The following is a 70976-nucleotide window of genomic DNA, read 5'->3' as shown; positions in this document are numbered from 1 at the left end:
TACAACATGAGCTGATAAAGTGATGATGTCATTTGTTGGATGTTTTTGAATATGAATTGAAGAAGTGATTAAGGAAATCAGTCTGAGGGGAGTTAATAATACTCCTGTAAAGAACAGACCTCCAAACATCAACATAAACATTAATGTTGTTTAATATGAGATTATTATAATCAGTAAGCACTACTTGCTTGGATGAGTCAGATGTTAAAACCAAGTCCGGCTTGAGTGTTGTTGTGGCAATGTGCTCTGGAAATGTCAACTGTCTCCCCAGGTCCACCTGCAGCTGCCAGTCACGAGCCGAGACTAGTAAGCCTGTTGCGGTCTTCAGCTGGTCTGGAGGCTGCTCTCCTGCCCGGACAAAGGCAATGCTGCACCTTGCTGGAAGCTGGTGTTTGGCCTGCTGGATCCCTGTGCAGATGGCATCAGCTACTACCTAAACACACCACCTTCATGAAAGCAGGCTCTCTGAGAGCATCATGTAAACCAGGTTCGAAATGTTATGTCTTGCCACTAAACTTTTTTTTTTTTCACAACAGTTTACAGCCACCACACTTGGCAGGAGTTAGCTCCTGCGCCTTATATGGGGTGGTTGGCATAGAAATCGCTCCCTTCAGACGTCTTCAACTGAGAGCAAAGCTCTCTGCACTGTCCCCAGTGCTCTCCAGAGTGACTGTCCTGGGAAGCCCCTGCAACTGACCTCCACTGGTAGGTTCCAGGCTCTCCATCCCCTCTGCTGGCTCTCAAAGATGAGGGACTGATATTTCCCCAGCTTGCACTCATGTGCCTCCTCAATCCTTTCCTCCCAGGGTACTGACGCTTGGGACCAGAGCAGGATATCTGGTCAGAGCCTGGTGACGGCAATCTCCTCTGGAAACTTGAGCTGCCTTCCGAGGTCAACTCTCATCTCCCAGTCCTTTGCCGCATAGGATCCCTGAACATGCGTCCTCCTTGGCTGCCTTCTCCCCAGGCCTGAGAAAGCTGATGAAGCGGGGGCCTTTGGCTTGGGCCTTGATGGCTTTCCGCTTCCTCTCCTTCTCCAGTCCATCGGCCAGTTGCGCCAGCACCTGATCATGGCGCCATCTGAACCTCCCGTCGGTCATGCTTACTCGGCAGGACGACAGAATGTGCTCCAGGTTTGCTGGTCTCTTGCACTGCACGCAGGAGGGATCCTCTGTCAATCTTCACCTTTGGAGGTTTGTTGGCGTTGGCAGTACATCATACACGGAACTAAGGAGGAACATCATTTACAACTTAGTGAAAATGTTGAAACACAAACTTAAAAAATCAATGACAATATATTTATACTGTGTTCTTTATGTTTTTTTAAAGAATGACATTGAGAAAAAAATGAAAATAAATGGTTTGATATGACAATTGGAGTAGATAAATCTCACTTTATACTATCAAACCCTTTTTCCTTTCAGATACATTTTTCTGACCAACAGAAGTTATCAAATATATGTTGTTTCACAAGACATTATGTGATATGAAACCCACACATATGCTGTCATTGAATAATGAGTGTTGAGTGCTGAAACTCCTCCTCCTCCACTTCTCCTCTCCTCAGTGTCTTTATAAGCTTCAGTCTCTCTTCTCCTCACACTCCAACCCTGCTCACCTCTCAGCTGGACAGTAAGGGCCGTTTACACCACACACTGACAACATGCTGGGGACCCTCTGCACTCTCATCACTGCTCTAACATGTAAGGAGGCTGACTTACTGCAGCTTTGACCTCATGTTGGATTCATCAGTCTGTGTGTTTCTCTTGACTCCATGTCATCTTGTTGTTTCCAGGTGTGAGTGGTGTGACGGTGGTGACACAGAAGCCTCCTGTTGTGGCGCTGAGGAAAGGAGAGACAGCCACCATGGACTGTAACCTGGGGACTGTTACTAACAGTGCTACTCGCTGGTATAAACAGATTCCAGGAGGAGTTCCTCAGTTTGTGTTATATTTTTATCACAGCTCAAGCTCTCCAAGCTATGGCTCTGGTTTCTCCTCTCCCAAATTCACATCTACTCATCAGTCAACATCAGATTATCGTTTGATCATCAACAATGTGGAGGAGGGAGACTCAGCAGTCTATTACTGTAACGTATGGGATGAATCCGCTAAAGAGCACGTATCACAGTGATTTACACTGTGACAAAAACCTCCTCACTAACTACTTCTGCTTTTTGACCTGCTGATACATCTTGACTGGCAGTGAAGCCATCAGTCAATGCTTCTTGTAACTTCCCCACATAGATATTAAAATTATGTTTCAAACTTCTAAACCCTTTTATTTTCCTCACATAAATCTTCAGATCTTTCCTAATGATAGTCATATACAGTATGTCATGTGTACATGTTTACACAAAACAGACAACATGCTCACTCGACATGTTATAGAAAGTTTACGGCAGACTCTCATTTACTGATCTCAGTTCAGTTTAATGTCATAAATCTTTAGATATAAATCCTCTGGTGCACAGGTAGTAATGATGGTTACACAAACACTTTTTGCATTTAATAGTTATCTATTTTCATTTTTCCTTCTTCATGAACCAGTCTAAACTGGCTGCAGAGTTACAAAAACTAAAGTGATGTCTTGTGCAGCTAAAACACAAACAAATGAAAATGCTTCATTCACCTGACAACATGTCATATAGATTTAGGGATTCAAGATTTGTTTCCAACAAATGAAACACACACCACACCCTGCTTATTATATAATACTGTTTGCACATACTGTAAAATACAGTAATTATAAATCTGAGCAGATCAGCAGGACATTTGGAGTCCCCCAGGGTTCCATTCTTGGGCTGCTATTATTCAACCTGTACATGCTCCCTCCAGGTCAAATCATACATGACAATAACATTTGTTATCACAGCTATACAGACGACACTCAGATTTATTTAGATCTTCCACCAAGTGACCATGATGCCTTTGATTCACTTGATCAATGTTTAGAGCAAATAAATAGCTGGATGTGAAAAATCAATTAAATTAAATTAAGATAAGACAAGATAGAAACCACTGTCTGTGTCAACAAGGAGAGAAGAGTGAAAGTTATTGCTCACTTTGACTCCAGAGTTATAAAGACCAAAACCTCTGGTAGAAATTTGGATGTTTTGTTATATCATTTGCAATGAAACCATGTCTTCCTGAAGATTTTATCATGTTTACTGCATTTAATTACAACCTGAGAAGTCACATTTAACATTAATCTAAAGCCACGAAGGAGTATTAATTTGGTGTGATCAGTCCTTTCTGGAAAAATACAATGAGACACAATTAATGTGATACCACAGCTGGATTTAGTATTTAAAGAACATGAAAGTACTTCTAAAACTAGTATGATGATGTGTTTAACAACAGAAGTGATGATAAAGTTTATGATGTAGATCCCATTCATGCTGTCGCTGATTTATGAACTAAAAAAAAATGTTGAGAGTGAAACTCCTCCTCCTCCACTTCTCCTCTCCTCAGTGTCTTTATAAGCTTCAGTCTCTCTTCTCCTCACACTCCAACCCTGCTCACCTCTCAGCTGGACAGTAAGGGACGTTTACACCACACACTGACAACATGCTGGGGACCCTCTGCACTCTCATCACTGCTCTAACATGTAAGGAGGCTGACTTACTGCAGCTTTGACCTCATGTTGGATTCATCAGTCTGTGTGTTTCTCTTGACTCCATGTCATCTTGTTGTTTCCAGGTGTGAGTGGTGTGACGGTGGTGACACAGAAGCCTCCTGTTGTGACGCTGAGGAAAGGAGAGACAGCCACCATGGACTGTAACCTGGGACTGTTACTGTTACTAATGCTGCTCGCTGGTATAAACAGATTCCAGGAGGAGTTCTCAGTTTGTGCTATATTTTATCGCCATGACTACAGCTCTCCAAACTATGGCTCTGGTTTCTCCTCTCCCAAATTCACATCTACTCATCAGTCAACATCAGATTATCGTTTGATCATCAACAATGTGGAGGAGGGAGACTCAGCAGTCTATTACTGTAAAACATGGGACAGCTCTGCTAAAGAGTACGTATCACAGTGATTTACACTGTGACAAAAACCTCCTCACTAACTACTTCTGCTTTTTGACCTGCTGATACATCTTGACTGGCAGTGAAGCCATCAGTCAATGCTTCTTGTAACTTCCCACTTCTAGAGACTCCATTAATTTGATTCTCTTATAAATCATCATGGTAGTACATGCCTATTATACAAACAATTTTTATGCAACTAAAGTTAACACATGATTTTTGCACTGTTAAATTTTTTTTTTTTTTACAAAAAATATTATCTCTTGCTGCTCATCACAAAAGATTAGAAAGTGTGCAACAGTTTCTTGACAAAAGAATAAAATCCTTGTTAAGACAATTCCTCTGTTGCACATGCAGTGATGATTATTATAGTTATGCTGCTGCAGTAAATATGAATCCAACTGTAGTGTTTCCACTTCCTTGGTAGCTACAAAGTTCACCTGGCAGACGGAAGATGAAAAAACAAAACAGTTTGTCAAAGTGCAGCTAAAATAAAACCAAGTGAAGATGCTACATTTATCTGATAACATACCATCTATATTCACAGATTATTCATATGTTCTTAATAAACTAATCACAGGAGTCATTATCAATATGGAGCGTGTAATGACACTGATATAGGAGATAAGCTGTGTGAAGATAGAGAGATTACTGGTAAATATTTTATTTCCTCTTCACGTTTTGGTCATAGAACACTGTTTACTTCACATACAACATGAGCTGATGAAGTGATGATGGCATTTGTTGGATGTTTTTGAATATGAATTGAAGAAGTGATTAAGGAAATCAGTCTGAGGGGAGTTAATAATACTCCTGTAAAGAACAGACCTCCAAACATCAACATAAACATTAATGTTGTTTAATATGAGATTATTATAATCAGTAAGCACTACTTGCTTGGATGAGTCAGATGTTAAAACCAAGTCCGGCTTGAGTGTTGTTGTGGCAATGTGCTCTGGAAATGTCAACTGTCTCCCCAGGTCCACCTGCAGCTGCCAGTCACGAGCCGAGACTAGTAAGCCTGTTGCGGTCTTCAGCTGGTCTGGAGGCTGCTCTCCTGCCCGGACAAAGGCAATGCTGCACCTTGCTGGAAGCTGGTGTTTGGCCTGCTGGATCCCTGTGCAGATGGCATCAGCTACTACCTAAACACACCACCTTCATGAAAGCAGGCTCTCTGAGAGCATCATGTAAACCAGGTTCGAAATGTTATGTCTTGCCACTAAACTTTTTTTTTTTTCACAACAGTTTACAGCCACCACACTTGGCAGGAGTTAGCTCCTGCGCCTTATATGGGGTGGTTGGCATAGAAATCGCTCCCTTCAGACGTCTTCAACTGAGAGCAAAGCTCTCTGCACTGTCCCCAGTGCTCTCCAGAGTGACTGTCCTGGGAAGCCCCTGCAACTGACCTCCACTGGTAGGTTCCAGGCTCTCCATCCCCTCTGCTGGCTCTCAAAGATGAGGGACTGATATTTCCCCAGCTTGCACTCATGTGCCTCCTCAATCCTTTCCTCCCAGGGTACTGTCAGCTCTATGACGGCCACCTGCTTTGACGCTTGGGACCAGAGCAGGATATCTGGTCGGAGGCTGGTGGCGGCAATCTCCTCTGGAAACTTGAGCTGCCTTCCGAGGTCAACTCTCATCTCCCAGTCCTTTGCCGCATAGGATCCCTGAACATGCGTCCTCCTTGGCTGCCTTCTCCCCAGGCCTGAGAAAGCTGATGAAGCGGGGGCCTTTGGCTTGGGCCTTGATGGCTTTCCGCTTCCTCTCCTTCTCCAGTCCATCGGCCAGTTGCGCCAGCACCTGATCATGGCGCCATCTGAACCTCCCGTCGGTCATGCTTACTCGGCAGGACGACAGAATGTGCTCCAGGTTTGCTGGTCTCTTGCACTGCACGCAGGAGGGATCCTCTGTCAATCTTCACCTTTGGAGGTTTGTTGGCGTTGGCAGTACATCATACATGGAACTAAGGAGGAACATTATTTACAACTTAGTGAAAATTTTAAAACACAAACTTAAAAAATCAATGACAATATATTTATACTGTGTTCTTTATGTTTTTTAAAGAATGACATTGAGAAAAAAATGAAAATAAATGGTTTGATATGACAATTGGAGTAGATAAATCTCACTTTATACTATCAAACCCTTTTTCCTTTCAGATACATTTTTCTGACCAACAGAAGTTATCAAATATATGTTGTTTCACAAGACATTATGTGATATGAAACCCACACATATGCTGTCATTGAATAATGAGTGTTGAGTGTTGAAACTCCTCCTCCTCCACTTCTCCTCTCATCAGTGTCTTTATAAGCTTCAGTCTCTCTTCTCCTCACACTCCAACCCTGCTCACCTCTCAGCTGGACAGTAAGGGACGTTTACACCACACACTGACAACATGCTGGGGACCCTCTGCACTCTCATCACTGCTCTAACATGTAAGGAGGCTGACTTACTGCAGCTTTGACCTCATGCTGGATTCATCAGTCTGTGTGTTTCTCTTGACTCCATGTCATCTTGTTGTTTCCAGGTGTGAGTGGTGTGACGGTGGTGACACAGAAGCCTCCTGTTGTGACGCTGAGGAAAGGAGAGACAGCCACCATGGACTGTAACCTGGGGACTGTTACTAACAGTGAGGCTCGCTGGTATAAACAGATTCCAGGAGGAGTTCCTCAGTATATACTGAGGTTTTATCACAGCTATAGCTCTCCATACTATGGCTCTGGTTTCTCCTCTCCCAAATTCACATCTACTCATCAGTCAACATCAGATTATCGTTTGATCATCAACAATGTGGAGGAGGGAGACTCAGCAGTCTATTACTGTAACACATGGGACAACTCTGCTAGTCAGCACGTATCACAGTGATTTACACTGTGACAAAAACCTCCTCACTAACTACTTCTGCTTTTTGACCTGCTGATACATCTTGACTGGCAGTGAAGCCATCAGTCAATGCTTCTTGTAACTTCCCCACATAGATATTAAAATTATGTTTCAAACTTCTAAACCCTTTTATTTTCCTCACATAAATCTTCAGATCTTTCCTAATGATAGTCATATACAGTATGTCATGTGTACATGTTTACACAAAACAGACAACATGCTCACTCGACATGTTATAGAAAGTTTGCAGCAGATTCTCATTTACTGATCTCAGTTCAGATAAATGTCATAAATCTTTAGATATAAATCCTCTGGTGCACAGGTAGTAATGATGGTTACACAAACACTTTTTGCATTTAATAGTTATCTATTTTCATTTTTCCATCTTCATGAACCAGTCTAAACTGGCTGCAGAGTTACAAAAACTAAAGTGATGTCTTGTGCAGCTAAAACACAAACAAATGAAAATGCTTCATTCACCTGACAACATGTCATATAGATTTAGGGATTCAAGATTTGTTTCCAACAAATGAAACACACACCACACCCTGCTTATTATATAATACTGTTTGCACATACTGTAAAATACAGTTATTATAAATCTGAGCAGATCAGCAAGACATTTGGAGTCCCCCAGGGTTTGATTCTTGGCCTGCTGTTGTTCAACCTGCACATGCTCCCTCCAGGTCAAATCATACATGACAGTAACATTTGTTATCACAGCTGCACAGACGACACTTAGATTTATTTAGATCTTCCACCAAGTGACCATGATGCCTTTGATTCACTTGATCAATGTTTAGAGCAAATAAATAGTTGGATGTAAAAAATCAATTAAATTAAATTAAGATAAGACACAATAGAAACCACTGTCTGTGTCAACAAGGAGAGATGAGTTAAAGTCATTGCTCACTTTGACTCCAGAGTTATAAAGACCAAAACCTCTGGTAGAAATTCTGGGTTTTTGATTATTTCATTTGCAATGAAACCATGTCTTCCTGAAGATTTTATCATGTTTACTGCATTTATTTACAACCTGAGAAGTCACATTTAACATTAAACTAAAGCCATGTGGGAGTATTAATTTGGTGTGATCAGTCCTTTATGGAAAAATACAATGAGACACAATTAATGTGATACCACAGCTGGATTTAGTATAGAACATAAAAATATTTCCAAAACTAGTATGAAGACGTGTTTAACAACAGAAGTGATGATAAAGTTCATGATGTAGATCCCATACATGCTGTAGCTGATTTGTAAACCAAGAAAACTGTTGAGTGAAACTCCTCCTCCTCCACTTCTCCTCTCCTCAGTGTCTTTATAAGCTTCAGTCTCTCTTCTCCTCACACTCCAACCCTGCTCACCTCTCAGCTGGACAGTAAGGGACGTTTACACCACACACTGACAACATGCTGGGGACCCTCTGCACTCTCATCACTGCTCTAACATGTAAGGAGGCTGACTTACTGCAGCTTTGAGCTCATGTTGGATTCATCAGTCTGTGTGTTTCTCTTGACTCCATGTCATCTTGTTGTTTCCAGGTGTGAGTGGTGTGACGGTGGTGACACAGAAGCCTCCTGTTGTGACGCTGAGGAAAGGAGAGACAGCCACCATGGACTGTAACCTGGGGACTGTTACTAATGCTGCTCGCTGGTATAAACAGATTCCAGGAGGAGTTCCTCAGTTTGTGTTGAAGTTTCGCCATGACTATAGCTCCCCAACCTATGGCTCTGGTTTCTCCTCTCCCAAATTCACATCTACTCATCAGTCAACATCAGATTATCGTTTGATCATCAACAATATGGAGGAGGGAGACTCAGCAGTCTATTACTGTAACACATGGGACAGCTCTGCTAAAAAGTACGTATCACAGTGATTTAGACTGTGACAAAAACCTCCTCACTAACTACTTCTGCTTTTTGACCTGCTGATACATCTTGACTGGCAGTGAAGCCATCAGTCAATGCTTCTTGTAACTTCCCCACTTCTAGAGACTCCATTAATTTGATTCTCTTATAAATTCTCATGGTGGTACATGCCTATCATACAAACAATTTTTATGCAAGTAAAGTTAACACATGATTTTTTGCACTGTTAAATTTTTTTTTTTTTTACAAAAAATATTATCTCTTGCTGCTCATCACAAAAGATTAGAAAGTGTGCAACAGTTTCTTGACAAAAGAATAAAATCCTTGTTAAGACAATTCCTCTGTTGCACATGCAGTGATGATTATTATAGTTATGCTGCTGCAGTAAATATGAATCCAACTGTAGTGTTTCCACTTCCTTGGTAGCTACAAAGTTCACCTGGCAGACGGAAGATGAAAAACAAAACAGTTTGTCAAAGTGCAGCTAAAATAAAACCAAGTGAAGATGCTACATTTATCTGATAACATACCATCTATATTCACAGATTATTCATATGTTCTTAATAAACTAATCACAGGAGTCATTATCAATATGGAGCGTGTAATGACACTGATATAGGAGATAAGCTGTGTGAAGATAGAGAGATTACTGGTAAATAGTTTATTTCCTCTTCACCTTTTGATCATACAACACTGTTTACTTCACATACAATATGAGCTGATGAAGTGATGATGTCATTTGTTGGATGTTTTTGAATATGAATTGAAGAAGTGATTAAGGAAATCAGTCTGAGGGGAGTTAATAATACTCCTGCAAAGAACAGACCTCCAAACATCAACATAAACATTAATGTTGTGAAATATGAGATTATTATAATCAGTAAGCACTACTTGCTTGGATGAGTCAGATGTTAAAACCAAGTCTGGCCTGAGTGTTGTTGTGGCAATGTGCTCTGGAAATGTCAACTGTCTCCCCAGGTCCACCTGCAGCTGCCAGTCACGAGCCGAGACTACTAAGCCTGTTGCGGTCTTCAGCTGGTCTGGAGGCAGCTTGCGCTCATGTGCCTCCTCAATCCTTTCCTCCCAGGGTACTGTCAGCTCTATGACGGCCACCTGTTTCGAAGCTTGGGACCAGAGCAGGATATCTGGTCAGAGCCTGGTGACGGCAATCTCCTCTGGAAACTTGAGCTGCCTTCCGAGGTCAACTCTCATCTCCCAGTCCTTTGCTGCATAGGATCCCTGAACATGCGTCCTCCTTGGCTGCCTTCTCCCCAGGCCTGAGAAAGCTGATGAAGCGGGGGCCTTTGGCTTGGGCCTTGATGGCTTTCCGCTTCCTCTCCTTCTCCAGTCCATCAGCCAGTTGCGCCAGCACCTGATCATGGCGCCATCTGAACCTCCCGTCGGTCATGCTTACTCGGCAGGACGACAGAATGTGCTCCAGGTTTGCTGGTCTCTTGCACTGCACGCAGGAGGGATCCTCTGTCAATCTCCACCTTTGGAGGTTTGTTGGCGTTGGCAGTACATCATACATGGAACTAAGGAGGAACATTATTTACAACTTAGTGAAAATTTTAAAACACAAACTTAAAAAATCAATGACAATATATTTATACTGTGTTCTTTATGTTTTTTAAAGAATGACATTAAGAAAAAAAATGAAAATAAATGGTTTGATATGACAATTGGAGTAGATAAATCTCACTTTATACTATCAAACCCTTTTTCCTTTCAGATACATTTTTCTGACCAACAGAAGTTATCAAATATATGTTGTTTCACAAGACATTATGTGATATGAAACCCACACATATGCTGTCATTGAATTATGAGTGTTGAGTGTTGAAACTCCTCCTCCTCCACTTCTCCTCTCCTCAGTGTCTTTATAAGCTTCAGTCTCTCTTCTCCTCACACTCCAACCCTGCTCACCTCTCAGCTGGACAGTAAGGGACGTTTACACCACACACTGACAACATGCTGGGGACCCTCTGCACTCTCATCACTGCTCTAACATGTAAGATATTCTTCTCAGTCCTTTTATAGCCCATATTTTCACACACAAACCTTTGACTCATGTATTTTTCTCTGTATGTTGACAGATGTTGATGCAGCCAAAGTGGTGACCCAGACGCCTGCTGTCCACACAGTTTCTACAGGACAACAAGTTGTTCTCAACTGCAACATTCAGAGAGATGAAAATAAATATGTCAACTGGTTTAAACAGGTTCCTGGTGAAGCTCCTCAGTTTGTTCTGAGATTTTATCATTCTCACAGTTCACCAGACAAATTTGGATCAGGATTCTCCTCAGACCGATTCAACTCTAAATCCTCATCAAACATAGATTACCAGTTCATCATAAAGAGGACAGAGACAGGAGACTCTGCTGTCTATTACTGTCTAACATGGGATAACTCTGCCAAGGAGAGCGTATCACAGTGATTCACACCATGACAAAAATCTCAGTGAGAGAGTCACCACATATTTTATAAATTCTGACCAAAATGAAAGAATTTTATTCTATAAACATATAACAAAACAAGAACAGACAATAAATGAACTCCAATAAAGACAAATGAGTGGTTTGAAACAAGTCCAGCAGTGTTTTGGAATATAATGAGACTGATGAAGTGAAGAGACGTTGACAGTGAAAGTTGGTCTCAACAGGATGTTTCAGTTCCACTCCCCTCATTAGTGAGAGTCAGGAGGTTTTTGTACAGCCATGTGTACAAACTGAATCACTGTGGTATTCGGACAAGGCACCAAGCTGATTGTGACAAGTAAGTACTTTTTAACTCATCATAAAACAGGACAGATTTTATGTTTCTGATACATGTCAAGAGAAAATCATCCATTTAATATGTTGCTCATTGTTTAGAATATTCAGCAGTTTTTGTGAATGATATATTGACTTTTTTCCTTTACATCTCCTTTGATACCAGACTGTGTGTTTGACGGCAAAGGAAAGATCTGCAAATGATCACAGTATTTTAAATATTTTCTGCAAATATTCTACAGTTTATAAATAGTTAAGGAATTATTTTACAGATGGGCAACATGAACAAGATTGTGTGTATTTATTTACAAGTTCTGACACTGGAAAAAATCCCAATGTTAAAAAAAAAAATCTGTCAGGAGTATATTCTATTGTCATGTCAGTAATAAATCCTGTGCTTGTAATGCTTATTTACTAACCTTATAAAGTTTTGGGATAATTTTAAATTTACCTGAATATCACTGTGGCTGTTTGAATTTATTATTATTTTATTTGACAGTAGATAGACACCAAGAAAGAGAAGAGACAAGTGATTTATTGTTATTTTACAAAGAGACTGAAATAATTACATTAATCTTTAAATACGATTTTGCAAGACACAGACTTAACTGATTTTTATTCTAAGGTAAAAATTGTAATAAATCTTTTAAAATATTTCTGTTTCTGGTTTATGTTTTAAAAAGGAAACACTTATTATTTCAGTTGATGATTTCTATATGTTCTAAATTGCTTTATTTCTTCAGTGTATTTGTTATATTGTCAACAGAACTAATAATGAATCTGTTACTGTCATGCTTTGTGTTAATGATTTGACTCCTGGTTATCTGATGAATGTCCTTTGTGTATCTTCAGGCTCCAGCCTCCCTCCTCCTGTCCTGACAGTCTTCCCTCCGTCCAGTGCTGAGCTCCAGTCCAACAAAGCCTCTCTCATCTGTATTTCCATTTTGCCCAGTGAGTCTAAGGGTTTTGCAGATGTGAGCTGGTTGCTTGGTGGGAGTCCAGTGAGCAGTGGGATCTCTACCAGCACCGCTGTTCAGCAAGCAGACCAGACCTTCCAAATCAGCAGCTATCTGGCCGTCCAGACGTCAGACTGGAACATGGATAAGGTTTACACATGTAAAGTGTCTCTGGGCTCCCAGACTGCAGAGAAAAACATCAACAAGTCCCACTGTCCCACTGAAGAACAGTAGAGGAGCACAATGAGCATTTAACATCTGCTTCTTTACTCTTTGTGCTCTTTGCTCATTACAAGGTTTCCATGTTAGAAAAGATGTGTCTGCATGCTTGTAATAAATGTTGTGACAGTTAGGTGGAGGTGTTGTATCAGCTTTGCAAATGCTGCCTTTTTCAACAATCATTCAATAAAAGAAGAAAAAAAACTGTTGAAAAAGTTTGTGTTTATTTGTACTCATGAAAACATCATTTAAAATGATAATGTGCTACAAAATGTGTAACCTTCATGAGATTTGATTTTTCTCCTGATGCTCATCTCACTGATAATTCAGACACAAAGATAACAGACATATTTCTTTCCTGAATATTTATGTGACATTTCATAAGGCAACATTTTTATTAGGTGTTAATTCACAATAAAAACTCAACAGAGAGATTAATGTGACTTTGCCTGCTTTTAGTTGCTTGCAGTTGTTAAGACAATCAGATAAAATGAGCAAATGAAACAGAGTTTTCATCCTCCATCAGTGAAGCATCACCTCTCTACTCCTCCCTCTGGTCCTTCCCAGGATGCACCTGCAGGCCTCCTCTCCTTATTTATAGCTCCATGTAAATGAAGAGGTCAAGTGTCAGCTCTCTGTAAAATCAGAGGGAACTGTCTCTGACTGGAAACACACTGATAGTTTATTATTAGCCATCTTGATTCAAGAGCTATAATGAAGAAAACCAGGTTTCAACAGAGTCAGATCAGAGCTTCAGCAGTCACAACAAGGCACTAACTGAATCAGCATTGTACCATCTTAAACAAAGAGCAGGAATTAGAGGTCTCATATCCAGATGACATTTAGAGCGACTCATTCATGCCTTTATTTCCAGCAGGTTGGACTGTAATGACCACCTCTGTGGTTCACCCCAAAAAGACCATCAGACAACTTCAGCTCATTCAGATTGCTGTGCCAAACTTCTCATAAGAACCAAGGGCACTGAGCATATTACGCCTGTGAATACCAAAGAACAAAGGCTCCTCTGTAAACGGTTCTTCCACCATCTGCTGGTGACAATCTGCATGTACATGAGAGAAAACTGATGTTGAATCAGTCTGTTTCATTTCCTAGTTTTATTAGACTTCTTGCTTGTTCATGCTTGTGGCCTACTCTTGTTCAATGTCTGCCACCAAATGTATTTCCTTTCCACAATAATAGATGATGCCCTTTTATCACGCAATTAATTTTGTGTAGGCCTAATGTTGTCCCTCAGATCATGCCTTATAACCTTGGAGAACATGGAGACGTTTCTTCTTTCCCAGCAAAGATTGTAAGGGTGTATGGTCCCTCCATTTAACCACCAGAGGGCAGCAAATCGTCTTCTCTATTATCTTGTGGTAAATGGTGGACTGATCACCACTAAACTGAACCATCCCAAACACAGTCTATGTGTTAGTTAGTGGGCAAAATAGCTCCATCACAGTTTTATTTTTTCATTAATATGCATCATTTATATATTACTGTTTACCCCGTGTCTGCTTTGACCCTAGGATTATTATTATTACGATTATTCTGACACCACACGAATGCAATATAACATTGATATGGAAATAATTGTCATAAATATATATTTGTAAAACTCATTATTGGTGTGATCATTACAGGACTCGGTGTACTGTTGCGTTTAAGAGTGTAGTCCTGGAAACTACCTGCTGTTGAAGCTTCAAGCCTGAAACACTTCCGGTGTTTACTTTCAAAATAAAATATAACGTCCTTTGTTTTTTGTTTTTCTTTATTTTATTATGGGTGCTATTTAAATTTGACTCTCACACACACTCAAAAATGAGTAAATAATGATACAAATGTGTCGCTTGTCACTTTTTGTAAATTCCCTGCTTGTGAAAAACAATTAATGACGTCTGGTGTAAATCCGTCTCAGCGGATGTTGACCCTCATCAGCAGGATCAGAGCTGCTAACGTCAAACAACATCAGTTACACCGCGGACAGGTTGCGTGTCTCACAAAACCAGGTAAATTGTCTGTCAGCACACTGACAGCTGCATCATCACATTCTCGACCATACACAATATTTCACAGTGCTCTGGACGTTTTGTCCATTCACTAGCATGGTTCTGGTTTTATCTTTAGCCTGTGGTTTCTGTGCCTTAGAATGGCGACGCTAGCTAACGTTAGCTAACGACAGCTAGCAAACATGCTTTGCTCTGGCTAAACAAACACACCCTTGTCTTCCAAGTTACCTAACCAGCTGAGTACAAACAAACACTCGCTCTTTAACATCTTTATAAAAACCAGATAGGGTAAATTATCTGCTGCCTGCCTGGCTAGCTAGCCAATGCTAGTAGCGTTAGCACAACTCCGGGTTATCTCCGTTAGCTACCGTGTCAATCAACGTAAATGCTAATGTGAGATATATTTGTACAAGATACGTGCCCCAGTTCAAGTTAACACCAGTCCTGGTTTCTAACCTCTATTATGTAACTAAGTTATTCATGGTTAGCTGTACAAGTAGCTTTGAGCTGGATTATCTGGGGAAGGATCACATCCATGGGAAGGATTTAAAAAACACCAGCGAGCTAGCTAGTTGGTTAGCTTAGGAGCGTTCACACCACTATACGAAAATGTTTCCTGTCAAACTTTAATGAGGGTTATTTATCAGCTAATAAACACCTGATGTTGCACAAAGAGTTGTTATTGCGGTGGTGTTTCACTTGTATGTTGCTTTTTTGTTTTTGACGTCACTACATGAGCAAAGATGGGGGCAGATCTGCTGATGCTAACAAAGGTCTACATTTTGGGCACCACAGCCACTAATGTGATGGTATTTAATGTTGGAAAACTACAAAATAACCCCACTAGATTGTCAGAAATTAACCCTGTGCATTGTAGTCATTGCATTTGTTCTGGTGTTGCCCATCTTTGCAGATGTACCTTATTAAAGCAACTTGCATTGTCGTCATATTACAGATTGTGGCACGGTTCCTACATCTTTCTTAACCCAGTAGCAGGTAAATATTTGTTTTCCTTGTTAGCCAGTTATTTGTGACCGTGTTGACAGTTGCAGACATCTGTCAAGGACCATTTCACAATTGCATGTTTTAAACTGTGCAAGACGTGCAGATTGTTCCCATACCATACATAGCTTTGATAATAATCAGGGGGAAGCAGCAACATCGCACTGACACTGTCACAGTTTCACATATTTAGTATTTGTTTCACAGCTGTTGTATTGTGCAGCATCGTAGCAAAATAAGCCCAGGCTCATTGTAAAAACACCAAAATAAATAATCCAGAACTCTAAGACATGTGTTTTGCATTCAGCCACAGCATGCATTGTTAAGCTTGAGAGAAAATCATGCTTCCTACTGAAACTTGAGCTCCGAGACACGACTGGGGAGCTCTCACTTGTGTGGTTTTTCTCTGTCTTCGTTTCATTCAGACCTCAAAAGTTGGTACATTTTTTATCTTGAAAATCCTTTTATTAACGTTTTCTTTACTGTTCTGATAATCATTAGGGCACTCAATCATAACACTGGATTGTCAGCTGCTTTTAAATCCTGCTCCAATGGCTAAAAAGAACAAAATTCATACTACCACTAACTTTTTTGCATTAATTAATAATCAAGCTTGCACAGAAACAGGTCATGGAAGGGTGCATTTCACTTACAAGTAGGAGTAAGCTAGCAGGACACGAAAATATTTATCTACTTAAAATTTCACTAATAACTGTGGATTTTGGTAAAGCTCACTTAATCAAATCAAATATTTGTTTGTTGTCTCAATTTCAAAGCATTTTACAAGAGCAGTTTTTAAAAGCTTTATACTATTTTGATCACTTGGTAAAATCAGGCGCTGCTCCAATAAACCAGAGGTCACTGCTCTCCATCATAAAGTTGATTAAAACTTCACTGCATTTTACTCAGATGTTGTGAAACGTGTGGTACACGTGCAGACTGACATCGGCAGTTACACAAAGTACTTAATTAGCCTCTCTGACTGTTGTTGGGACATTTTAAGGCTTGGGAGAAGTCGGTGTCAGAGAGTAATTAGCCATGGGACTCAAATTGTGCAAAAAAAAAATTTCTCTCTTTCACAGAATAAAAGTCCTCAGGAGAGATTTGAAGGGAGCTCTGTGCCCAACCCCTTTCCCTATACAGACTTCCGGCCAGTATGTCCAGTGATCCTCCTCCTCCGTACCCTGGAGGTCCCAGCGCCCCACTTATTGAGGAGAAGAATGGACAACCTGGTAATAAAACCACACATGGAGGGTTGTTGTGATTGTTAACAGGCACTCACAGACGGAGACGGAGTGTGTGTGACCTGATTTTAATTATTGTGGCTTGAGTAAACTGTCACCATGGAGACTTAAAAATAGTCCATCTGTTTGTTTAGAAAGTGATTCACTAACCTAGATACATTCACGAAGGAGAAAATGTTTTTAACGCACTGTGATAATCAAGCAGCGCCAGCTGACCAGTGGCTGCAGTTTGTTTTCATGTTGAATTGAGAATGAAATTTTAATGTGAGAAGATCCAGGCACACAGGACAGCGCTGATCTCAGAGACAGGCTCCAGTGAATGTTAAACTTGCTGATGTCATGAAGCAGCTTCAGTGTGTCTTAAAGGTATACTATGCAGGACCTGTAGAAAAACGTAACTTTCAAACTAGGGCTGCAACGATTAGTTGACTAATCGATGACTAATCGACTATTAAAATAATTGGTGACTATTTTAGTAGTCGACTTATCGGTTTGAGTCATTGTACAATGAAAATACCCCAAAGTACTCTTATTGCAGCTTCTTACATTCAAATATTGGCAGCTTTACACACTCTCCCATGATGGTGAACTAAAACGTGAGTGTCATGAGTACGAAACAAGACATGGATGACATAATTTTGGGTTTGTGAGACCAACATTTTTCAACATTTTACCACATTTGTCAATAAAAATGATTAGTCAACTAATCGAAGAAATAATCGTCAGTGAAAATAATCGTTAGTTGCAGTCCTATTTCAAACTTGGCCCCTACTCCTTACACTGCTTGTACGACACTGCAGGCTGTTGTTTCACTGTAGCAACATCACATTTGTTGTAATGGAAAAGCCGACACTTGAGCAAACTAGCTAAGCTAACGACTGGCACCTCCCTGGTCAACAGAGAACAGGCCAAGTATGCATCCCCATCCTCTCCTTCAGCCCTCTTCAGTGAAAGTAAGAGGGGAAGCCAACTCCTTTAGCTCCACTATATTTGTGTTTTTGTAGTGCTAGTAGCAGTAGTGGTTACGGTACCTGGAAATTGGTACCTTTTTTCTGTACTGTCTCTTTAATGTCAAAAATGTAACTTCTGAACAAGCTGCAGGGGTGAAGAAGTAGACTAAAAAGCAGTTCTGCTCCTCTGCTCTTTTATTATCACACAGAGAGCTAATTATCTGTCTCTGTTTGTCTGTCTGCTTGTGCGTGTGCAATTGTCTAATAGGGATACCAGGCTAGGAATAATATAGAAAAGAAAAGAAGCTGAAACTATCTTGGCAGATCAGCACTGCAGCGATTATTTTGGCTCGCTAGGAACCCAGTGGAGCAGCCGACGGGGCAGCCAACGGGGCAGCCAACGGGGCAGCTGCGGAGCTCCTTGGCTGGGCTCAGTTGCTAGCCCCAGTGCTCTGTGGCCGGGATTCTGGGCACTTAGCTGCACTTTTTCCTCTCTTCTAAACCTGGCATTGTCACTCAGATACGCTCACAGGTACCGAAATTTGGCGCAGATGGTTTTAACAAGAATTGGTACTCGGTAACCCTGGTTGTGAGTGACGATTGAGAAGGACACCCACTTTTGTATGAATCTTTATAGGAAAATCCTGCGTAGTATACCTTTAACCTCGCCACCTGTCAATATACCAAGAACTGTAAACATGTAAATAGATGAAGTCGTGTAATGTTTGCTTGTAAGATGGAATCTTGCAGTATGAAATCTTTGCTTCTGTTGACTCTGACTCAAACCTGTGCACACCTGTGTTTAATGCCATTTCTTTTCTTTTTGTCATCTTACAGTAAGAAATGTTCCAATACAGGGACAGCCCTTGCCTCCAGACTACGGTCCTCCACCTTATGAGGCCCCACAGCCAGGCTTTCTTCCCCCACATGTACCTGGAGAAGGGCCCATGCCCATGCCAATGCCTCCACCACCACAAGGTGCTGCAGACACTTTGCATATATTAACACGTAAAACCACTTCTTGTGATGTAATTCCAATATTTATTCAATTTTTATGTCTGTGCAGTCCAGTCCAGGTTCAGTCCTCACCTCAGCACAGCATCTGGCTTGCTAATGTCCTTCGGAAACACTTGTTAATAGAGTATAGAATGACTAAAAGCTGCATAATGTTAATTCTCAGTGGGTTCGGCAGTACTATTGAATTCAATGTTTTCACCAGTACACTATATTAAGTGTCATTTCCTTCTGCACAGGAGGCCCCTACCCACCTCCGCCCGGTCACTATCCTCACCCAATGCCAGGACAGATGGGCCCTGGTCCCAGTCACTTTGTCCACATGGGAGGTCACACAGCGACCGTCCTGGCTCCTCCGGGAGCAGCCACCACTGTGACCGTACTGCAGGGGGAAATGTTTCAGACCTCACCAGTGCAGACCGTGTGTCCGCACTGTCAGCAGGCAATCGTCACCCGCATCTCCCACGATGTCGGCCTCATGAACACACTCTTCTGCCTCTTCTGCTTCTTCGTAGGGTGAGTAGCAGCACACTGATCGAGGTCACCTTGCGGTTGTTTGTGGTGGGTTTTGTCAGCCCTGCACCCTCTAATTTATAAACATGTATTACACACATAAGACTTGAAGAAGTGACACCATTTCTGAAAGACGCAGGGCTCATTTACCCAAATGGAAGAATTTAGATTTTTAAAGCTGGGCCTGTGCATATGCAATTCTCTGAAGGGGTCATCCATAAATTATCAGAATGCTTTTCTGTCTCAAGAATGGTTAAACAGTTAATTGATTCATATCACTTAGACTTAACCTCATCCAGAACTTTATGGCTGGCATTTATAGACATGTTCATTCCAAGTCATTTTAAGTCACTGAAGAGAGCTCCTTGTGCGTTCGATAGATGTAACATTTTTGTTGGTGCTGTGTGCAGCATTTTAAGTGTAGGTCTGGTATTTATTAACCTGGACCGAGTCTTCTCATGTTTTTGTTTGTAAGTGATTAACTGCAACAATAATTTATGAAATTGGTCCATTATTGAGCAAGATGTTGCAACCGGCAGCAGTGAAATAGGCTGCAATAAAATCACTCGGGGCATGTTTTCCTGTCAGTTTACATCTGTTGAAAGGACTTATTTTTGCCACTGACAGGCTACTTTAAGTAGGGCTGGGTGGTATGACAACATTTTCGTATCACGTTTCTTTTTTTTTTTTTTTTAAATATATAAATCATATCAGTTTCACAGTATTTGACGGTATTTTGCTCGGGTTTGGCCCACTTGACATGCTGCTGTGTCGTGCTATGGCCTATTCAAGTGCTGGAATTTGTTATTTACGCGACAATGCCTGAATGCAACGCAGGCTCCGCTCCATTAGTGCCGTGCTAAGTTATAATTGTCTCAGAGAGAGAGAGAGAGAGAGACACAGACAGAGAGAGAGACAGAGACAGAGAGTCAGAGAGTCTGTGGTCTATGGTTCATCGGGGTGAAACTCTGAGAGAGAGAGCAGAGGAGAGCAGAGGAGAATTGTTAATGCGTGACCATGTAGAGATAGAAATGACATGCCGTGGTGTAAACAACATAAATAACATGAGGCTATTTATCTTGTTTAATAACAGGACAAGGTATAGACCTGTTCTATAGGCCTGGATATGAAGAGTCCGTAGCGCCAAATGATATAACGGTAGTTTAATAAAGAGCTAAGACAAAAAAAAAAAAAAAATCAGCAGCGGTGGTGTGCTGCTGCTAGTTGCATGTAGGGGAAACACTGCTCTTTTTGATTTGAGTTCTTCTGGGTCATCATGTTCTACTTCAGCAAAGTGTGCAGTTGCTTCGCTTTCAGGATTCTCTCCGGCAGCCATTCTCGCCTCTAAACTTTTCTCTAAGCTCTCACTCTCGCTGGCTCTAGCACGCCTGTGGTGTGCAGTGGTGAAATGGGTCCCCACTGAAAGACTTTCCCACCGCTCATGTTCCGGAAGTTGTTTGGCCTTTTCACCGGTACTGCAGTATATGAAAAATTCATATCATAATGAAAATAAATACCGGTTTTCGGTACGAACCGGTATACCGCGCAAAGTGTCTGAAAATGTATAGAAAGCCTTTTTGTGAAATAATAAGGTCATCTTTGTTTCACAAGAAATGGCCCTAAAATTGCCACTACCAAACCTACCTGACTGATTAACTTAGTTTTAGCATTTATAGAGGCAGCATATTTTCATATCTAACTGAGTGAATTACTGGGTTAATGTCAACCAAACCAGAGATGGCAATTGCTGGAACAGTGGAAAGACAATCCAAGACTGATTTTGTGAGTTTTATTTTGTTTCCGTTGACTTTGAATGAAGTGTGCATTACAATTAAAAAAAAACAAAACTGTTTATTTAAATGGAGTTTGGTGGGTTTGACGGTAGTGGCAGGTAGGTTTGGAACTGTCTCTGGGGAAACAAAAAGGATCTCACTCTAACAAAAACACCTGTCTCTGTTGGGGTACTTTCGAAATGTTGTCAGACACTTCCAATAGTAATTTGAACATGTCAGTGGCAAACACAAGCACTTCTACTGTACACAAATTGATGAGTGAACATGCCTAAGATGGTAACATTGCAGCCTGTTGAGCCGCTTTTGTCCACAGTGGTCTTGCTCAATACTTGGAAAAAAATCAGAAGTTGTTGTCCTTAGTCATTCGGGCACAAAAACATGAGGAAAAACGGCTACATGTTGAAAATGCCAAACTTACCCTTAATTTCATTATTGTGTCATTATCTAATAGGCTAGTGTTCATTAAAATTCCAATCATCAATACAGTCTGAAAGGTTTGATCAATCCAACACATCCTACCCTCCATTCAAGAATAAAATAAAACAAATAAACAAAATAGAAAGTTACAAAAAACACAAAAAATGGGATCAGATTTCAATATATTAAAATCTGTGTACAAAAAATACTGTCAGAAAACGAAACTCAAGTGCATAGTCGTGCCTTTTAACTGTTCTCAGTGGCCTGTATATGCAAAGCAGGTGCACCAGTTTGTGGTTTGACACACGAGGAAGACAGAATATGCAGACGTGCTCTTGATTCAGTTGGCGTGGTTAGCTATTTTGTGTTATGCATCGTCACAGAGCTATTTCTGACATCTGTCTGAATGGTGTGTCTGTAACTATTGGTCTTCACTTCATCCAAATCCGGTTGAACGGGTAGATGTTGCCTGTCCCCAGGCATGCAGAGAATGCATGGGCTATAACATTGTTACTTTAGTCTGCATGCTCAGACTGAAGTGTCGTTTCTTCTACTTGACTTTCACTTCTTATTTTCTTATATTTCTGGGCACTTACTGTACTGTCTGTTACCACATGCAGGTGAATTAATATTTTGTGTCTGTTCCTCGTTTTCAGGTGTGATCTCGGCTGCTGCTTGATTCCCTGTCTGATTGACGACCTCAAGGATGTGACACACACCTGCCCTTTTTGCAAGGGCTACATCTACACATACAAGCGTATATGCTAACCACCGACAGCTGTATGCTACAGAGACGTGTACATGCACACACATAAAACTCACAGTTCCTCCTGCTGGTAGTGACAGGCTTTTTTCCTCCCATTTTTGCAAAGTGTCGTGTAGCCCTCTTAAATTGTAAGTGCAGTTTTTTCTCATTAGTTCACAGAATATTTACTGTATATATCTTTGAGCATAATTCTTTCATGTGTAAACATGCATTTGAAATGTACAAATCTCACTGAGCTACAGAAGACATAGGGCACAAAAAAAACGAGATGGATAGGCAGCTTGCACGCAGGTGCATCTGATCCGGTATAGAAACTCTGAGACAAGGCTTGTGATGTTATGCATGATAAAGGTCAAAAAAATAATCTGGATAGACAGCCTCAGTAGGAGAAAGCTGTGAAAATGGTCACTTTATTTATTTAAATCATCTGTGAATCTTGCTGAGAAGCAGCATATTGAAGACAAACATGCCGGGTTAGCTTTGTTTTGTTTTTTCTCATATTTATTTCAGATATTTTATCCATTATTTTAACAAGTTAATATTGAGAACTGTGAACATTTTTGTCCATGTATGATCATTTTGGTTCTAACAGATCTAGTTTTTCCTTTTATCATTATCCCTTTTCGAATGTGAGCAAACTAACGAACCATTCGCAGCTCGATAGACCGACGTATTTGCTTGTTTGGCGAACGACCGAGATTGGTGTTACATGCTATATTTATTAATCTTCAGGGCTTCAGTCAGTAGTCACAAAATGCCGAGTGATTAACAGTTACCGCCCTCTGTCCATGATGTACTTATTTTGAAGATAAAGCCAAGATATGCACTTTAAGTTGGAATTCAGTCCCCCCAGCCCCCCTCTGATGCATTCATGAAAACTCTCAACCTCAGCTGTCATTAGTCTGAGAGATTTGGGCTTTGAGGACTTTCAGTGTCAGACTTTAGACTTTAGAGTTTTACTGTTACTGATGGAGACACACTTAATGAACTCTTAGCAATCACATGTCCTCTCTCTAGTTAAGAACGTTGGCAAACAAACTACAGTGGTGGCACCATCATCATCACAACATTGTTTAGCCTGTGACCCTCCTAATGCGGCATCGGACCTTTAAGATTACCCGCATTGCTCAGATGCATGTTAGATGATAAATACTGATGTCTTTTGACTAATATTAAATAGTGGCCTCCGCTAGGAAATAAGCTACAAATAAATGACTGTATCAGACATCCTGCAAAACAACATTGTGATTCCATAGAGATTACTACTAACAACAAAGGAGCATTGTATGGCCACCACAGCATGCCCGACCTGCCATTCACCTTCACTCACTAAGTGCAGTTTGTCTGCATGAGCCACACATCCAAACGAATAATTCTCACCGGCTAGTTCCTTGACTCTATGTGCATTTGATTTTGTTTTTTCTTCTTGAGGCTAGCTAAGCTGTGCAAGAAAGTGAATTTTGAGTTGAAGGATTGCATTGAACTTTTAATACAAAGTACTGTATGCCATTGTTGTGGATAATGCTGGTCTGCATTGCTCTCTAAATGTCCGTGATATGTATAACTATGTAAGTCAAAATTTGTTTGACTGTTGTATACAGGTACTATTTTATCAATAAAAATCAGAACATGATTTTTTTTTCACTCATTTTAATGTTACTTAGAAAATGAACCATGCCTGGAAAGTGAGTTCTGTAAGTAAATATCTGCAAACATAAAAAGAAAATGTAAGTTTCTTAAGCTGTGTCAACACACAGAAGATGAACTGCACTGACTGGAAATCATCAGAAGCCGAAAAAAAATATCTACCAGAGCCTATTTACGAAGCTCAAAAATGAAGGATAGGGTATAAGGGTCACATCTGTGCCACATAAGCATTAAATATATTTTACGATTTTCAAAGTGCAAAAGGTTTCAGTCTCTCCATCTGTGTCCACACTGGGCGTTGCAGCATTTGTAGAAAGTCGTCATCGGCTCGTCGGCTGATCTGGTCTGAATCTGCATGAAATACGCCCGAGGATGCTCGCACTTCGGACAGGTTTCTGTGAACACATGGCAAGTACAGAGTGTCAGTGTGGAATCACCACAACTCCTGGAGTTACCATACATGGTTTCTACTGTGTAAAGGAGAGGACATCATGTATGAGACAACGCAGCTGTAACAGCTCACCTGATTAATATTCACATTCCTACCAGGATCGTCTCCAAGAAAAACAAATCTGTGTGTGCGTGCAGCCTTAATGTATTCTTACAAAGTTTTGCTTGAAAACCAGAACAGCTCTGCCAACTATAACAGACCCTCGAGGAATGAGGTTTTCCTAGAAAGGTCAACGGTGTTATACAGTGCAAAGAAAAAAAAACAGACACCCCATGACTTGGTATTTTTGTGTGCATAAAATGATCCTAAGTAGAAGAAATTTGATTTATTTTTTTTTAGTTTGGGTCCACAAATTTCAAGTTTAAAAATAATTTCAAAATAAAGAAACTGCACATTTGTAGCTATATAAAAATAAGTTGCAATGAACTAAAATAGGACATGCAGATTAATGCACGCCCTTTTTTGCACCAGTGTTTGGGATAGCGAGAATTATTATGTTGTATGTTTAAAAAAAAAAAGATCATTGCAACTTAAGAGTTCATCTGTCTTTTAAATGTAAAACCTGATAATGACAAAATTTTAGGGGAGTAAGATGCGTGCAATATTCTTCAGTATCCTAATGTATTCTTACCAACACCACTCTTTAATGTATATTTATCATATGATGCACATATTCTTGTTTCTATTTATGTATATATTGTGATGTACATTGTAGTATAATCCATGTATTTTTATATTTGTAAATGTTCCATACTAGTTTTATACACTGTAATGTAACATAAGGCACATATTTTATGTTATTTTCACACTTTACATACTATAAATATTTATATTTTTATGTGTGATACATACCAGTGTTAAGCATTGGAGCATATTGCATATATTTTATTTTTAAATTTGACATATTTCATACTTTTATACTCCTTATTTTTACTTCTACAACTCTATGCTTGACATCAGAGTGACTGACCTATTATTACAGTGTCCCCCTGGGGATCAACAAAGCATTTCTGATTCTGATTCTGAAGACAGTTTAAAGTCAGAAATATGAGATTATTATTACAGGTGTGTTTTCTTGATGGATTAATCCCGGAGTATTGATATTATCACAATCTGTTGCCCTTGACAGCGATATAGTTTGGCAACACAGTAATTCTGTAACTGTAAAACACACACCTGACGTCCTCTCTGTGTAACTAAGGGATGATTATGAATTTACTTACATTTTAAAGCCTTAGTACTTCCACAGAATCTTATAGGCAGCTGATAGCAGACTCTGTGTACCCACATGCACATACAGGTGTAATAAAGCACATAATAAAACGCGGCATTATTTACTTATGGGTTGTTCAATTTAAATATCAAACATCTATAAAACAGCAGAAGGCAGAGCTGCTCAGATGTCTAACTCAGGCTGTAATTTTAATCTCTTAAAATCATTACACATGACACAACAGGTGAATAGGGTCAAATTTTAAAATAATAGATATCATCATGAAAACTTCCCCAGTTTATTATGTACAATAGTATGAAAAAAATGTATTACAAGTTTTTACAATTTTAATGTTTAATTATGCAAATTAGACATGGTCTCATTAAATATGCACTAATTTGCATATATTTTAGCATCTGATAAAGCCAGGTGCAAAATTCTTTTTTCATTCTGTTTACATATAAGATGAAAAAAAAAATACAGAGGGATTTAAGGATATCTGCTTTTATTACCTAGAAAATCAAAATATACTGTCCATATAGCCTTACAAAAATTGATTTTCACCATATTTTTGGGAATAAAATGTCACATAAATCAGGCTAGGAATGATTTATTAACAAATCCCTCTGTATATATCTTCAGAATATAGCTAGGTGTATAACTGGAAAGTTTGGTGTACATAGGTGCTACAGAGGCAGCGATGTTCAACTTGGAGTATGACAAAAAGCTCATTTTGAGAAAACGGCATAGGGGAATTTAATACATTTCTATTGGAAACAATTGCTCACAAACAGAATAAATGTTCAGGCCCTTCGTAATAACAATATAGTATATTTCAAGCTCATGAAAATTGATCATTTAATAATATGACAGGCATATAAAACCTACAAGTGTTGTAACCCAACTAATAAACATATTGGCCTACACTGCACAATGCTAACTTCTTACTGCCGCAAGTAGATTAAATGTATTAAAATAAACGTCTAAATGTATCATTTGAATGTTTTCTTTATAGCAGTTTGAAAGAATACATATTCAAGGAGTAAACTAGCGCAAAATCTCAAAATTGACCACTGCATGCCATGTCTCACCTTAATAAACACAATTTACTTATTACTATTGTATTAATTTAAAGAAAAAACACACTGTATAGATCTCAGATAAATATGAACAGCTTGTAATAATTTTAACATTTTAATTTAGTAGCACAACAGATGGTGAAAAACATCAAGGGGTTATTATTTTGCAGAGTACTTTACGTCATATGTCAAAGTAAACATGCATAACAAGGGAAAGTAAAAGGTGTTGTTGTGGACAAATGGGGGTGAACACCAGTGCAAAAATTCTGGGTGATAATATAAACCACATGCAGTATATAACAGAGACATGGAGGATTTCTGACATGACAGAAAACACTTGCTTCAGTTTTATCAAGGCAAAAAGACCCAGGATCACTGGCCTCTGATGCAGTGATAAACTGAAGCCTGCACACCATTAATTTTAATGTCACTTACCAGCAGTTGAGTCCACGTTTTCCCAAGCTGCAGCTCCACCCAGAACATCATCCACCTCCTTCATCTTGGGATACTTCCTATTGTTTACCTGCAGGAACAAAAATATAGATATATATGTCAGAAACACAGAAACTGTAGCCACATCATGTGAGCCAAGGAGCAGCATCTTTTTTGACCAAAATACAAAATGTTAGACAGTAATACTAATTAATAATACGACTTTGAAGTGAAGCGATAACAACATAACTCACCTTTCTTGTGATGTTGTGGACATACGGACAGGTGTTACAGGCGAACCTCATACACCTCTGTCCTTCCTCGACTATTAAAACATTTCCGCAGGTTGGACAAAAAAGCAGCATGTTAGCCGGTAATAAATATTTATCTAACAACTACAAACTAAATAACAGACTGAATATGAGCGCTATATTTTACACAGCTAGCAAAATATTCAAGTTTCCCTGGTGTACACAGTTTGGTCCATGTGAAGCAGCGGAAGCGGCTGCCGGAAGTAGGTGCTACTGTTTTTACCGCTCGTCGGGAAACGAAATATAAGGAGAGGATGTGGTTATATATTCATTTTACGACCACTCCAGAAATATTGTCCACGACGAATAATGTATAATAATATAATACACATGTTTACCCAATAAAATAACAAAGTGGGGTCTGAATTTACGTTCACGAAGCGGAACCATTTGCATTGAGCTACGGTTGCCTTCAGGTATGCGATTTTTACCGTACACAGTGTTTGTTTACTTCATGGCTCCTTTCAGCGAACAGTTTTCAGTACAGAAATGTTTGTCAGCTGCATTAGTTGAGCCAGAGTCTCGCTAAAATGTTTTAGTATTTTTCACTCGTGTTTATTTATATCTTTATTTATTTGTTTTAAGTAGTTTTGACATTTCCCACGTGACAAACCGGGCTCAATGATGGAGGAGCAGAGTCAGGACACCTGCGTCGGAGGTGTGGAGACGTCTGTAAAGGTTGAAGAGGTGGAAGAAGAGAAGCTGACAGAGATGGCAGCTTTAGACGCAGAGGAGGAAGATGAGGAGGCTCTTCCTCACTCAGAGATCCTAGATATTTTCGAGGAGGGACTGGCTCGACTGGTGCAGGATCCTTTACTCTGTGATCTGCCAATCCAGGTTGGTTTGATCTGTCCGTGATGCACTTGTGCTGTCATTAAAACACAGAAATATCACCATGCAGTAGGCTATGCATACACACACACACACTCCTGGTTGAATACATCCTGAATTCTTTAATCTTTCTTGCAATGTCTCTGAACTTGTTGGAGTGTCTTAGTCTCAGTTTCATTTCGCTGGTTTGGAAATGCTCAGACTTGGTAAAGTAAAGATCCCACTCCCCACAGTGAATGTCTAAGACATCTCCTACCACTACAAGGCTCTCCTTTGCCAAGAGGAGAACATAGAGAGGAGTCCCCTCAGTCAGCTGGTCCTGAGGCTCACCTCCTCTAACAGCACAAAGCCTCACACAATTCAGCCCAACCACATTATAGCTGAAGAAAAAGAAAACAACATCAACTGTTGGACATCTACCACAAAAACCCAAAACAAACTTCGATGCTATTTGGCCGTAAACAGACAGTACACAATGGCAAACTATCTGACCACTGTGACAGATCAGAAACTGAGAAACATGCTGACTATGTACAGACTCAGTGATCACAGCCTGGACATAGAGGCAGACACAGGTAGACCTGACTGCTGTGTCAGCTCTGTCCTCAGAGACAGGTGGAGACAGAGCAACATTTCCTGCTATAATGTAGCACACATGAAGACATCAGGACAAAGTTCTTCACAAAAATTGAATGTAAACTCCAAGATTTTCATTCACTCTCTGACCAGACTAAATGCAGCATCTGCTTGGAGAAAATAGCATCAGCACCATAGATAGTCAGTGTGTGTCACAGCCTAAGAGACAACCAACACAACTGCCTTTTTATTCACTCCTTCACTTTTTTCTCCTTTAAAATGTATGTGTATGCATTTGTAATAATGCATTGTTGTTAATTGTTTTTGAATTTCCCTATCTTAGATTGTACTTGTGCTTTGGCAACACGTAAGAAATGTCATGCCACTAAAGCTTATTGAATTGAATTGACAAAACACACAGTCTAAGATGACTACCCCTCATCCACCTTTTCTGCAGAGATGTGAGTTTAAATAGACGTAACTTGCAGAATAAAGATTCTAAGAATCTTTTTTTTCTTAGATGAAATGAACTCCTTTTTGATTTTTTTTTGTAATTGGTTTCATTTACAGATGCACCTGACATTATTGTTTAGTCTGTCTGTTGTTTTGTAAATGGATAAATCATTTAGTCTATCAAACATGTTAAATAAATTCACAGAGCCCAGGGTGACAATGATTAGTTCCTTATCAAAATGACTGGCAGTTAGCTCTCTGTCTAACAACCAATCAAATGCTTGAATAAGTATACTAGCGTGATTAAGTGTAATATATAAAGATTATTTACAGCAGGCAACTTTTTTTTTTCCATTTAGTCCATGGCTGAGGGTCATATTCTGTGACAAATTGTGTTTAAGCCGACTACTTAGAAAGGTTAGCGTTCAGGGTAAAATATAGACCAGCACCTCAGCTGCTCTGCACTCACTTTTATGTGATCAAATTTGTATTTTTCCAGTACTGGAGGTTAGACGTATAACAGCAAATCATCTGTAATACTGGACATGGATCATTTTAACTGAAGTACAGAAAGATGGCGCACTTGTTTATGCAAGTATGTTATGACATTCACTCTCTGACAAGGGCCCTCATTTGTCCTTCCAGTCCTCAAAAACTTGGTCATGAACGTTATCAATAAATCATCTTTATCTCTAGGTGACTCTGGAGGAGGTGAATTCTCAGATTGCATTGGAGTACGGCCAGGCGATGACTGTGAGGGTTTTAAAGGCAGATGGCGAGATAATGCGTAAGTGTTGAGATGGTTTGTTGTTTCATGTTGAAGCATATTATCATAGCATGTTGTATTCATAATCATTTATTTTATAAATATAGCCATAGTGGTGGTGCAAAATGCCACCGTGCTTGACCTGAAGAAAGCCATTCGCAGATTCATGGAGCTGAAACAACAGCGTGAAGGCGGAGTGAAACATGTCAGCTGGTAAACAAACAAACACACTCAACAAACACTAGAAAATAAAAGGCATTTAGGATTCTTATGTGAATGTTTGCTTCCTTTCTTTCACAGGAGATATGTTTGGAGAACTTATCAGTTGGTGTTTCAGGGGGAAAAGCTCGAGGACGACAAGATGAGGATTAAAGAGTAAGTGTGGGAAATAATCACCTCGTTTACCTGTGGTGGTGATGATGTTATCATCAGCGCCGTTTGATTTTATTTCCTTGTCCTCTCTCTATTTCTCCAGCTACGGGATCAGGAACAGAGATGAAGTGACGTTCATGAAGAGACTCAGGAAAAAGTGAAATATCACAGTAAAAAAAAAAAAAAAAAAACACCCGGTTCCTGCAGTGGTGCTACCTGCCTGGCAGACTTGAAATTATTTTCAGTATTCATGATTGCAAGACTTTTTATTTCAAGTGTTTTGGCAGTCTTGTGACATTGCTGTGGACATTACAAGCTGAGCTGCTTCTCCAAGAGGCTGCGTGTAAATATGATATCTGGAGCTTTTTTTACTGCCAGTGTGCAGTGATTTTGTTTGGCTGTGTTTAAACATTAAACTATATTACGGTATTTTGTTTTTATTTCTGTTGTGTGTGTTTGTGTTTTGTTTGCATCTCAACAAGAGCATCCTGACACATTTTCCAGAGAGGGCAGTTGTAACCTGAGAATTTGAATATTCCCTGGTATGACTGAACAATACCTGCCCTTGTTGACTTAGTTTGAATGTTACCTGGACAGGAGACGCTGAGAGCGGCTGAATATATACGGTAACACACACTCTCTTTATATAATTTTATTTCTAATACAGGACTTTGTTCGGTTAGTTGGGATGATTAAGTAATGTTTTTAACTTATTATAGTGTAGTAGTGAGCACGGTGCGGTTACAGCTGGAAATTTGTGTGGAAATGTGTTGCTTTGAAAATGAAAGTCTAAATTATTTTTTTGGTACTTTTGCTCACTCATATTAGAAGTTGTTTTATAAGGTCTATGTCAACTGTCTCTTTATTATTCATTATCTTTTGGTAATACAGTGCTTAATATTTAGTAAGTTTTCTAACCAGCCACCTTAAAATGCCATTGAAGAGTCTTTTAAGTATGAATTCAACCTAAGACTTGATATAAAATGCACTAAAGGTACAGTGGACAGTGTGTGAGCACTTTTATGCTTCATTTATAGATTTAGGCCATTTTTATTTTTGTATTATGCAAATAGTTACGCCCAGCCCGTGTGGGCTTACCAGACAACATAAAATAAAACAAGCCGGCACCAGAGTCATACTTACTGTCTTAGAATATTGAGAAAAAAGAAAATGGAAATATAAATTTGTTCTTCATGGCAGACAATTTGGAGATGCACTACCACACTGTTGACCACCCACTCACTGTTTTTGTTATTCCTCCTCAGCCATAAATGGATAACATGACAGGCATCACGACAAAGAGTCTTTTTATTACATACTTTTAGTCTGCCTTTTTTTAATTGTGAAATGTGTCCATGTTCCATATTACAGATAAGAGAGAAATATGCAAACAGAACCTGGGAATCGATTTGCCTATATAGATTTAACAATGTTTTCATTTGAGAAGATTAACCCAACGCTGTCTGCAGAGTTATATATTATACCTCCACTGTATTGTGTTAATTTCACGTTGAACAAATTATGCTAAAGAAGCCTGCTAAGTCTCATAATATGATAATTGCACCCATTTTGTTATCACTTCATTAAATGGGCATTAATAGTGGTTTTAGCAGGGTCCTGCTACATCGACTACTAAGTTCAGAACGCTGTTATCAGCCCATAAGGTGCCAAGCGGCAACCTCTGGGGCTTAAAAATGAAGCCAAATGGAAGTGCTAAAAACTGCAGTTCCTAAAATGGCCACTTGAGGCTGGTGCCAGAAGCGAGGCAATCCCCTTAGACCCCCATGTTAAAATGCCCAGCTTTACAGCAAGAATAAACATGTTTACAGCCTGCTACAAAATAGTTTTGGTCTCTATACCTAATGTCAGCATTCATGTCAACTGTACAGGGGGTGAATCTTTATATAACTCACTCACTCACTTTTATTAAGGCCCAAAGTAATGCATAATTAAGGATGGGCCGCTTTGAGTAACAGGCTGTCTGCTGATAGTTTCCTTGGCCTCTTAGTCAGATCCAGCCCTCGCTCCTGTGCTACCCTTTTGCCCAAATATGGTCACTTCTGGCTCCAAAAAACTAAATGGTTATGGCTGAATTGCCGAACTCGATGCTTTAAAACAGGAGTCCACAAACCAATGGGTGACGTCACGGTAACAACAATCATTATTTTTAGTCTTTGTTAAGTGGGAGGTCTAGGTACCGACATTGTGTGGTTGGGTTTAGAAAAATCAATTAAAATACCTATGCTTTTTACTAATGTAATGTTACATGATATCCGTTATATAGGTAAAATAAGTCAACGCTGACTTTTGGTTTCACACAGGACATGAACCTTAATCTCCTGGGTGAAAGTCCTGTGTTTGTTTGACCCATCCACTACCATGTACAACTCCCTCCAGAGGTGGACTTTCTCACTCTATACCAACATTACATCACCTGACTTCCTACGTCAACGCATAAGATCTTTTATACTCCCTTTTTGCGCGAAAATTGATACATCCATTTAAAATGTAACTGTGACTACCCTTATGCTCCCTCTATGTTGGCATGGATACATCCACCAGGGGGCTGCACAACTTTTACCTCACCACTGTTCAACTCTATTTCCTGTCCAATTTCTTCGAAGCTGTTCCATAGTTACTGTTTGTCTTTGTGCCCGAGCAAAGTAACGTCACACAGATGTTAAAATTTTTTGACCAACTCACATAACTGCTCTACAAAAAGTTCTGCCATTTTTAAAAAGTCTTCATCATGTCCAGTGGTCTGGTCTCGCTTGAATTATTGGCTACACTGCCCCCACAATTTCCAGTGGTATTGCACCATTTCATCAGTATCCTTAAGCTCTCAAATGAGGTACACAAATATAGATGAGTCAGCATGACATGAACGCAGATTATGGACATGTCTGCATACGTATCGAACCTTAACAATGCCTTAAGGGTAAACACGGCCATTAATAGGCTGATAATGGCCTTCTGAACCGACTAGCTGGAGTAGCAGGACCCTTTTAACCCTGTCTATGAGACTGGTAACCACTAATAATGCCTATATAATTGGCACATTCAGATGTAACTGCATGTACTGAACATTTTGTACCCTGAACATGCATAAACATACAGTAACCCAAATATCAGACCTATGATCTAACAGCAATCCACTCATTCCCTGTGTCTCTTCAGCATCCATCATGATTTCCCCAGAAAGCGAGCTGGAGATGATAGCTACAGAGCTGAAAGCTCTTTCAATCAAGAGACAAGAACTTCTAGAAAGAAAAAAAATGAAATCCATTTTTCAGGAATTGAGGAATCGGATCGAATTCAAACAAACAGGTGAAGTATGAACGAAAGTCTCAAGAATGAGACAGATGTTTGCAACATGAAAATGAAGTGGCTATCTCAAGTCTTTTGCATATTTTTGTTGTTTTTTTTTTGTTTTTTTTGCCTCCGCTGTCTCACATGTATGAGTATGTAATTATTTTGCCAGAGGGCGAAGCGGCATATCACCACGAGACTGACAGCATTGATGCTGACCTGAAACACCTAACAGAAAAGAAGCAAAAGCTCCAAGAAAGTCAAGAGAACATCTTCAAAGATGAAAATAATACCAAGAAAGGTGAGACCAACTTTACTGCGGCAAATTATTACTCATCATCATAGTTTGGTTTTGTAACTTTTTTTTTCTTTTTCTGTTTTGTCAGAGGCCAGTTTCACCCCCAGTGAGATCACTATGCCTGCTGAGCCTGAACCCAAAATATTCTATGTTGAGCCTCCACCTAATGTCCCTGGTGAGGACATACAGATGCTCCATTTGACTGTTCAATTTGCCTGTCACACTTGTAGTCGTCACATCTAGTGAGAACGGACTTTATAATTGAGAAAAACAGATCATTATTATTTTGTTAAAGTGAAGTTAGTTGATTTTGAACATCATTTTACATTTGGAATAACAGTATGTAGGGCTGACAACAGAGCACATGAGGATGTTACATGTCTGTCTCCTTCAAAATGACTGTCAGAGTGCCTCTACCCCCTTTCAGTGTGACATTTTGAATTATAATGTTTACCATGGCACACATGAACTCAGTTAATAGTTCCAACTGTGCGGTTTTCACTGGCAGAATTGGAGGCTTTTGACTATGGCCCCTAAGACCCCAATACATTGGTACTTCTAAAAAGCACTAATTAAAACAGAAACAGAAAAAAAAATATAACACAATGTTGTTCAGTCACTCGTTCTGTCACACCTGGAGTACTGCCGAGTCATCTGGTGAAATGCTGCTCAAAAACCTAAAAAGCTTCAAATTACACAGAACAGGCAGCCAGGTCAGTTCTTTGTTGGTCTTATTGTGCCAATGTGAGATGTATAATAGACCATCTTGGCTGACTGTGGAGGCTAAACTAAAATCTAGCCTTTGTCATTCATGCATAGTGGCACCTCAGTTTTTTGGTGATAAACTAGTATATAGTGTTTTTTTGTCATGGGTATGTGACACGTTTAATTGAGCACTGGTCTTCTGGTCGCACTATTTTTTTTTTAATTACAATTTATGTTACAACACATTCTCACTCTGACCTCGTCACACATCACGATTGGTCATGGACTTTCCACATCCACATATGTGCAAGGTACCCTGGGTGCGTTGGCTTGTGACGTTCTGCCTGTTACACGCATTGTCTTCTTTCAAAATTTATTTCCGTTTTCACAGGAAATTTAACATTTTCATACAGTCTCAAAATAAATAAATTTAAGTTTTTTCCCCTTCAACAACAAACTCACATGGTTGGGTTTAGGCAAAAAAAACAGGGTTTGGCTCAAGGATCTTACGGGGCATGAACAGCGCCCTCTCAGGTGAAAGTCAGTATTTTGTTGCACCCATCCACTGACCATGGGACCCTCGCCGCCTTCATTTTCGTCCTTTTTCCGCCATGTTTCCCCCTTATGCTACCAGGTGCTGTTAAACTGTAATGGCAGCTAGCCACGTATCATGCAGATGTTTTTCGGCGACTTCGGAATGAGACCAGGCTCTACCATGTTTTTTAATTGCTACTAAAGGGTACTCACATTATTCCAAGTGCCCTTTTCATTCTGGAGGGTTTAGAGAAATAATGAGCAAGATGTTTGATGGGAAAACTAACATGAATTCTCCCTGTTCTTTACAGCCCCTACAGTGATTCTGGACATGGAAAAACTTCCACCATGTCCATGCAGGACGCAGTGTCCAGAGTGCAAAAAGTTCATCATGACAGAGACCTCTACCTCTGTCAGCTCTGTCACCTGGCTGGTGTGTTTCATGACAGCTCTGATGGGGTATAAAGCCATTCCTTTATCCTGGTGAAATATTAATGAGAAAACAAATCACAACTTGTTTGGCCTGTTTCTATTTGTGTAGCTGGTGTTATGGTTGTACATTTCCAGGTTTGTTGACATTTTATTTTGTTCCTCTTCCTTCTTTTGCAGCTGCGTGGCTGGCTGTTGCCTCATTCCCTTCTGCGTCGATAGGTGCAAATCTACCATACACAAATGTCCCAACTGTCGAACATCAATCCGAGTTGTTAAACAACTCTGAGAGGGAAGCAGCTGGTGAGAATGGTGATGTAATGTTTCAGCGTTACAGAGGTTATCTGACTGAATGTCAGTGGCTGAGGATGTTTGTCAGCTTAAACATTCAGGTGCAATGACTTTGGTTTAATGGAGCACATGTCAGAAGGAACATGCAGTGGTGAGGTGACTAAAGTCTGCCTGTATGTAAATGTATATTACATAAGGTTTTCAGGATGTATCTGTAAATTCAAACTGATCTTTTACCGAACTAGAACATCAGATCAATACTATCAATGACTGTAAATATACTGTAGTACTTCCTGTAGTAAATCATGTAAACATCCAGTCCTCTCTTAAGGCTTACAGATGTGGTGAGCTGTTTGTTTCTTCAGCAAAACTACAAAATTTAAGTCTTCTTGTATGTATAGTTTTTATTAGAAGCACAAAAGGGGAAATGGCATACTGGGGTTGGTCATAGGCTTGTGGTGAAATCCAAAATAATCTCTGTATTTACAAAATGACTAACATAAAAACACTGTGTATAAAACTCATACAAAGTCAAGTCGATTTTATCTATACAGCCCAATATCACAAATCTGCTTCAGGGGGCTTTACAGTATGTACAACATTATGACACCCTCTGTCCTTAGACCCTTGATTCAAATAAGGCAAAACTTCCTCCAAAAATTCTTTAATGGGGAAAATAATGGAAGAAGCAGTGGGGAGAGAGAACCAAGGACAGCATGCACACATGGGGTAAAGAGAGACAAGAGGTGAGGCTGAATAAAGCCGATCCAAAACATCTGGAATGTGGCACAAACGACCAGGACAGAGAGAGAAGTCCCAGGATGGCTAATGATCCAGCATTACCAGAAGTTGTCTTTGTCATGACAAGTTGGCAATAAATTTGTTTGGGATGTCCTTACTATGACAACTTGACATTAACCAGGATGACATTACCAGAAGATGTCTTTATGTTAATGTCAAGTTGTCATTATAAGGACATCCCAAACCAATTTAATGTCAGCTTGTCATGACAAAGACGACTTCTGGTGATGTCACTTTAATTAATGTCAAGTTGTCATAATCAAGACAACCCAAACAATGTCAACTTGTCATTACAAAACCCGAATGACACTTAATGACAGCAGTCATAAACGTTTATGACATGTACATAATGTTTATGACAAGTTCATGACAGTGTCATGTCACCCTTATGTAGACACCTTCAAGTAAAGTGTTACCAGAAAGTTCAACCACAACAGTCTTAAATCTAGTGGGGACAGTGTCAAAAACAATATTCAGCTTGTAGGTTCCAGGAATGACCAGAGACCACCAGTTAAGATAATATTTAAAAAAAAGATCACTCAATACAAAATTGTTTAGTTTTACTAGTATAGTAAAGGCAAAATATTTCTCATTCCAGCACATAATCCCCTGACAGGATGACATTTGGATAGCCTCATGAGGCACGAATGTGCTGACAGGAAAAAAAAAGAAAAAGTTTTTAAGTCCTTTTCACAAAAAATCCCTCAACATTCAGATGAGTTTGTCTGCACTGGATAACCTACAGAGCCAGACAGTGAATTCTTAATAGTAGCGACCTTTATGCTCAAACACACACAACCCACTGCCCACAAACTATCCTGCTTTGGTGCATCATGTTGTGTAAAATGGCTACTTTGACACCAAATGCTATTTTCTTCATACCAGAAGTCATCTTTTGCCATTTGCTATGATAAAAAAGAAATAATTAAAAACCATTCAGACAACAGACTTTACTTGCTCAAGCTGATTAGATTCAGATGTGGCCAGCAGATGTCACTACAGCACAAATGGACTGCAATGTATTCTTATTTCTATGTGAGGTGATTGAATAACTAAAATGAGAAGTTGTTCATACTGATGATGGATATTGTTATTTTTCTGTAAGATGTGTCTGTACTGCATGTATGTTGTTAGATTGTGATGCTGCGCACAAAGATTACTGTCTGGTATGCCCTGCCATTTCTACACTTAATAATAAACTACCTAAACAAAAACCGAGTTGACCTTAACTCAATTAATCACTTCGAACCCTTTAAGAGTCAATGAATGATGTCGCAAGAACATTTTATCATGATCCATTTAGATACAGTCTTTACAGGGCCTGGTAAATTGCTCATAAGTGGTCGTAAGGATTCTACCTTTTAAGCTCATAGGACTATTGGCTGTACAAAAAAGCATGTGCAGTATGTTTTACACAATGTACAGATGCACACTGGACATTCAGAAGCAGTAAATACTTGGTTGGTCATGCTGGTTTGGTCAGTGTGTGCAGTGGTACATCTGGCGTATGCTTCACAATCAACATATACACAAGGAACATGTGTGTTTACAATGTGTTGTGATAGAGGTTATCATTCCAAGACAAGAGTGAAGTGAACTACATGACATGACAGCCCCCAGCTACATGCAGCGTTCGTCCGTTATTGAACCAGCATTAGGACTGATTCCTGCTCCTTCAGTTATTATGTCAGACGATGTAATACTGTACATTCATTATGATCAGACGACGAAGAGAAAGCAATAACATGAGAACAGATTGATAACAAATCTGTGGCATAATTTAAGATTGAAATTTTAAAAGCTACTTCCACTGTCAGCTCAGTCTGCCAGTACCAGTCATAGTTTATGTCAGTCTACAATCAGAGACCTCAGAAAGAGCAACGCTGGAATTTCCAAACTGATGCAGCACAATTAGATTATTACTGAGTTGATGTCTACGACCAGAAGGCAAAGCAGAGCTGCCCCAACCTCTGAAAGCTCTTTTTTCCATACAGGAAACAAAAGCTTTTGTCCTTTGCGTAAAAAAAAAAAAAAAAAAAATATCTGAAACTGTCTGATGGGTGTAAGAATTCTCCTTGACATCAGTCAGACCCAGTTCAAGTGCAGTTCATGCGAGTCCAGGAAGTCAGAGGAGAAGACGCCCACTGGCGTTGACATGTCCAAAGGGTTGGCCCCCTCTGCTGGCACAGACAGTGTAAAGTCCAGCCAATCCATATTGTCCATATTGGAGCTTTGCAAGTTCAAAGCAGAGGGTGATGTGCTTTTATTAAAGTCCACCTCCATGGTATCCACAGGTGAGTGTAGCTCCTCCATCAGCTTTAGCGAGCTCTGCGGCTCGGTGTGAGCACCCAGGAGGGTTTCCAGCTGGGCATCGGAGGTCAGGGCCGCCAGGCTGGCCGAGGGGTTGAGCTGCGTCGAGGGCAGCTGGGCCACTTGGACCACGGGTGGAGGGCGGGATAACACTGTGTTGATGGGAAGGGTGGTTACACTGGCTGTCACAGGGAGAGGCTTGTCTAGGCTGGGAGGATCCTGTCTGATGAACGGGGAGATCTCTATAAAAACAAGAAGAAAGTTAGGTGTGAGAATCAAATAATCAAAAGTACTTTGCGCCTTATTTTAAAAAGAAAAGTTGCAGTATCTCTCACCACCACTCTCAATTAACACATCAAACAAGTCGTCCATCTGCTGGCTGGCTGCAGTGGGCCCCTGCAGAGATATAAAAACACCAGTAAATGTTTGAGCGGCTGTGGCAACAATTTCACAGATATTCTGTACCAAACTGTGCATTTATTTGTCACCTGAACAGCTGTTAGCATGCTGCGTGTCTGTTTAACTGCATCCTCATAGCGGGGCGGGTCTTTACACTTTGACACGTGGTTTGTGAATTTTGGCAAGATCAAACTTGGCTGGCTGGTACAGGGAGACTGTTCAACAGGAAAAGACAACAGTCCTTTACACCATATGAAAAACAGGATACATCTGATACAAATCATCATTCAAATGAAGCTCCCACTGTGCAAATAAGCAAATAAACCAGGGCCTCTTAAAAGGCTTTAGACGAAAGATAACGAAAAACAAAGCGAAAGCAGGAGAGACTAAAGGACCCTGTACCTTAGTTGCAGGATCTTTAGGACCGGCTTGGCTAGAGGAGGCTCCCACAGGACATCCACTCACTGGGAATGTGTTGAGTAAGCTTTGTCCTGTGCTGCCCATCCTCCAAGTCTGCAGAGAAATGTAGACAGGTCAGCATGGAGGCATACATTAGGGAATGATTTAATGCCATCAATGTGGTGTAATGCTCTCTGCATGCACAGAAAAGTAGTGCATACAATGCCAATTATCTTTGTAGGAGCAATTAACATTTGTGTTGTAGTAACCAAGCTCTCCGGAGGGATAAATACTGGGAATTATGTGCAACCTAAATGCTATTTTAGCAATGTTATTTGATTTTCATTGGACCCTCTTCAGTTGAAGCATCGCCACCTTTTACCCCACTACTGACTGTTTGCAGAGTTCTCATGAGTGTTCTCCTCGGTTAGCATTGAGTTGTGGTTTCTGTTGCTAATTCTGGCTTGGTAAGCGCAGAGAGACGACAGAGGGCATTCGGGGCACTACTGTCAGCCGTCACTCAGCGGCTGCTCCACTAACCCAAGTTTCCACAAGCCTTCTTTTGATATGAAAAGGGAAGGATTTCACCACCCAGCTGAGGCCTGTTATTACTGCGGCAACACGAGAGATGCATTACCCATGATAGAGCGTCAACAATGTAAAAAAAACCAAACTGATGTGTGACCAGCCAGTGCCAATAAAAACACTGACGCAGATGTTTGATGTGCAGCCTAATCTGAATTTACTACATCGCAAACAGAATTTATGATTTCAGGTGCACACACGTAGCTACAGATGTTCACATACAACTCTTCTTATTTCATATTTCAAAGAAATCCAAAACTACAAATAAAAAATCACAGCTGACAGCGATGACTAATAAAGACATGGGCCGAGGCAGCCTGTGCAAGCATTCGTGTGTTCTCACCTTTGTCGGAGGCTGCGTCTGATTGCTGCATTGCTGTTGTAATGCTGCTGAGGCCTCTATTTTCTGTGGCACCTGTCCAGAGGTCTGGATGAGGCCTGGGGCTGCACTGCTAACAGTAGTGTGTAATTTAATGCTGTTGGCAGGGAGCTGGATAGTGACTGCTGAGGCAGGACAGGATGCAGGCAGGAGGATCTGAGCTCCAGCCTGGACTGGCTGCAGGCTTTCGGGCTGCTTGATAGCCTGGTGGCTGATGATGAACTGATTGTGAGCAGCCAAATGGCACTGATCTGCCACCTCCTCTTGTTTGATCAACACTGGCAGACTGGGAGAGCTACAGGACGCTGAGCAGGTCGATGCGGTCCGATTTTCCTCTTTGACCTGGATGGGAGCAAGAGGGCTGAGCTGAGGTGGAGAATCTCCTTGCTGGCTCCTCTTCTCCACCTCCAGCTGCATCTTCAGCTCCTCCACCAGCTTCTGCTCCTGCTCCAGCTTCCTCATTAGCTCCTTGATCTGACGCTCCTTCTCGTGGAGACGCTTGTCCTTCTCAGAGTCCTTCGCATAGGACCTTGTTTCAGTGGGACACTCCTCCTGTGGAGCTCTCTGTGGTGAGTTCACACAGGGAGCAGTGTGAGTTGGAGACAGAGCATCTGAATGCTTGGTGGGACTGTCCGCCATACTGTTATCCTCTATGCCCAGACTGGACACTTTGGAGGCGATAGGGGACACAGGAGGTGTTAACTTTGTGTTTTCTGACTGTGAGGCTGCTGTGGCGGCTGTTGCCTCAATAGTCTGGATGTTAGAGTTCTCCTGATACAGCTTCAGTCTCTCTATCAGATCTGTCTTAGTCCCAGAAACAGGCAAAGATCTGAGTTTTAGTTCCATCTTCAGCTCGGCAACCTGTAAAGATAACAGAGTATTATAAAACACCTCTTAAAGTTAGCTTGTTCTCCTCCGCAGCATGCATGCATATAGTCAGACTGTGTGCAAACGGCGACGTGTCACCTTCATCTCATCCAGATTAGCTGGTAAATGATCCGGTTTGCGGTTCGTCTGAGTGTGCCGGGCCTGCACAGGAGCAGACGCAGTGTTTCCATTTAGAACAACAGTGGAACAGCTGGTTTGTACCTCAGTTGTTGGTCTGTTGTAATGAAAAAAAAAAAAAAAAAGATGGGAAGAAAAAGGGAGTACAGATTAGAGAGGGAATCTGAACTATGATCCATTTTTCACAATCAACAGCTTCTGTGTAGGAAGCCATGGGCAGGAAATGTAAAGTATTTGAGATGAACAGCAGCTGTGGTCAAACAGTTATTACTCTGTGTAAAACTGGGTGTTAACTTTTGATTCAGTTTGTGAAAGGAAACATTTATACTTTGGCGGTGTCTTGTCAGATTAAGTAATGAACTCAACACAGGAAGGTTAACTTTATGGGTGAACCCAATCCTATCTCTGGCTGTGATGTGTTAATAAATAGAGCCATACTTGAGTGTGGCGGGCAGGACGGCCTGGTAGCTGTACTGCTGCTGCTGCTGCTGATTTAGGATCTGAAGCTGCAGGAACTGCTGCTGCTGCTGCAGGAGGCGAGCGTAAGCCGAGTCCATCAGCACTTCATTGAGCTCCTGCTTTTGGTCCGGGGGGATGTACTGATGGTACTTTAACTTTTTCACCCGTGGTTTGGGCTCTTTGCTCTTTTTGCTGCGGCTTTTATCGCCGGCTGGCTTGGGCAGGCTTTGCTGCAGAACACAACACAGAAAAGGGGCAAGTTAAAAGCTAAGAGGACCATCTGGTAGATATTTGATCCCTGTGACTGATCTCAGTCCAGTTTATCGGGGAATACAGTTAGCGTTGCCAGTACCAACACTGCACGACTTGGAAGTGATGCTGGACTTTTATAGCTTGAGGCATTAAGGTAGAACATTGTTCTGACACCCGATGAGAACTGCAGGATGAGGAAACGGGTAGTGGAAATGTGACCTTTATTGTTTTACCACCTGCAGTTACAGGATACACATGAAAACGGTTTGGCATAAGAGCAGCAGGTTATAGCTATGTAACCAGAAACTCAAGCTGGGTTGAGCACGCACACACCCTCTGATTTGTTAAACGCATTCTCCTATTGTACTCCGAGGGAGGGAGGGTTCATCTTATGCTCAGAGGATAACTGGATTATGATAAATGCATAAGTTATTGCTTCACTCCCGTCCTTTGATTTTTGGCTTTTACACAGCCCGAACGAGGAAGGCCAGCCTGTCACTTGACCCTAACTGAAGACAAACTGTAGCTGGCGCAGATTTCGGCACAAGGATTTGTGAAGTGACTTTAAACCCTGTCGTTCTTTGAACTGCATTTAGCTTGGCTGAATGCTGACATTCAGTTCACCCTAAAACTGATATGGTTCTCAGAGTGACAAAACACAGACTCGGTGTCTTCTGACACTGCGTCTCTCGACACATTTCCAAAAGAAACAAAACACAAACACAGTCAATAAATCAGAGAGACAGAGGGCTCAGTACCAGAGGTCAATTTCATGTCAGCTGGTTATAAACATTAGAGAGCTGATAAAATTAACTAAACTCTTCTCAATAACTTTTAAAAGACTTTAAAATGACTTCGGTAAGACTGAAAGAAACACAACAAGCTCACCTTCACCAGAAGTGGCCCCAGTGTGACACTGGGGACAACAGTGGTGACTGGCTGAGGTGTAGATGCTTGTTGCTTGCTTTGTTGCTCACAGATGAGGCTGACCACGTCTGATGTGGACTGTGTGTTAGGTGTTGGGGAGTGCTAAAAAAAGCAGAGACAAAGAGAGATGATCTGTAAGGAGAACAGTGAGGCCACTACGCCTGTTAATCATCATCCCACGCAAGGAAAGAAAAGAAAAGCACCTCAGCTGGAATCATAGAACCAAAACCAGGTTAATAAACACAAAATGTTTCTACACATGATAAATACATTATACAGTACATGGTTATACGCTGTGTGTACATACAGTAAATCAACTGACCTACCAGTGTGCAACCATCCCGAAATTATGATAAGTTACTTCATTCTATTTAAAGAACTGCATAAGCTTAACTTGTCAAGAAGGCTGTTTTTTTCTGCTGATATTAACAGTTCATGTTACGTTCATGTTAAGTTTTACCAGTTTAAGGTATTGGTATACCTGTATGGGGGAGTTTAAGTTAGAAGAAGTAGAAGTGGTCTCAGTCGCTCCAGACTCCCTTGGAGAGGCGGAGGTAGAGCTGGGAGATTGTTGGCTGGCAGGCTGTTGTGGTGATATGACATCACTGCTGTCTTCATCGAAGTTGTAAATATCTGGAGGCTTAGAGCGTTTTGACTCTTCACCTGTGGGACCAGGATCAAACTGAATTTTTAGAATTTCTGACAATTTAGACATGAGCTGAATGCTGTCTGTGCACATACAACATACATACCATTTTTGATTACAGAAGAAAAACTCAAGGTTTTCAGTGACTACAGAGTCAAGAAGCTGTCACATGAATGTACATATGGCAACACAGTAGACATGTAACAATACAAAGAGACTACAGTCATGTTAATAGCTCTGTGAGGTTGTACTTGCTAAATTGAGCGTAGCTTTAGTTCAGGCAGAACACCATGTCAAGCTCCGCTCACATCCCAGCTACATCAGCTGATCTCAAACAGCCAATCAACTGATGGAGCAGCTGATTGATGGAAGGGAGTCAGTTGATAGATCACATGATTCCTGTCTATGCAACCGACTGGCAAATCTCATTCAGGGCACCCTATTTAAACTGCTCTGGCCTGCAAGCCGCTTTGCAACGCGCCTCCACCCCAGCTCCCCTTTTTCACACTGTGTCTGACTTATCAGTGTCATTTCTGTTTGTCATTGTTGCTGGCTCTGTTCTGTTTCCGAGGGATTTTTGCTTCTGCTCTTCCTGCCTTAGGCTTTCCATGTAGGCGCATGGAAGGGCAGGGAGGTTTGCTCTGTCTCTACCTCAGGCTTTGCTTGTTTGAAAATGGAAGGGCAGGGAGGTTTGCTCTCTCTACCTCAGGCTTTCCTCGTATGCACATAGAAGGGCAGGGAGGTTTGCTCTGTCTCTACCTCAGGCTTTCCTCGTTTGCACATGGAAGGGCAGGGAGGTATGCTCTGTCCATGTAGGCACATGGAAGAAGCTTTTTGCATAGGAAAGGAGGAAAGGCAGAGAGGCCCCAGAACAGAGCCATACCACCGAATATAATACTGCAAATGGAAATAAAGTTTTCTTTGACTTAAGTCTTAACTGAACTACAGTTAGCATGCTGATGCTAAGCAGGTATATAACAAGTTTTACAATCTTAGTTTAGTGTGTAAGAACGCTAACATTTGCTAATTAGCATTTAACACAAAGAAAAGCTGAGGCTAATGGGATGTAAATGGTTTTGCAGGTATTTGCTCATAAAGTATTGGATAACGTGATATTTTGACTTGATGATGGTGCTAGACAAAAAGTCAGAGGACCACCAAAGTGATTACAATTAATCCTGAGAGTGACATGAATATCTGTACCAAATTTCACGAGATAGTTCACTAAAAAACAAAAATTTCAACTGTTAAATTTATATGTTTTGATAAGTTGAAACTTAACATTTCTTTACATTTAAAATTTCAGTTTTATGTTGTGACAATGCTGTGGTTAATGTGTGGTTAGGTATTTGCACAAAATCGCATGATTAGAGTTAGGAAAAGACCATGTTTGGGCATAAAATACCTCTTTTGTTGCTACAAACATGGCTGGAAATGTTCGGATTTGTCGTTAAAAATACCCGCTTTTGTTGTTTGTCTGATGGCCACCAACAGTGGTCTGCTGATGACTGCTGCCTACTGGACAAACCATCCACCATTCCCTTCTCCTCTTGATGAAAGACTCAGTTCATAAACATGTAATCAGAACTATGTCACTTTAGAAATGTTGTTATGATAAATATGAAATGTAAAAATGTATATCTGTAGTTCTGTGCAATGCCAACATTTTATCTTGGTGTCTGGGCTGAGGAAAAGTCAGGGTATTACCAATGTCAGTAGGCCTCATCCACCAGGCTCCATGAACGTGTGTAAACAATTTAATGGTGATCCATCAAACAGTTGTCGACATATTTCATTGTGAACAGTCAAACACAGGTGTTATGACATCAATAATGGATAAAACATGACTGATGTGCTGCAATGCTAGCTTGAGTAAACTCCCTAGCTGTCACACTAAGTGGTCAACTGCTAGTGGCGAACATGATACCAAAGTAGGTTAAAACAAAACTTCTGAATGGCTCAAAAGTTTGTCTTCTGATAGTGAGAGTATAACAGCTTCATTAAGTATTTACCATCATTGTCTTCTTTTACAACAGAGTCCACAGGCAGGATGTTCTTCTCCACCAGCTCCATGGGTCCAGGCCGCTGGGAGATCTTCTCATTGAGATCATCAGCCAGTCTGGCCCTCTTCAGCTTCATCTGTGTGGCCTGCAGGGAGGGTTCGGCCTGCGTCTCTGATAAATACACAGAAGGTGATTAGCTGTGATACGACCGGCAGCAGTCGGCCTCCTCACTGCTTTTTCAGGGTGACTCAGTGCAGGCTCAGCTAGACCTCACAAACTTATGTCAACCTCCAAGATATTCATCTGCTTCCAACTTTGTAAAACAAATTTAAACAGGCAATAAGTGCGACTGGATGAATAAGCGCCTCATTCATCTCTCTTATCTAGAAGCCATTACCCAGAAAGAACACACAGGAGGGAGATTACCTTGTAGGATGTGCATACGGACGAGCTCAGAGCGCTCAGGCCTGCTGCAGAGTTTGTGCTTTAAGAAGCTCCCAGTCTGTTAAAAAACAATTACATTAAACATCTTCTGGGGGCATAATCTAGATTTAGATGACTCAGATCATGAGCTGCAGTGTGATGGCATCAGTCTTACCCTGGCTCTCTCCAGGCTGCGGATCTGCTCATGAAAGGCAGCAGGCGTTTTCAGGGCTGTGAAAAGGTGAATCAACAAAATCCATAAATTTTTCTGTTCATCCATGAGCTTCATTCCAGCATTTATTTTTATGTCTTTGTCTTTGTTCTCCTGCATGAGTGCACTAATCTCTGTCCTTGAGTCAAACAGGAAGCCCCAGCTTTACTGACTCAAGCACAGAGATTGCACCATGCAGAGAGTTCCTCCTTGATCTCGCAGAATAAACTCATCCTGCTTTAACCGGGGTTTGGCTCACTGACTAGTCACCTCTGTTATGACGAGCACTGTTTGGTTTGAGAACACACTGGCCGGTTGGTGGGGCAGTCTAAGGAGTGTGTCAGAGGGGCAAAGCAAAACATTCCTGCTCGTCACCTAAACCTCACTGCATACCTACGATAAGTCTTTAACTGTGGGAGCAGCAGAGTGCTTTGGTGGAGAGTGGCTGGGGAGGTTTGTGCGCAGGCCACGCTTGATCAAGCCACTGACCTCCACTGAAGGCTCAGTCGCTGACTCATGTGGCTGTGTGGAGCCAGAGAGGAGCTGAAAGCCCAACTCCAGGAGGCTTCTCAGCAGAGAACAGGACAAAGAGAAAGAGCCTTTTTCTCTTTCTACCTCTCCACCAATGTTATCCGCATAATTCTGTCACCTACTGCGCTCATCTTTTATTAGGTGTAGCACAGGGACTGGGTCTGCTCTATTTTGGTCACATCAAAGGATGGATGGTGTAAAGTAGGAGCTACTTCTTTCTGTTATGGCACTGGTGTGCTGCCTGATGGTTTGGGTTGGGAGCAAGGATCGAGACAGAGTAGTATGGCGAGCTAAGAATCATTATTTTATTGCATAAATTATTAACACTGCAAATACAAATTAAACTTTTGGTAGCCTACTAGAATAATAAAATCAATTGTTTTTTTAGTCCACTATATACATTTGGCTGCAATAAAAATGACTAAGATGAGAGATGAGATGATCAAACTGAAAATATTATCTTATTAGATAAGACATATGTTGACAAAGCTTTTCTCTGGGGACATAATTTGCAGGTAAAAAAGGGTAATAAACCAATATATCACAGTATATGCTGTTGCAATGTTCAGCATATTGCAAAAAAGTTTAAAAAAGCAATAATATTGGATTGGGACTTAAGTATTATGATAATATTGTATCACGGGGCCTCCGCTCCCACCCCTAACTCATGGCTTATCTGTGTTGAAGAAATACTTCACTGCCAGAAAGACAGTCTCTCCATAATACTTAGTCTGAGTGGGCGGAAGTTCGCTGCATAGATCAGCCTCTCATTGGGCGGAATGAGTGAGCCACCCGCTGAAGTCCCGCCCTACCACCTCAGGTTGTGTAGCAGTTTTCAACACGTCCTTTACTAACTTTTGCGGTGTTTGATCTTGCGGGGATGTAGCCATTTTTCTGCCATGGTTCGCGTCCTGTAGGCGATATTTATGTAGCCATGTTACACCAAAACCTGTTTCCCCCTATTTTTGCAATATTTTTGCAAGCGCACCGTTGCTGTGGCACCGCCAAGAACGATTGTGATTGGTTGAAAGAAATACAAGCAGCCGGGTTTTTTGTTCTCCAATCTTAAAGTGAGAGTCGGCGCAGCCAGACCTTTCTTTTCTTGAGAAAGGTCTGGTGAGCGAGACTACATAATACTAGACAGTCTATGCAGGAGAAGGATGCACATATTTTTCACATTGGTGCTACATGACTAGAGGAAACAGAGCAAAAGGGCTGTGGCATTCACTATTGCCCAAGAGGTAGAGAACCTACAACTACCCGAATGTACTGTGCCGCACATGACCAGAAAATGCTCCTACTGGTGGGTGAGGTAATGCCAGCTAGTCTGTTTTTCCACAGGAAACAATATGGCAGCCAGGTGCAACAAACTAACTCAGTTTACAGTTAAATGGTGAGCTAACATATGTTTCTGAAAACATTTGAGAGGAGACATAGGCAACACAGTGACAGAATCTTGGTTCATATTTGATCAGCACTGCTTGGATTTACCTGTTTTTGTTTGGAAACAGTATGGTGCCCACTTCCTGTTCACAAAATCTCACATTACAGCCAAACAGTGCACTAAAATATGTTTCTTAATACATTTTAGGCAGGAAATAGGCAATACAGTTACATAATCTTGTTTTATTTTTGATCAGCACTGCCTAGTTTTACAGTTGAAGTTTAAGAGAATGGCTCTCTTTCAGCTTCTCTCCGTGTCTGTCGTGGCTTCCCACACTGTTATGCTACAAAGCTGCTCTAAAACCGGTGAAGTATTCCTTTAAATGAGTCATTTCCATCAGAGACTATGTGTACATGAGCACAATTACGCATGTATTAGCAACAGTCTGAGCAGTGCAATGAACTTCACACTGTCTAGAATAAAGCAATTAATTCAAGTGCAGACACACGCGATGACATGAAGTCATTTACACAACTCCTTAAAATAAAACTTCCATTAGTAAAGCAATTGGTGTGACAAAAAAAAACTTAGACGTATCAGTATACGCTCCAAAATTAATTACACAGATGCAATGTGATCACCTTATACAAATCCACTAAAAGTGCATTGTCACAAATTGAAAAATAATGTTGTTTACACTGGTCTCGCCTTTGGCACTGCAAATATGCCCTCCACAAGCCATGAAGATGCTGTGCTTGAGTTAGATGTTAGAAAAATGCTTGTATATGTGTGTATATGTATATGCTTATAATAGCAACAAGATAATGTAAGTGATAAAAAAGTAGAATATGTGAGATAACATTGAGGTAACATTGGTCACTTTCTTCTTGACGTACTGAATTAACATCCATTTATTTCAAAGCAAAAGGTGCAAGTTATGTTTTCGTGCGATGCGAATACTCACGCGGCATGATGCCTTGCTCCACAAGCTGCTCCCGACTTCTCCTCTGCTGCAGACAGAGCTGGAGGACTGTGAGAGAGGGCAGAGACACAGAGGTCAGGGTTGAACTTTTACCATTAGAGAGCCAAGTCCGCTGAGTCAACCAACAACCATCTCTGGCTTTAACTGTGAAACCTGCCAGACTTCAAATAAAACAAAGTACTTATTATTTCCCCAATTGATACTCTACCCCAAAGGCCCAACAGAAAACCCTGTTCGCCACCACAGACATCCTATTCACTTCCTGTATGGTTTTAACTAGGGTTGTTAGGAGTACCACAAGTTTTATAACAGTTATACTTGAACATGATTGGCTAAGAGCCTCCCCAATGAGAGTCAATATCTCTGTGTGGGATGCAAATACACAGAAGAGTTTAACAACATAACTACAGTACAGAACAAAAAAAAAAGATAAGAGATTAATATTAGGGCTGCAGTCACATGACACCAGCAAAAGCCAAGTGAGTCATGCGTATTTAATAAACTGTTTTTAATATGTAATCTTTCTTTGGGTGGATAAGCAATGATCAGTTATGTTACTGTGACACATCAAAGACACGACTATCTTCCAGCAGAAATTGTTGAGTCTTGCACGCGGGCCCCACATACAGTGCTTGGATGCTCCTCAGTGTTATTTTCCCATCAGTATAAACTGTAGTAAGATCCCAGTTTAAACATTTACAAACAAGTGAGCGTGGACATGTTATTTCAGTGGAATAACACCACTCCATGGAGAAGAGAAAAAAAGAAGATTGAAGATGAAGGTAATGGGTGATGGTGAGGAATGAGGCGGCGGTGCGTGAGGTACACGAGACGCTGATTGTCGCCGTTGTAGTGAAGCGAAGCCGGCTTTGCTAGGGCTACTCTGTGGCTCGGGGGAAACTGCTACTCCCACTCACACACACACACACACACAAATACACACTCACAGACCTGCTCAACTCTCCTGGGAAAGGCGCTGCGTCTGAACAAGTCTCTGTGACTCACTCTAGCAAAAATAAACTGGGCAGCTGTGAGAACAAGGCCTGGGAACCATGAAATTTAGGGGTAGTTAAGGGGGTGGGGTCTCCAGTCGTACGCAGAGCTGAGGGGACGTTCATGGACTTCCACTGGTGGGCAAGGGAACACAGAGTGACAAGTGCTGAGGCAAAGGGTGGGAGGCCGAGTCTACTCTCACAGCAGCCCATCAACTCTGGGGCAGAGAACACAGTGTGCCTGCCCCGCCTGCTGTGTTTCCTATTACAAACCCAGGCCGGGGGGTTTTGGTCAGCCTGAGACAGATCATACCAGGAGATTGTTAAAAAAAAAAATGCCATTGGTTCCTCTCAATATTCATATCCACTGTGACTTGGAGGAAAAAATAAAAGCCACAGGCAAAGAAATTTATGAGTGCATTTTGCAGCATATCAATAACATCAAAAGCTGCCTTCCAGCGCCACGACAGAATGAAGAGTTTAATTTGAGCATCAGTATGGGGGTACACCTCATGCCCGGGGTCCTCTTCACTTTGTGTCATCTTGTGTTCAACCTGAACCCTGGCTAACCTCTCCATGATGCAAACTGGCTCCGCTCTCCTGCTCACCAGCAGAGCGTAAACAGAGGTTGTGGAGGAACACAGAGAGAGAGAGAAAGAGAGAGAGAGAGGGCTCGGCTGAAATCCCTGTCTACTGATGTAATCTCTAATCTCAGACCCATGTTGTTCTCAGCAAATCATCCCTGGAGGTCTCCCAACAGAACTTTTATTTTATTTGACTTTTCTGTTTTTTTTAAAGAAACGGTACAACAAAAAAAAAAGATAGTCTTTGCCCAGACAAAGCTGACTTTAGTTTAAAAACAGACTGCCACTGGGTTATGTTGACTTTACTGTTATAAATACCAAAGACTCTAAACAGAATCCCATTTTAGCAAAGATCCAGGCATATAACCAGGGACAGACTAAACCATGAAAATACAGATCACACTGGTTTATCAAAAAAGACTTGTGTGTGTGCAGTACCTGGTTCAGATGATGGAGAAAATCAAATATCATGATGTATTTGTGACTTTTGTTGATTTTTTTTTGGACTATTGGGGCTTTCACAAAATATTAACACAATGAGATGTTTAATAAATAATCATTAATTATATGGATATCGCTACTAACAGCTAGAACAGTCCAGTTAATTCAGAGCTTACGTCACTTCACTGTAATGCAGCCTTTAAAACCAGGAAAAGACAACACTTACACTACTATGATATCCAAAATCGAAGGCGATATCTCGTCTCATATCACTATATCAATATAATATCAATATATAGCCCAGGCCCAGTTCACAACCTGCACTCATGTGCAGCAAAAAGTCCGTATGAATTCCACTGAACTGACAGACTTTGTCCTGTATCGTTAGAAACCTGGAAAAAATGAAGTATTGTATAATCAGCTTGTGATTACCGAAAGGGTCTGTAAACATATCGGCTGACATGTTCTAAAATTAAACTTTACCATTACTCATTTTATCCTAAATCAGTTCAGCAAAGCAGAAACGTATCAGCAAGGCCTACACAGTATAAATTAGGTGATTGTTACATAATGATGGAGACTGTGTAGAAGGCAAAATGCAGCTCAACACTGGATCTAACTTGAAAATGAATGATGCTAGTTAATAACTTAAAGATAATTTGTAACCACATCCTAGTGGTGTGTTTTTATTCCAAAGTAAAAGAGCCTAAAATGAAGCCTGACTCAAAGAGACAAGAAAATACACTGGTTTCCTTGTCCATGAGTGGGCGTGTCCTGTGTCTCTGTGTTGGCAAACTGGTCTGGGTTTGGTTAAGACGAGTTTTATATATAGGCAGGTCATGAATAATAATTTATTGACATGGAATTTAAATAAAATGTTGAACCTGCAAATCTTGCATGATGGCTGGGACAGAAAGGAACTTATGTTTGATTACTTCTTGCATGCTATAGCCACATATCCAATACTAGAAAAGCACTCCACCAAGTAGGTGATATTCCCTCCCCCTCTGCATCAGATTTTGCAGCCTGCATCACAATTAGGTTATTTGCATCACTATCATTATTAGGTTATATATGCCTTCACCATGGAGACACTGTGGTGTATTTATTTCGTTTTTATTTTGTACCAACACAGAATATAATATGTTTTTTTGTATTTCTCACTTTTTCTTTTCCAACACAGAACATTAATTTCAACTTTAGAATTACAACAATATTTAGCAAGAAGAACAAGATGTGCTTTCCAGCCACCAGATGGCGCTATTTTCACCGTCTTTAGAAATTGGAATTGCTGCTGAGGCTGTCAGACGATAGACTTTTTTTATTATTTTATCCACTTTGCTTTAACCGATCACCACCAAACATTTTAGCATCTGTTCCTTGTCCCATTATCCACCTTTCCTGAAAATTTCATCAAAATTCGTTCATAACTTTTTGAGTTATTTTGCAGACAAATAAACAAACAGACCAACGCTGGCGAAAACATAACCTCCTTGGTAGAGATAATTATACACTTTTGCTGAGCTTGAGCTTTATCTTACTCTGTCTCAAAATGCACCCTAGACAGCACATTAACATATGTGGTTGGCAAATATTTTTCAAATGTGACTTCATAGCTAACTATAATCTGGAAGACAACTGAAAACACTGGTAACACTGGTTTTACTATAGAGCTGCAGATTAACTGATTAGTTGTCAGCTATTAAATCAATCGCCAGCTAATGTGATAATCAATTAATTGGCTTGAGTAATGCTTTTAAGATATAAAAAAAGGTCAAAATTCTTTCATCCAGCATCTTAAATGTTACTTAAATGTTATTTCCTGAATTCTTTACTCCTCTATGACAGCAAACTGAATATCTGTGGGCTGTTAACAAAACAACACATTTATGGACGTCCTCTTAGACTTTGGGAAACACTGATCGACACTTTTCAACATTTTATAGACCAAACAACAAATCTATCAGTTGAGAAACTAATCAACAGATTAATCAGCGATGAAAAACCCACAAAACCACAGCGCTGTTGTGTTTTAAACAAAAAAGAGTCGACTTTACTGAAGGCCTGCTCCAATCAAACAAACTCACTGCTGGTGAATCAACAAGGAAAATTGAAAAATGATCACAATCTTGATCAGCAGCATATCTGGTTAATACATCTGAATGAAAGTCATTGTGTTTCTACTCCCATTCTACACCATGGTAGTGTTTCAACAGAGTGCCAATACAAACAGTATAAACTGGCTTTTAGACTCTGGCTCTTTTCTGAGGCAACTTTGATTTATGATCCACCAGAGCACAATAGTCTCTCCTGTAAGATTGATGCTTGGCTTGAGTCACCGTGATGAGCTCTACTGTTTCCCTGTCATTTCCTGTTGAGGTTGCGTCTACGTCACTACAGACCTCCTGCCAGTTCTGCCAGCATCAGCAAACATTAAAACGAAGAAAAAAAACTTTACGTGGATAAACAAACAACATAATGAAATGCAGGCAGGTTAGAAAAGGAAAAGAAGAAGCACCTGATTTGAATTTACCCCTGCAGATGGAAGGGGTCTCCACATCAAGGCAGGCCATAGAGGACAGAGGTGGTTTGCTTGGCGGCCAGGTCTGGAGTCCCATGGAGTGATGAGGCCAGTGGAGAACGAGGGAGTCAGGGAGAGAATAGACGCAGCTCTGAGCGAACGACAGCTGGCTCTCAGAGCTGCAAACAGTCCCTCCTCTCTGGCTCTGTGCTGGCCTCAGTGGAGAAAGTGTGTGTGTGTGTGTGTGTGTCAGAGTGTGTGTGAGTGCTCAGTCAATGTCAGGAGGAGGGAACACAGTGCAGCACATGTTAACCCTCTCTGGGTAATTTCTCTCTACTCACAGAGGGCTCATCATCGTACTACAGCGCAAAACCCCGGGGAACTTTTCATATTATTTTTTTGAATTATCAGCTGGGGACCAAGTTGCGCACTGGTAACCAACACATGGTTGATCAAAACAAGCTGTTGGGAACTTTTGAGTGGGCACATCTCCATGAGAAACAGCATGAGTTTGTTTTTTTCTTTTTCTCCAGGAATCTTCGTAGCACTAAATAACAATGACACATGCAAACACATTGGGTCCTCGGGGACATGGAGGCTTATCTCTGAACATTTTTTAACAGTTACTTAAGAGTTTAATGTGACATTTGTAGTGATCATTGATGTCAGTGTTGTTTTCCATTGCAACACCATTGATTTATAGCAGCAAATGTCAGTGTCATCTTAGCTAATGTGTTAAAGGGATACTTTGCCAGTTTTCAACCAGCTTTATGTCATAACAATGTGAGCAGTATGTGTAAATAAACTGTGCTATACTTTCCTCCATCTCACATTTTGTGTCATTCAGTGAAGTTCTGATGGTTCTCAGGCTGTTGCTCGGACTGCAGATTGTACTTCCTCATTCCTGTTTACTCGTGGTCGCCACGGACACAAAGAGTATAGAGCTACCCCCCGCTGAAAATTCAGATCAAACTGTAAAACTATGCAGTGCTGATCAACTACAATCAAAGATTATGTTAATATATTGCTCATTTCTCTCTTAAAATGTTTTCAGGAATATATTTTAACTTAGTGTTTGCCTGTAATTCGAGATCGTTTGTTACCTACCAGCCAGACTCCATACTGTGTATCCTTGAGCCAAACTTTGGGTATGTATTTTTGATTTCTCCTAGCTATTTGAGATTAGTAGGATCTGATAAGTATAAAAACTAAACATTATCAACGATATTAAAGTCCCAATGTCCTCAAACAAGTACTTCGTAATCACCAGCATCTTAGCTTAGTACTGTTGCTAAAATTGGTCCAATTTGTTGCCATACCAAACTACAAACTTTTTTTTATCTTAAATAAACATGTTTCAACCGTAGAATGTGATCAGGTTTTGTACCTTGTCCACTTTTGTGTCGGGATCGGCTGACTTGGCAGAGATGGCTGCCATCTTGTTTGTACATGGATTAGTGTATTGTGGTCTTACTACCACTAGATGGCACAAAAAATGTCCACAAATGAGGACAACAGTTCTAAGTAAAGCAGAATTTAAAAAAAGTATAAGGTGCAGGAAACCAAAAATGTGATGTCCTCATGTAGGGTCTCAGGAGGATATTGTAAGGCTTGTGGAGCTGCAGCATTGATGTATAAAGAGACCTGGATACAGCATTGGAGGCAGGACTCTGGCCATTCGTATGAAAGTTGCTCATTGGCGCATAAAGCCAAAAATGCTCAACTGCTGCGTATAAAATTACCCGCACTGCTTTTGCATCACTGGGCGTATAGAGCAAGGACATTACAGACTGCAACGGACCAAGCAGGTTACTTCCGGTTTAACACTCTGCTAATTTGAATGGGATAAAATGATTTACTCTTGCGGCTCTTCTAGACTTTCAAAATGTTAGCAAACCAAATGGATCGAATTCTGATAGTGGACTGGCTCATTTCATGGAGGTTGTGCCCCTAAAAAATGTATCCACTGATTTACAGATGTCTCTTTCAAAAAGTCTATGGGAAGTCTTTTTGGGCCCAACTCTATCACAGGATGAGCTCGGAAATTGTAATTCCGCTGCTTGGCTTCAAAGCCTTGCGCACATCCTGGGGGCCTGAGCTGCCGCCATATTCCGTTTGAGCCTACAGGACGCCCCCACACAGACCCACCAACACAATGGTTAGAACCATGATTCACCTTATAAGTAACAAGATGTAACCCTTACCCTTACCCTAACCTTAACTGCTTCTCTTTGATCCTAATATTTCATGGCTATAGCTAAATGCTAATGTAGCTTTTTCTTCAGGGCCTCCACTTCCTGACTGAGGAGCAAAGGGAACTGAGTGTAGGTATGGTGGGCAGCCATGTAGCTGGTGGGTGTATCACATAGCTGCTCCAGTTGCAGCATTACTTACTTTGTTAAAACAGCCAAGCTCACATTAAGTCAGCCAGTAGTGGAATCGTAATAGGCTTGGGGTGGCATAGTGCATTAGAGCAAAGGCGTTTTCTCTGGTCATATAGCACCAATTTCAACAATATCTGTGTCTTTCTACTGCACAAACAGCCCAGTTTTGTGAAAAGGCCATTCTTACAGCTGTGAAATACTCCTTTATTCCCAGCAACTTCAAATTGCATGTGACCAGTCATTCAAAAAATGTCATGAGAAAACATTAAAATAAACAAAAGAGGAGTACAAAAATTCACAGAGGGGACAAAGGGGAGGAAATGCAGGGACTCACATAAAAATGTGCTTATTCGTGGCTTACAGCCATGTTCAGACGCAATCCATGACTACAACACACGAACAGGAAAGGAGATAAAAAGGGAATTACACTAATTGTGATGAGTTCCCGTATGTCAGGAAGGAAGGTAAGAAAACACTTAAAGCTAAAGAGCAGGCGTCCAATCCCACAGAGGATCTGATGTCAGGGTGAAGCTACAGAGACGCAGGATGCTCTCAGTCCTCCGGCTGCTCCTGTGATATTGACTAAGCAGGACAATGCATGCTGGGGAGGACCAGACCGCTGTGTTCTGGATTAATAATCAACAGCATGGGACAGGGGACACATAGAGTTGATAAAGTAAATGGGACTGGTACAGTCAGGCACAATATCTTATGACAGGTCACCGCTGGGACTGAATAATGGTGTACAAGACCATAAAAAATACGGGAGAGTAGCTCGAGCGCTTTGGTATGTGGAAAAACATCTTTCTGCATGTCACTCTGTCCGTAAATACGCAGAATTCTTTTGTAAATTTCCATTTCGCAAGAGTGTTGGCCACAGAAACATAACAACAGATTTTATGAATGCCTCATACACCTGTTTTTCCCACAATCAAAACCCCTCTCCTGCATCAGAGACAGCTAGGGGCCTTAACATTCTCATCACAGCCCAGAGCAATACTGCTTCTCATCTTCAGTGATAATTTAAAAGTCTAATTCCCCGTCTTCTACCACAAGGTGTATTAATTCAAGATGTTTTACATTTAACACAAAAACAGATTTGAAAAAAAAAACCCCTATGTTTTCAGATCAATTACATTAATATATTTTTACCACTACGACAATGTCAGCGCACTGACTGTTATTAATAGCCATACATCCACCTGTTTCCCACTGGCCAGCTGTTTTTCATTCTCGTCCGCCATCATGATTGCTCTTTTAGAACAGAGCGAAAACATACGAGTTTACAGGTGCAGTCACTAAGCAGCGTTTGATTCATGATGCAGCTCTGCGTTAAAGAAAGATTAAATTCTTTTACTTCACAACAAATCACATCGCTGTCTGAAATGTCCCAACATGTATGAAAAGATTAAGGGTGCTTTCACACCTGTAGCTCTGTTTATTCTGTTTGGACCAAAGAAAGAGATCATACATCACTGCTTTGAAGTTCTGGTCCGGTTCATGTTCATACTGATTTAGTACAAACAAACCAAGAGCTGTAAATAACAAATTCACACAGAGAAGACCAAGCGGCAGCCTCCGGGGATGACGAGTGAAGCCAATGCGGAAGTGCCAAAAACTGCAGTTCATTGAATGGCCACTTGAGGCTGGCTCCAGAAGCGAGTCAATCCTTCAGTACAGGTCCTACAGACGATGAGACAGACTCATTTGCTGGACAGCGTCATCAGCTCTACATGGACTCATATCAAAGCCAGGAGACTTAAATTGCGACTGCTACTTTTCCACTAACTTTTTAATAAGCAACTGTCAATACACGGAGCAGGGCAACTATAACCAGATGGATTAAATAGTCAATGATTGAATGAGCAAAGGTTTCTTTTTTCTTTAAGAGCACCAGAATTTGTTAATTTTCCCACTATCTTTTTGAGCAGGATTAAACCGTATTTTTAAATCACGCTAAATTTGCTTATTTACTATTGTAAAATTCTGTGGTTGGCCCATTTTGCTTTCACACACCAAATGAACCGCACAGCAGAGACCCTCCTTTTAAGGCGGTCTTGGTTGTTTACTCCCTACTACAGTCTGATTGTGCAGCAGGACTTTGGTTTGGTTTTATTTCGTCATAAACCCAACCAACCAATTATACACAACACACTGACACCAGCCTAAACAAACCAATATAACAAGACAAACATGCCCGAGTTCCTTTATACCGAACCAAAAAGGGTAAGAAGCAAGAAGACAAGAAAGAAAAGGGTAAAGCTGATATTATAGTGCACAAATTACGGTGTAGTTTTTAAGTGAGGCAGAGAACAGAAAGATTAGACTAATTGATGATAATAATAATTATTATCAATAATGCTGGGGTACAATGATGTTGTTTTCAAGTAGGCAGTAAGCTTTAAATTGTGTTTCATCACCACTGAAGAACAAAAAGTCTCCCAAATAGCTAATTGCAAAACAACACAACTAATTTTCCAACTGGAAAACGTGTTAGTCGTGCTTGTTCTGCCTCATCGGCTCCCTGAAGACAGCTAAAAAGCATACTATACAGTTTTATCACGAGAAATGACGCCACCATAATTAGTCAACTAATTCCACAGAATGTCACTGATGTTTCCCCTCATTTATGTGTCACCAACAGTCCAATGTATTTATTCATCCCTCATACACACAGACATGACCCTCCCTGTTGTGCAAGTGTTGTCTTTTCCTGTGTACCTACATATTTGTACCAGCCGTCATCCGCAGGTATTTTATTTGGTATCCCGTGTGTACAAAGCAACACCATAAATTCCAAACCGTATAATTACTAAGAAGTAAACTGTGTCACGTCAAGTCGCTCTTAGCAGTTAATAAACTAATTTAAAAGCCTCCAAGAAATGCACATGCCACAAAGAGCAACACAGACAACTACATGTCTATGTGCCACTTAGAAACGCCTCAAAGAAGCTCAGTGAGAACCAGGAAATGCAAAGTTTTCTTCAAATTTTTCTGCCTTGTGGAGGTATGAAGTACAGAAAAAAGTACTTATAAATACTTGTAACATTCAATCAAAGGTGAAATGTTTCAATGACGCGATAAAGCAAAATAGCTTCGCTGTAAACACATAACAAACCCATGTTCCCAGGGAAAAACTTTGATTTCAGTAAGTACTTGAGCTGCGATTATGCGTCTGCACCCAAAAACAATTCTGATCTAACTCCCAACGTCATTCCATAAACAAATCATTGAAAAGAGTTTGTTTTCCCAGAGTGGCCTTGCTCTTAAATGGTCAATTTAAAGTATGCGTTACCAAATTCTGTTGGTTTGGTCACTCATTCGGTCCGCTCACTGATCTTGCACTGGTTGAGGCGGCAGTGGCTGTGGCTGGGGCACCTTATGTAGTTGTGCAGGAGGAGCAGGATCCTCTTGCATGTTAGTGAAACACAACTCCTGATCACTGAGGAGCAGAAATCAATATTATTTATTGATACTGCATCATATATTGATGTCTCTATTTATGTGACTCACCCATATAAAGTTGCGTATGGAAAAACAAAGTCATGAAATCCTCAAATTACAATTTAACTGTTTTTAGTTTTGGCAGAATCTTCCAAATCTACATGTCCATTACAAACTATTATCCACTGTATGCACTTAGAGTATAATATAAGTCACTAGCTTGTTTTGTGTTCATGTGAAAAACTTAGACGCAGTGACAGTGGGATGAGTAATTTCTATGACACAGGGCCAAACATTGCTGAGTTTGACTCTGAGCCCCCCCCAGATATGAATCTCTGTAATTAGAAGCTGCACATTCCCCAAGGGTGGACAACGGCATTTTCATCTCTCCTATTACGACAGTGCAACAATTTCTCAACAAGTAACCAGCTGTGTTACATGGTTATGATGACGACTCCTTCAAATGATGAGACGGTAAGCTGAAGTTTGGCAGTATTAAGGAAGTATGGCGAAACACATGGTCTGGTATTAGGGAGCAATAACTAAAAATAAGGAAAAGAGGCTGATACGTTGGCGTACAACGCAGAGTCGCTGCTATTGTAAGGCAATTTGTAACATGAGTCTTGACTCTCAGCATGTGCTGTCCATGTTAAATCCAACGCCCTTCATCATCAAGCCTATTATACCAGGGCCTGAAAGGAATATTGATTACCGCATGATTGCTCCCTGCATGTCCATTAATTTCTCTGAAGGTAAATAATAACTGCAGCAGCAATTTTATTCACTGCTTTACATCATTATTTCATCTTAGACGCAGCATCAATGACAGAAACCACGCCAATTGTCACACTACAGCCACAGCGAATATCCAAGATTCTATAAAGTCTGTACAAATGAACCTGTGTCAGATTGTTAAAGTGGGCTGAATATAAAACCTCAGGCATATTACTTATTATATTATATTATATTATATTATTCATTCTACTTTACATTTTATATGGAAAAAAACACCAGCATTTCTGGCCTTAGGGTATTTTGATCCAAGTGGTTGTTGTTTTTTCCACATTAAAGAAATGTAAAGAAGTAAGAGTGTGCTCCAGTGATGTGATTCTTTTAGATTTAAGTTGCACTTTGTATCTATATCTCCGTATCTATAAAGTAACAGCTGATGTATTTTTAGAGCATACGTACTTCACTCATTCCTGCAAGATGAGGAGATTTCTTGTGGTGTTGCTTAATGTGTATGCCGGCCCCAACGCTAACAAATACAACAAATGGGTTCTTAAGAAGATTATATGCTGTCTGTGTGATCACATATTGATCAGGGAGGTCGGGTTACTGTTCCCCGGGCAGACTACAGGAACTAAGTGGAGTAAAACAATCACAAACCTAATGTTATTGACTTTGGAAAGGTTGAGTCAACACGATACAACTCTTTGACATTCTTCTGAATTGATGACCTTCATCAGCTGCGATGATGTGTTGTTGGGGTATACAGTTTTATTTTGACATAAATGGGCAAAAATCCCGTAATAACCTTTCAGCATATTGCAGCTCGAGTGTTCTGAGATAACACTAAACACACAGTTCAGAGAGAGCGTTTCTATTGGCTGTTCTACGAATGGGCTTATCAAAAAGAGAGTCTGACAATAAACGGAATAACGTGTCTATACCGGTGAAGGGTATTGTTGCTAATAGTTTAGCCTTCTGCTAACCATAGCCAAAAGCTAATGGCTGCGGCTAATTCAAGTACACATTTATGTAGCTAGTAGAGCCTTGAATCACAGTATTGGGCCTTTTCCATTGTTACTTTTGGCCATGTTGAGTCAAGCCATGCCACGCTGATTTGCAATTTCATTAGCAGCTAAGACAAGCTGTGACATGCCGAACCGTGCCACACTGAGCCCTACATGAGATGGACATTCTCAAGAGTAGATTCAAAACCCAGCTGCCGGCCTCCAAGCGGGTAGCGGTGACGTCTTCGCAACAGGTTTTTTTTTCTCACTGAAAAAAGCCATCTGTGTGTTCATCTCTCAGTTGTTTTGCAGCTTCTAACTGAATCTCTGTGGCCTGGAGTTTAGTTTCTTTCCTGCTTTATTTTACTGTTTCATGTTCGCCATCAGCCGCATGAGTCATGTTAAGTTACTGCTGATAAAAACTCAACATTTCCTGATTTTGCGGCTTCACACTAAAAGCCTCTGCATAACAAAATAACAGGGGACTTTTATTGTGAGGATGGGAAATGAGATGAGTTTATCACTGAATTAGCAGAACTTTGTTAGCGGCTTTTCTTGAATAAAATCAAGTCTGCCACAGGGAGGAAGACTAAAAGCAGAAACAGCCACAGTGAGGTGTTAGATGCGGAGTTGCAGACAACAGGCTCTTACTGCACCTCTCCAACAGATAAAATTCATTTTACCTGCCAAAAGAAGATAAGATAACTTTATTAGCCATTTGTACACCTGCAAGCAATCTAGGTACATAGTATAATTCTTGTGCAAAAAAACAGCCAGAGTCAGAAATAGACAAGTGAAAATAGTAAAAGATAAAGTGCACACAGCAAGGTATAAAAAGTATAATAAATACAAGAATGTAAACTCCACCTGCAGGGCATTCAGAAGGGCATTTCACATTGTGGGGGGGTATATATAACAGGAACTTCATGGATCAGTCCACTACTTTTAAATGTCACCTAGACAAGCTGCCATCAAATAAAGACACCTTAAAGCAGGTAGCCTTGCTGTAATGGAGACGCATATCCCTGCTGTGCTGGGCTGATGGGACGAACCAAACCAAACCAAGCCAAGACATCACATGACTGTTGGAAAGGAGTATATGTCATCTCAAAGGGATGTTGCAAAACAAATTTAGGGAGCGGAAACCCAAGCAGCATCAGAGCTGCTGCACCCTCTCCTCCTGGCAATGTAGACTATAGTGGCAGGGAGTGAAGCGGAGGAAACTTGGGCTGTGCAGACTGGCTAATTGTTATCTTAGTTGTGGTCTGATAAACAGAGAGCGGGGCAAGGAGGGGTTGGATGAATGTGCTGAGCACAGTTGTATAATGCAAGAAGGTTTAATGAATTCATGTATGAGAGACACTGAGTTGCTATATGAAGCACATGCATGGTCATTTGGTGGGAGGGGCTTAGGATAGAGAGGGGACAGCCACAGGAGCAGGGCGTATTTTCAAATTCTGTTTTAATTAATTAATTAATTAGGAATGTGCCTATCCCAACTTTAAAACCAGTGTCAGAAAGCTTGATGAGTGGCCCTTAAAATGTTTGTTTTTTCTCCCTTTCTATAACAACAATGTGTGTTCCTTTTGCTTTGCAGTATATTTAATATTAACTGCTATAATGACTCTTAGACACTACATCGGAGCAATTATGACTCACACATCCTGCTTTAATCATCCACCTATATTTGCTACTTTTGTCATGACAGCTCACTGAAATAGAGGTGATTACTGCGTGTTGTTCCCTTTGTGTAGTGAAGGGTAAAAATTACGGCAAATGAGACAAACAAAAGCCCATTACTATTCATCAGTCCACAGTGTTTCCTGTACTTATTTTATTTTTAACCCAGTGATGTCAGAGGGTTTGTGCTCTTGTGCTGTCATGCTGTTGTCCTGGTGAGAAAGTGCACTCCAACTCCATCACCGTGATCCCGACAATCTCATTAGACTCTTGACCCTCAGTGCCAAAGTATTCTTCAGAGCCAAAATCCACACGTTTTTTTTCCCCCCAGATAAAGTTTCTTTGAACATCAAAGCACTCATTAACATCAAGTCCCATGTGGGGAATTCAAACTAACGTACATACTTAGATTTACAAAATCATGCTCAGCTTATTTTTGCTCACAGTACAGCACAGCGCAGTGTCAAGGTCAAGCACAATTGTGACAAACACTGTGTTTAACTTCCATCAAGAAGAACAACACTACTTGAGCTGACCACTTAAAGGCTTCGGGAGTAACCCTGTCCTTTTCTGATGGTGCCTGCTGATGGGCACACTGTAATCAAGTTCAGGTGCACTGCGATGAGGGAGTCATCTATACAGCCCCTTTCAGCTCACATAGGTATTTCCTATAAAACCCAGACTGCGTCAGATTCCTTGTGGATTTTCACTGGGGTGGTTCCAGAAAGAATCCCAGTGAAGGTCTGGGTAAGACGCACATTTGGAGTAATTTAGGTGCAGGTATGCAAAGCAGACAGCTCCTTCCATAGCACACAGCTCATTTCTGGCCCACTCCGAGCCAAGCCGTCAGGTTGAATAAGATCGATTCGAGTTTAGCAAGCACATAGTTGAGCATGTGCTGCTACACCAAACACAGATGTTCAGTTTAATCAAACTATGAATCTGTTAATCAAACTACTTCTCAAAGTATCAGGTGTTGGGTTGTGCGTGATTGATTGCAGGGTTATAAAACACTGACATTTCAAGCCCTAGAGTAGAGTTATTTATCATGGTGGTGAGAAGTCTGCGGCTGCCATGGCATTATCTTCAGTAAAGGCATCAGGTGTATTGTATTACACCTAGAACTAAATTTAGTCAAAGACAATAAACCAAGAATGTGCTTTAATGACGGGATGCAAATCAAAATGTTCTGTCTGCTCGCCAGCGCCCGAACATCAGCCTGTAAATGGATATAAAAATATGTGATGTAAAATCATAAATATGGACGTATGTAATTATGTCAAGAGAGACCACGTGTGCTGGATGAGTTTGCAGTAAGAAGTGGACATTCATTTTCACAGGGGGAGTCTCCACAACACCCACTAGCATCACATCCCACGAAGGCCTCTACAGATGGTGGGAAAGCCAGAAGAAATCCCTGTAGGCCTTCAGGCTCCTTTGAAGCTGCGCTACATGCAGCTGCCACGAGAGGCTAAAAACAGCAGGCCTGTGGCAGCTTGGGCCACATTAACATCATCACCAAAAACAACTAATTGCACACACTTACCAAAAAGTAAACACACTCACAGCTGCCAAAAGGCAAACTGTAATTACATACAAGCATGCACATCAACACACACACAACCATATATCATTTGTATTCGCTCTTTTGGATGAACCATGGGCAATCAAAGACATTCCTTCCCACGCTTTAACATTGACAAGTATTGATAGTGCCAACTGTTCCACCATGATTACTAATCAGTCAATATTTACAATTAATTTAATAAATTAATAAAGAAACTGAAGCTTGCAAAGAAAAAAGAAATTGTTTTTCTATGATATCCAAATGCCATGGAAATTCACTGGGCTGATTTATCATAATTATGACTAAAATGCAATGACGCAATACATCCGGACAATAAAACTGAGTCATGTCACAGCATCAGATGGATGCATTTATGTCATTATCTGGCATTGTGTTGAGAAACATCCCATAACAGTTACTTGTGGTTGATTTCCCATCTGTATGTGTATACTTTTGTATTTAAGACTTAAGTATGGAAGCCCTGAGAGGCAAGTGAGAAAAAACTATTTGGTGATCAATTTTCTAAGTCTGATCTTAAGTATTTTCTCTTCTGTGTTTATGACTTAAAGAAGTATTTCACTGCTGAAAGACAGTCTTTTCATGACACTAGGCTGTCCATGCAGCATACTTTCGAAATTGGTGCTATAGGCTATGACCAGAAAAAAAAAAAAAAAAACAGAGAAAAAGGGCTGTGTTATTCACTTTTGCTTAAGATTTAGGAAACCTACAACTATCAGAATGAACTGCAACACACTGGACCGATAAATGCTCCCGCTGGTGGGTGATGTAATACAGCTCACTCATTTTTCCACAGGAAACAAGATGGCGGCCGGCTGGTGACAAACGATCTGGAATCGTAGTGTACATTACATTAAAATATGTGTCTGAACATTTCAGGGGAAAAATATGCGATGTGGTAATGGAATCTTGGATCATATTTTATCAGCACTGCTTAGTTTCACCGTTTGGTCTCACTATTTTCAACCTGTTTTTTTTTTTTACAATACATGAAACAGTATGGCCAGAGCACTAAAATATGTTTCTTAAGACATATTAGCTGAGAAATAGGCACTATGGTCTTCTATGCTCATAATGTCCATGGTGGCGGGCATATGAAAATGTGGAAGTACAATCTGTAGTTCAAACAACAGCCCTAGAACCAGCAAAAAGATTTCGGCTGAGAGGTGAGCAGAGTGATCTGAGCGCTGGTAAGATTAAGTTACCATAGGTCATTTACATATACTACCTGCGCTGTTATGATATAAAGCTGGTTGAAACCAGCAGTGTCTCTTTAACAAATCTCACAAGTGTTCCCTTTACCATGACACCAAAAGCATTCAAATAGACCTTGTGGTTGCAGAGATATATTCATTTCATTATGGATATGCAATTTTCGAGCAGAGGCCTATAAAATAGGCTTAGGGTTTAAAAGGTTAAGATCATTTGTTTCAAGTATTTGTTGTTGTTATACTCATTCTGGCCACAAGGAGCTCAATACCACTACACCGTGTTCTAAATAGCATTAATATTAATATTTTATTCAAGGTGAGTTTTAATAATTTCTCCACATACTCTAAAAACAAGATACATATTGTATGTTACCAAATTATCTAAGAAGAGGTTTCACAGATGAAAAAAAACTTAAGTAACGTCAAAAGATTATCCTGAATGGCAAAACCTTTTTTTCCCCACCTAAGTGATAAACTCAGATCAGACTTTGAAAATGCCTCTTAGGGCTTCCATATTTAAGTAATTAAAACTTATGGATTTTATCTCCCAACTTTTTATCTAAAGTCCCTATATCCTTAACCAAGTATTGTAATGCTTATTTTATAATAACAATCTGGAGCCTACTGTAGCTTATGTTAAGACTTGAGATCATTCGATCCCATGTGCCATGTAACCCTAATCCCTAACCCTCCGTCAACTCAGATTGTTTTAAAATGCATCTTGAGTTTTTGGCCCCTGGGGTCCCTGAGGCCCACCTGGGGCAATTGGGACCCCTTAAAATGCATCTTAAGCCTTGGGTTTCTAGAGCCCCCTGGGGCCACAAATTAGTGTAGTCTGGGTCTCATAGTGACACTCTGGGTGCCTACTGGTAATATGGATCCACTGGGTCTGGACTAGCGCCTCTAAGAAAAGCTATACCAGTTTTATTATGGAGTAAATGGATCCTGGGCCTGGAATGCTGGGTTATACAGCTTTCCTGTGATGTTTGACACAATACACATACATTGATGTCACCCAGAGAAAAAATGATGTTGAGCTTTGATGACAATATCTAAGTATAACCATTGTACGCTGAACCCCTAACCCTAACCCTAACCCTTACCCTCTACCTGCACATACATAAATCAGCTAATAATGACTATATATACTTGAATATGATGTGAGTTGGAATGAGTATATTGTGGACAAAGATGCAAAGAAAGTGTGCGTATGATAATGTGTCTGCCTTTGAGGCAGCCTGACTCAGCCATCAGACAGCTCATCTGGTTTCAGGTTGGAACAAGGGGACAATTAAAGATAACAGTTGCTTTAAAACGGGTTGACGAGGCAACATGAGGAAACATTTCAAAAGGTGTTGAGAGAGTGACGTGTGCACATGGCTATAAAGAAAAAAAAGATGCACAAAACCTCAGCGTGTAAAAAAACCCGTCCCACATTAACAAGCGATTAACTCAGCACTATAAAGCAGGCGCAGACTATGTTGCTAAAAATAGCCGATCTTATAGCCAGAATAAGCAGCTGGACGAAGTGGGGGGAGAAAAAAAGATGTTTTCCGTTTCCATGTGTGTCTGGAGTATGACAGCGTCCCCCACAATCTGGACATCATGTAAGAAAACAAAATGTTACTACTGCGATGGGCGGGCAACTCCTTCACACTTCCCCTCAAACATTCCCTGATTTCAACAAGCATTACTTTCCCATAAGGCTAATTAACCCTCCAGTGGCTGTTACTCAGAGCAGTTACACACAACACGAGCCCTCCCCTCTCTCCTCCTGGTGGGACTCAGCCAGCAGAGAAGCTTGGCAGGGGGTCCGTTAGGGGTCGACCACAGACAGAAATAGCCTCTTGTTTGCTCGCTGGCATGCTGCAACTCGTGGTGTTGTTTTGGGAGCCAGACGGGGCCTCTGTGTTTTTATCTAGTATCATAGTGGATCCTGAAACCCAGTGATAGTGCTGATCTGTGGGTGGCAGCTTCAAGAAAACACCTACTTTCACGATTTTATTTATGGCTGCAAAAGGCTTGAACTGAGTCAAAACAAACCTCTCTCTGAATGATTATGCTGCACGGACTTGGTTGTTTATGTCACTGTTAACTGTTCACATCTGAGGGGAAAAAGCTGGCTAGGATTAACAGATCATTCCTACAAGTCATTTTATAAATACTTTTTTGACAAGATAAAAATAAAGCAGCTTCTCAAAGCTCCTCTAAGATGATCTTTGCATTACAATAGTCACACAAGTGGACAGCTATACTTTATGTAACACCATCACAGGCCTCCATCTCTGCTGACTCAAAGGGAAAAGCTACAGTTTTCACATTGCATTAGATGTATGTGCTTTTAATTCTAATGACATTAGCAGAAGCCTGGCAGTCTAGCGTTTGGCACAGTCTCAGACTGATGTGATGATATCATCAGAAAAACAGAGCCGTGGAGTTCCTGACGTGTGAAAAAAAAAAAAAAAGTCATTAATCCAAATTACACTTAATGCACCGGACTTACACGGAGGCAAGGTGCCAGCATTTGGCACCACATAACTTTTCCATGCCTGAGCGGAAAACCTCTTCGGTCTGTGATATTAGGACTCAATTTTGTTGTGTAACTAAAACGCTCTGGATCTCGAGCAGATCTTAAATTCAGCAGCTATAATCCTGTGTGCAGATGCCTTCTGCTGTTTTCTGAATCCTAAATTTGAACACTTTCTTCCTGAACTCTCCAACAAGTAATCTCCATCAACACAGCCGAGTGGTGCGCATACCATTTTTGCGTCCCCAGAAAAAGATCAGGAATAACATTTGCTCATTGGAATAACAGGTAACAATAACAGTGTAACCATGGCCTCAGCCTCGGGAGGGACGGACAGTCAGAACACAGTCCAGACCACAAGGGAAGCATTAACTGCTCTATAAAAGCCAGGAATATAAAGTGTGCTGTGTTGTTTTCAAATGGGCAATGCAGCCTATAATGCAGCCTATAAACTAAAGGCAGCACAAGGTCACGTCGATCGTCAAACAAAGGTATGTCTCCCAATGTGAGATAACGTCCAATCTATGATGCATATCAGAATAAAATTGCTGCATTTTGCGTAAGACCTAAGACCTCTCCTTTTTCTGTCCAGATCCACTATTCTCCCTCTATTCATACTGTCATCTCCCTGCAACTGATCTACTTCCTGCCCCAGCTATGGGAAACAGTGAAGTTACCCTGATTACAGACATTTCCTTCCTCCACCATTCACAGCAATGCCTGGAATGGCTGCAGTATTTACTCAGGCCTGAAGCGGTAAACTGCAGATCCCACACCCACATGGCACATGCATCATGGGCTGCAAAGGCCAAGGGGTTCCTGGGAGAGTAGTTCACTTTAATCCAGACAGAAACAAAAATGATGTTCTTCAGCAAGAGACATGATGACATTGGATAATCTGATCAAGATGGTTGGTATTTTAAAAGTTTCTGCACAGCTTGTACCCATGGGTGCTTCTGTGGGGCCTCTGATGAGACCCAAGACTGGATTTGCATGTCTGAGCACATTGCCTGTCTGGGTGCCCCCCTCTAGATTTGGGCCCCCTGAAACTCCCCCACATTTTCCCCCAACTAACTTCAACTATGTCTGTTTTTTTCATGCCCACTTCTGGTGGTTTCAAACTTGAAAAACAGGCTGTTTTTAAACGTCTCTTTGATTTCTGGACATTATAATACTGTTCCACCATTATTGATGCTGAACTTGCCCAAACAAAACAAAAAAATAACTCTTTCTATTATGTGCCTTAAATTTAGGCTGCACTTACCAGGCAAAATAAAAGACCTGGCACATACCAGGACAGATATTTTTCATGTTTGGACATTTTGAAATGTCACAAATAATCAAGCACATTCTCCCACTGCAGGAACATGGAGCAGCTTCTATTGCTGGACATTGTTGAATGGATTTTTGCACAGTACACTGAGAGAGTGCCCAGTGTATATTTAACTATGTCCAGCACCACAAACCCACATTCCTTATTGGAGTCTCACCAGAGGGGGGCACTAAGAGCTTGTGTTGGTTATTTGTGAGGCAGTCCAATATGATCAGGTTTATATTACACACAGGAGGGCCTACCTTTACCTGACTAATCCATATTCTTCTCAGGTTGGGTAGGACTTATCCTTGCAGCCATTATCTTAGGACTTATCTGATGAATTTATTAACATAATTACAGTGGAGTGATGTCTCTGAGGAGACGTTTGTTGTATTAAGTGACACATTTTGCTTTTAAAACTATAAAACAATTCCTAATTTTACACCTCCTGGAGCCCTGGCCTCCAATTATGGCACAGCTTTTCTACCACAACTACAACAAATATTCCACCCTCTCTTGCGCCTTTTTACATCAATGAAAAACTTAAGATAACAGCATGTGGCAGAAGGTGAATCTTAGCAGCACAAAGTGGTTACTATTTTCTGCTGTGTGGTCATGAAATTAAGGTTAAAATGTGATTAAATATTACTTACAGATTTATTTACAGCCCTGCATATATAGTTAAAGCCGCCCTTAGTTGAATTTACATGAAGTAAAC

The 70976-nt window shown here is 40.7% G+C and overlaps 5 protein-coding genes, 1 pseudogene and 1 gene segment (V, D, J or C); 5 read left to right on the top strand and 2 right to left on the bottom strand.

Moving 5' to 3' along the window:
* The first annotated feature begins 3481 nt into the window (after positions 1 to 3481).
* LOC125879814 (immunoglobulin lambda-1 light chain-like) lies at positions 3482 to 12949 on the top strand (annotated as a pseudogene).
* On the top strand, positions 7829 to 10782 carry LOC125879819 (Ig kappa chain V-VI region NQ2-6.1-like). The segment is given in 3 exon segments: positions 7829 to 8369; positions 8462 to 8776; positions 10664 to 10782. Coding segments are annotated over 3 exon segments (366 nt in total).
* A 1693-nt stretch (positions 12950 to 14642) lies between the features above and the next one.
* cdip1 (cell death-inducing p53 target 1) lies at positions 14643 to 24078 on the top strand. 3 transcript variants are annotated; one of them, XM_049561511.1, is made up of 6 exons: positions 14643 to 14746; positions 15702 to 15742; positions 16831 to 16980; positions 18780 to 18920; positions 19199 to 19472; positions 22336 to 24078. In XM_049561511.1, exons 3-6 carry the CDS (start codon positions 16905 to 16907, stop codon positions 22445 to 22447), a joined length of 603 nt encoding a protein of 200 aa, XP_049417468.1. In that variant the 5' UTR covers positions 14643 to 14746; positions 15702 to 15742; positions 16831 to 16904; the 3' UTR covers positions 22448 to 24078. The 3 variants fall into 3 exon arrangements, with proteins under 3 accessions (XP_049417468.1, XP_049417466.1, XP_049417467.1); XM_049561509.1 differs by having other exon boundaries at positions 14644 to 14746; positions 19196 to 19472; XM_049561510.1 differs by lacking the exon at positions 15702 to 15742 and having other exon boundaries at positions 14651 to 14746; positions 19196 to 19472.
* Positions 24079 to 24105: 27 nt separating this feature from the next.
* Positions 24106 to 27769, bottom strand: polr3k (polymerase (RNA) III (DNA directed) polypeptide K). Its single transcript, XM_049561512.1, has 3 exons — positions 27522 to 27769; positions 27271 to 27358; positions 24106 to 24487 (listed from the first exon to the last, which is right to left on the bottom strand). Exons 1-3 carry the CDS (start codon positions 27630 to 27632, stop codon positions 24360 to 24362), a joined length of 327 nt encoding a protein of 108 aa, XP_049417469.1. The 5' UTR covers positions 27633 to 27769; the 3' UTR covers positions 24106 to 24359.
* A 240-nt stretch (positions 27770 to 28009) lies between these two features.
* On the top strand, positions 28010 to 31016 carry snrnp25 (small nuclear ribonucleoprotein 25). The gene is made up of 5 exons (XM_049561642.1): positions 28010 to 28415; positions 30135 to 30225; positions 30312 to 30417; positions 30505 to 30579; positions 30680 to 31016. The coding sequence occupies exons 1-5, from the start codon at positions 28200 to 28202 to the stop codon at positions 30735 to 30737; spliced, it is 546 nt and encodes a 181-aa protein (XP_049417599.1). The 5' UTR covers positions 28010 to 28199; the 3' UTR covers positions 30738 to 31016.
* Positions 31017 to 31121: 105 nt separating this feature from the next.
* Positions 31122 to 37336, top strand: LOC125879668 (cell death-inducing p53-target protein 1-like). The gene is made up of 6 exons (XM_049561641.1): positions 31122 to 31202; positions 33754 to 33903; positions 34058 to 34186; positions 34272 to 34358; positions 35734 to 35881; positions 36032 to 37336. The coding sequence occupies exons 2-6, from the start codon at positions 33762 to 33764 to the stop codon at positions 36138 to 36140; spliced, it is 615 nt and encodes a 204-aa protein (XP_049417598.1). The 5' UTR covers positions 31122 to 31202; positions 33754 to 33761; the 3' UTR covers positions 36141 to 37336.
* Positions 37337 to 37488: 152 nt separating this feature from the next.
* Positions 37489 to 54606, bottom strand: mrtfbb (myocardin related transcription factor Bb). Of its 3 annotated transcripts, none has more exons than XM_049561638.1 (14): positions 54374 to 54606; positions 49821 to 49886; positions 46906 to 46961; positions 46734 to 46809; positions 46317 to 46478; positions 44140 to 44321; positions 43620 to 43760; positions 42459 to 42709; positions 41982 to 42117; positions 40980 to 41876; positions 40055 to 40165; positions 39742 to 39867; positions 39589 to 39649; positions 37489 to 39495 (listed from the first exon to the last, which is right to left on the bottom strand). In XM_049561638.1, exons 1-14 carry the CDS (start codon positions 54471 to 54473, stop codon positions 39029 to 39031), a joined length of 2832 nt encoding a protein of 943 aa, XP_049417595.1. In that variant the 5' UTR covers positions 54474 to 54606; the 3' UTR covers positions 37489 to 39028. The 3 variants fall into 3 exon arrangements, with proteins under 3 accessions (XP_049417595.1, XP_049417596.1, XP_049417597.1); XM_049561639.1 differs by having other exon boundaries at positions 54389 to 54606; XM_049561640.1 differs by lacking the exon at positions 54374 to 54606 and adding an exon at positions 50047 to 50508.
* Between the last annotated feature and the right edge of the window lie 16370 nt (positions 54607 to 70976).

The sequence above is a fragment of the Epinephelus fuscoguttatus genome, linkage group LG19 (genome assembly GCF_011397635.1).
Source record: "Epinephelus fuscoguttatus linkage group LG19, E.fuscoguttatus.final_Chr_v1".
NCBI classification, from domain to species: domain Eukaryota; kingdom Metazoa; phylum Chordata; class Actinopteri; order Perciformes; family Serranidae; genus Epinephelus; species Epinephelus fuscoguttatus.
This window is presented reverse-complemented; position numbering and strand designations above follow the sequence as displayed.

Coding starts and splice junctions, on each gene's coding strand:
- LOC125879668 (XM_049561641.1), top strand. CDS start 33,762: ATGATTTCCCCAGAAAGCGAGCTGGAGATGATAGCTACAGAGCTGAAA. Junction 33,904..34,057: donor GATCGAATTCAAACAAACAG/GTGAAGTATGAA, acceptor TTATTTTGCCAG/AGGGCGAAGCGGCATATCAC. Junction 34,359..35,733: donor GCCTCCACCTAATGTCCCTG/GTGAGGACATAC, acceptor TGTTCTTTACAG/CCCCTACAGTGATTCTGGAC.
- polr3k (XM_049561512.1), bottom strand. CDS start 27,632: ATGCTGCTTTTTTGTCCAACCTGCGGAAATGTTTTAATAGTCGAGGAA. Junction 27,359..27,521: donor TCCACAACATCACAAGAAAG/GTGAGTTATGTT, acceptor TTGTTCCTGCAG/GTAAACAATAGGAAGTATCC. Junction 24,488..27,270: donor AAACGTGGACTCAACTGCTG/GTAAGTGACATT, acceptor ATGTGTTCACAG/AAACCTGTCCGAAGTGCGAG.
- mrtfbb (XM_049561638.1), bottom strand. CDS start 54,473: ATGGGACTCCAGACCTGGCCGCCAAGCAAACCACCTCTGTCCTCTATG. Junction 44,322..46,316: donor TGTAAAAGAAGACAATGATG/GTAAATACTTAA, acceptor CTGGTCCCACAG/GTGAAGAGTCAAAACGCTCT. Junction 40,166..40,979: donor AGACGCAGCCTCCGACAAAG/GTGAGAACACAC, acceptor ATTTCTCTGCAG/ACTTGGAGGATGGGCAGCAC.
- cdip1 (XM_049561509.1), top strand. CDS start 16,905: ATGTCCAGTGATCCTCCTCCTCCGTACCCTGGAGGTCCCAGCGCCCCA. Junction 16,981..18,779: donor GGAGAAGAATGGACAACCTG/GTAATAAAACCA, acceptor GTCATCTTACAG/TAAGAAATGTTCCAATACAG. Junction 19,473..22,335: donor CTCTTCTGCTTCTTCGTAGG/GTGAGTAGCAGC, acceptor CCTCGTTTTCAG/GTGTGATCTCGGCTGCTGCT.
- snrnp25 (XM_049561642.1), top strand. CDS start 28,200: ATGATGGAGGAGCAGAGTCAGGACACCTGCGTCGGAGGTGTGGAGACG. Junction 28,416..30,134: donor TCTGTGATCTGCCAATCCAG/GTTGGTTTGATC, acceptor CTTTATCTCTAG/GTGACTCTGGAGGAGGTGAA. Junction 30,418..30,504: donor GGAGTGAAACATGTCAGCTG/GTAAACAAACAA, acceptor TTTCTTTCACAG/GAGATATGTTTGGAGAACTT.